We start from the raw sequence: 72089 nt of genomic DNA, 5'->3' as shown, positions 1-72089 counted from the left end.
AATTTCAAGAGCGACCTTTTCCTTGTGCAGTATTAGTGCTGCACAAGGTGGCTCTTTCAGTAACAAACGCCTGGGGGGGACAGGTCCCCTTACATTTTAGTTGTGCCAGCGTGGCGGTCGCATGACACGTTGCCGGATACACAGCTGGGGATCAGCTGATGTTACTGAACCCCAATAACAGAGGAGCGACGGTTGACTGTGCACACAGCACTTCCAGGCACCAACTGGCGGTGTTAGAGCCCAGGGACAGCAGGAGGAGCAGATTGGAGGTATTGCCGCACACACAGCTGGGGATCAGCTGACGTTACTGAACCCCAATAACAGAGGAGCGACTGTTGACTGTGCACACAGCACTTCCAGGCACCAACTGGCGGTGTTAGAGCCCAAGAACAGCAGGAGGAGCAGATTGGAGGTATTGCCGCACACACAGCTGGGGATCAGCTGATGTTACTGAACCCCAATAACAGAGGAGCGACGGTTGACTGTGCACACAGCACTTCCAGGCACCAACTGGCGGTGTTAGAGCCCAGGGACAGCAGGAGGAGCAAAGGAACAGAGTGTAGGACGAAGCCTGATTGGAGCAAGTTGAAAGGGAACATTTAACCCCCCCCAAGACGTTTGTAGCTGAAAGAGCCATCTTGTGCAGCACTAAGGATGCAAAAGGAAAATGTTGCTCTTTTAATTATGCTCCTTGCAAACACAGAAGTAAACACTAAAAATGTGTCCCCTTATACCGTAAAACCGTCCCGGAGGTGGGAATTTCCTTCGTAATGGGATGCAGCACAGCTGTCATTCCTATCCCCTTGGTGCCGTGCGCTGCCTCCTCAACGTTGTTTTAAGCTGTCACGGAGCCTGCGCTGGTCTGTTATCCCTTGGCCATGCCCAATTTGCGCTGCCTGTCTTCTGACATAATTTGGTGTCATGCTGTCAGTGCCTGTGCCGCTGCTCCAGATCTCACCTCGCAGTGTCGTCTAATGTAATCCCACTGCAGGCCTTGGATACATGGGCATGCACAGTGCATATCCTCGCCTCTCACTCCCCTCCTTCCCTCTTCTTCAGACTGTGCGGCGTCACGGCCGTGGCATGCTATTAGGGATCAGCTGACGGCGCACAGTCTAAAGAAGGCGGAGGGAGATGGGCGAGAGCCCGAGGTGAAGAAATGCACTGCGCATGCCCATGCATCCCAGGCTTGCAGTGTGATTCAATCAGAAGACACTGCGAAGCGGGTTTTAGGGCAGCGCGGGCGCACAGGCGCAGCCATTCTGACACCAAATTATGTCAGAAGACAGGCAGCGCAAACTGGCCATGGCCAAGGGATAACAGAACAGCGCAGGCTCCGTGACAGCTTAAAACAACGCTGAGGAGGCAGCACATGGCACCAAGGGGGTAGGAATGACGGCTGTGCTGCGTCACATTATGAAGGAAAGTCCCAGCTCCGGGACGGTATAACGGTATCAGTGAACACATTTTATAAGTGTTAAGTTCTGCGTGTGCAAGGAGCTAAACTAAAAGAGCTACCTTTTCCTTGTGCAACATTACTGCTGCACAAGATGGCTCTTTCAGTAACAAACGCCGAGGGGAAGGGGGACAGGTTCCCTTAAATTTAGGTTGTTGTGCCAGCGTGGCGGTCGCAGGACACATTGCCGGCTACACAGCTGGGGATCAGCTGACGTTACTGAAACCCAATAACACTGGGTCGTATGTTTTGACTGTGCAGCCTGCACTTCTGAGCCGCAACTGGCGGTGTTGGAGCCCAGGAATAGCAGTTCAGGTGGTAGAAAGATGAACACATCAGGAGACCTGGATGACACCCAATTACTTAATCAGGCAGAGGAGTGGCAAATTCCTGCGAGATCCAGGCCTGGTTCATTTTCAGGAAAGTAAGCCGGTCAACGTTATTGGAGGATAGTCGCATGCGACGGTCTGTTAGTACACCACCTGCGGCACTAAAGACACGTTCCGATAAGACACTAGCCGCAGGGCAAGCCAGCACCTCCAATGCATACTGGCTTAGCTCTGGCCATGTATCCAGCTTAGAGACCCAAAACTTGAACGGGGAAGAGCCGTCTGGGAGTACAGTAAGAGGGCAAGCCATGTAGTCTGTCACCATCTGACGGAACCGTTGCCTCCTGCTGACTGGAGCCGCCGGTGATGGTGTAGACATTTGGGGCGGGCACACAAAAGTTTGCCACAGTTGTGCCATACTGGGCTTGCCTTGGGCAGAGGCACTGCTTCTGCTCCCTCTTTGTGCAGAGCCTCCTCCACTGCCTCGACGCACTGAGCTGCTTTGTAAAGCACTAGCAGCACTCCTCTCAGTTGGACTGGAGAAGATGATGGAATTCACCAGTGTGTCGTGGTACTCCCGCATTTTACGCTCCCGTGTCAACGCCGGGATGAGGTTTTGGACGTTGTCCCGGTAGCGAGGATCGAGGAGGGCGTACACCCAATAATCAGGCACGTTGAGAATGTGGTCGATGCGGCGGTCGTCTCTCAGGCACTGCAACATGAAATCAACCATGTGCTGCAGACTGCCAACTGGCCCAGAAACGCTGTCCCCTGCTTGAGACATGATCTCTGCCCGCTCTTCATCACCCCACCCTCGCTGTACACACTGACCACTGGACAATGGTGTAACTCCCTCCTCTGGACGTAGCTCTTCCTCGTCCATTGACTCCTCCTCATTCTCCTCACAAAGGGTCCCCTGCCGACCCCTTTGTGAGGAACCACGTGGCGCTGACTGTCCAGAAGCTGATGGAAAAGGTGACTCCTCATCCTCCACCTCTTCCACATCATCCCTTATCCCTTGCAGGGTTTCTTGAAGCAGGCAGAAAAGGGGGACAGTCATGCTGACTAGTGCATCATCTGCACTTGCCATCCGCATGGAATAATCAAAAGGACGCAAAACCTGGCAGACGGCCTTCATAGTGGCCCACTCTGTGGTTGTGAAGTCTGATCGGTGCTGACTGCGACTTTTTTGCGCCTGATGCAGCTGGTACTCCATTACTGCTTGCTGCTGCTCACACAACTGCTCCAACATATGTAACGTGGAATTCAACCTGGTAGGTAGGTCACATATGATGTGATGTTCAGGAAGGCGAAACCGACGCTGCAGAGCAGCAATGCGGGATCTTGCCAAGCTGGAACGCCGCAAGTGAGCACACTCTAGGCGGGCCTTGTGCAGAAGTGCATCAAGATCCGGATAGTCCCTCAGATAACTCTGCACAACCAAATTGAGCACATGTGCCAGACATGGGATGTGAGTGAGGTTGCCAAGGGCTAAAGCTGCCACCATATTTCGGCCATTGTCACACACTACCATGCCTGGCTGGAGATTCGCTGGCACAAACCACACATCGCTCTCCTGCTTTAGGGCATTCCAGAGCTCCTGCGCTGTGTGGCTTCGATTCCCCAAAGAAACTAATTTCAAGACGGCCTGCTGACGTTTGGCCACGGCTGTGCTCATGTCAGTCGTAACAGGTAAACGTTCACGGGTCCATGTGGAGGTGGACTGTGACGGATCCTGCAGCGATGAATCTGAGGAACTTGTGTAAGAGGAGGAGTCAATGCGTACAGACTGGATTCCTGCAATCCTTGGAGTGGGCAGGACACGTCCTGCGCCACTCGCGCAGTCTGTACCCGGCTCAACAACATTAACCCAATGGGCAGTGACAGAAAGGTATCACCCCTGTCCATGTTGACTGGTCCACGCATCGGTGGTGAGGCGGACCTTGCTACTGACGGCGTTCAGTAGCGCGTGTTTTATTTGTCCCTCCACATGCTTGTGCAGGGCAGGGACGCCTTGCCTGCTGAAGTAAAAGCGGCTGGGCACCTTGTACTGTGGGACTGCCAATGCCATCAAATCACGGAAGCTGTCAGTCTCCACCAGCCTGAATGAGAGCATTTCCAGTGACAGAAGTTTGGCAATGCCTGCATTCAGAGCCTGTGCTCGGGGGTGGTTTGCCGAGAATGCCCGCCTTTTCTCCCATGCCTGTACTACCGATGGCTGTAGACTATGCTGGGAGTGTGAGGATGACTGGGAATGTGGTGCTGTGGGTGGAATTACACTAGGTCTCTGGCCAACAGTGCCAGAGGTTCTTCCATGGCGATCCAAGGAGGAAGCCGAACCAGCTGTGCGTGAGCTGGAGGAAGAGGCAACACGAGCTGAAGAGGTGGTAGCTGCCGCTGTTGGTTGGCCGAGGTCTTCAGTGTGTTTTTGTAACTCCACCGCGTACCTAGTCCGCACATGTTTCCACATATTTGTGGTATTGAGGTTGCTCACACTTTTCCCTCTTTTGACTTTCTGATGACACAGCTTGCATTTGACAAAACAAATGTCATCTGCAACTGTGTCAAAAAAGGACCAGGCACTGCAAGTCTTGGGAGCGCCCTTTTTGGCTTGTGGAAGAGACAGCCTCCTAACGGGTGCCAAAGTGGAGGCTACAGGCTCCGCAGTCTTCCCCCTCCCTCTCCCTCTTTGGCCCGTTTGGGGAATCTCTTCCTCAGAGCTGCTCCCACCACCTTCCTGTTCCTCACGCCACGATGGGTCAAGGACCTCATCATCTCCACTACCCTCTGCCACCAACTGCTCCTCCTGGGTAGTCTCGGCAGCACAGTATGCAGCAGAAAGCGGCACCTGAGTTTCATCATCAGATGCGTACTGTCCTGTGGTCACCGGAGGCACTGGCCCACCCGCCTCTTCAGAGTCAGAGAGACAAAGGTGTTGCGCATCACTGCACACTGCCTCTTCTTCCATTTCTTCAATGCTGCTTGGCTGGCCCCCTGTTTCCAAGCCAAGAGATTCAGAGAACAGAAGTAGAGACGGCTCCTGTCCTGGGCTCTCTGACTGCCTGGCCAATTTGGCAGGTGGTGAAGAGACAGATGGCTGCTCTCCAGTGGTCTGTGCCTGAGAGGATGTGGCACTAATTGAAGTCGATGCGTTAGCTGCCATCCATCCGACAACGGCTTCAATTTGATCTTCACGCAGCAGCGGTGCACGGCGCTCTCTGACAAAGCTGCGCAAGAAGGACTGTTCCCTGCTGAAACTGAGTGATGATGAGTCACCGGTGCCCGCAGCAGGCACAGAATCACCACGTCCTCTCCCTGCTCCTCTCCCTGCTGCGCGCCCACGCCCACGTGCCTTACTCCCTGCCCTCTTCATCTTTGTTGACAGATAAAGATAAGCAGAAAAGTACTAAGGCCTTAGAGTGCTTATTCCTGAAATGCTCCTCCTAACATGTGTAAGAAACACTAATGTTGTAAAGTGTGGACTAGACTTTATTATTGATAAAATGTGGGCTACACAAGTGTTAAGTGGTGTTTGGTGAACTTTACTTTTTTTTTTGTGCAGATCAGGCTACAGAGCGAGTTTAACGCACACGGGGACCGTGCAGACAGCCGTAAACGGCGTTGCAAGGCCCAAAAACCCTCCTCTAGGTTATCCTATGTAGTGTTTTTCCACTATTTAGCTGGAGACGGGTGGAAAGACACTAATAGGAATTTTTTTTTACATTTTTTAAACAGGCTGCACTAGTTGAAAAAAAGGACAAGTTATTTAACGGTATGAGGCAGTGACAAACCCTGAGCTGAATACAACCGGCTGTGGCTGCACACAGACTACAGGGCGAGCTGCGCTCACACGGAGACCGTGCAGACAGCCGTAAATGGCGCTGCAAGGCCCCAAAACCCTCCTCTAGTTATCCTATCTTGTGTTTTTCCACTATTTTGCTGGAGACGGGTGGAAAGACACTAATAGTAATTTTTTAAAATTTTTTTAAACAGGCTGCACTAGTTGAAAAAAAGGACAAGTTATTTAACGGTATGAGGCAGTGACAAACCCTGAGCTGAATACAACCGGCTGTGGCTGCACACAGACTACAGGGCGAGCTGCGCTCACACGGAGACCGTGCAGACAGCCGTAAACGGCGCTGCAAGGCCCAAAAACCCTCCTCTAGGTTATCCTATCTAGTGTTTTTCCACTATTTTGCTGGAGACGGGTGGAAAGACACTAATAGGAAATTTTTAAAAAATTTTTCAACAGGCTGCACTATTTGAAAAATGGACAAGTTATTTTACAGTATGAGGCAGTGACAAACCCTGAGCTGAATACAACCGGCTGTGGCTGCACACAGACTATCCTATCTAGTGTTTTTCCACTATTTGGCTGGAGACGGGTGGAAAGACACTAATAGGAAATTTTTGAAAAAATGTGCAGCAGGCTGCACTATGAGCAAAAAAGGACAATGGATAGAACTGTGTGAGGCAGTGTGAACCCCCCTGAGCTGAATACAACCTGGTATATGGCTGCACACAGACTACAGAGTGAGCTGCACACACACACACACAGAGACCTTGCAGAACGCTGTTAAAACAGCGCTGCAAGGCAAGAGCAAGGTGAACTGAACAGTGAACCCAGCGTTTGCTAAATTAGCCTTGGAAAAGCAAAATAAAGCAATTAGCTATCTCAACTGGCCCTCAGTTAGAACACAGCATCCTGTCCCTAACTGAAATCACAGCAGAGTGAGCGCAAAATGGCGGCAGCGTTTTTTATAGTGCAGAGTGAAATCATTTCAGCCGCCAATCACATCCTTGCCAATACTTACATGCCCACCATGCTAAACAGGATGTGCCCACACTTCCATTCATTCCTCATTGGCTGCTGCGTGCAGTTTGAATTCTAGGAACTTCCGATTCCGGTATCCGATACGCGTGAAGTATCGGAATTCGGTATCGGAATTCCGATACCGCAAGTATCGGCCGATACCCGATACTTGCTGTATCGGAATGCTCAACACTACTGGTGACAGTAAGCTATATCGGGGATTCGTGAGTCAGTGCTCCATACATCTAGAGCTTCTGGCTGCACGTTTTCCTACGGAATAGGCGGAAGTGGGATTTATTTTATCCCTTTTGTCGGGCAGGGTGCTGGAGTGGGCAACGCCGCTGTGGGAGCGTGATGATCGTGTGATGCAGAGTGCTCCTCTCTTCCTGGACGCTCTGAAACAGGTCTTTCTAGGACCTCGTGTCACCTACGATACCGTGCTCCAATTGTTGGCAATTACACAGGGTTCGTCCATGGTCAGCCAGTTTGCCGTCCAATTCCAGAATCTGGTCTCTGAGCTGGAGTGGCCGGATAAAGTTCTTATTCCTTTATTCTGGAAAGGACAGGCAGACCATGTGAAGGACGCCTTGGCCACCAGGGAGATTCCCGCCACAATGGAGGAGCTCATTTCTATATCTTCCTGCATCAACCTCCATTTTAACGAGTGGAGGTTAGAGTGGACCCAGTGTAGGCAGAGGTTTTGGCTGGCTCCCACCTTCGCCAGACCTCTAGAATCTTCCGTTCAGTTGTCCGACTCCTATGAGGCCATGGAGGTTTCTCGAGCGGTACCAAAGTCTTGGACCGCTCGAATACCCGTGGTTTGTAAAAATTGCCAACAGCTAGGACATTATGCCAATAAATGTCCACGGTGGTCGGGAGAACGATCGCGTCTAGTAACCATTGGAGGAGGTTCACTAGACACAGCAGCATTTTCCTCCAAGTTGTCCTTTAAAGGGACAATCACGTTAGGCTCATCCACTCTGACAGTTGAGCTTTGTGTGGACTCTGGAGCAGAGGGCAATTTCATGTCCTCTGCTTTTGCTCTGCACCATGCGATACCTCTGGTGATGCTCGCCAAACCAGTGACTGTGAGAGTAGTGAATGGGTCCCCTTCCCACCAGGAGATTATTTCCCTTCTGGTCCTTCCCGAGGGAATGGACGAGATTCTGCTGGGAATACCCTGGCTCTGTTTCTACTCCCCACATATTGAGTGGACCTCTGGGAGGATATTGGGTTGGAGTGAATCATGTAAGCGCAGATGTGTGAGGGAGTGCATTCAGGTTTCCACTACCGAGATACCCACATATATTTCTTCCATTCCCAAGTGCTATTGGTCCTATGCAGACATGTTCTCCAAAAAGGCTGCGGAGACCCTTCTGCCTCATTGCCCCTAGGACTGTCCTATTGATCTCATGCCTGGAGCAGAACTTCCTCGGGGACGGGTCTATCCCCTCTCTCCCTGAAAAGGAGGCTATGTCCCAATACATCCAGGAGAATTTGGCAAGAGGGTTCATTAGGAAGTCAGTGTCACCTGCAGGGGCGGGGTTTTTCTTCGTGCAGAAGAAGAACGGAGAATTATGTCCATGTATAGATTAAAGGGGTCTTAACGCCTTCACCGTTAAGAATAAGTACCCATTGCCCCTGATTTCTGAGCTCTTTAAGAGGGGAGCAAGGGTATTTACCAAATTAGATCTGCAGAGCACTTATAACCTGATTCGCATCCGTGAGGGGGACTAATGGAAGACGGCTTTTAATACCAGGGATGGGCACTATGAGTATCTGGTGATGCCCTTCGGGCTCTGTAATACCCCAGCCACTTTCCAAGACTTTGTTAATGACATCTTCCGGGATATGCTCTCCACCACGGTCGTAGTCTATCTGGATGATATTCTCATTTTCTCTCCAGATATTGACTCCCACCGGAGAGATGTTGGCAGAGTCTTCGACCTCTTACGGGCAAATTCCCTCTATGCAAAGTTGGAGAAGTGTATGTTTGAGCAGGAGTCTTTACCTTTCCTTGGCTATATAATCTCCACCCAGGGATTGACTATGGATCCTGCCAAACTACAGGCTGTGATGGACTGGCCAGAACCTCATTCTCTTAAAGCGGTGCAGCGCTTTATGGGGTTCATCAATTACTACCGCCGGTTCATTCCCCACTTCTCAACTTTGGTAGCTCCCTTGGTAGCCCTCACCAAGAAGGGAGCAAATCCCAAATTGTGGTCTGAGGAGGTCTCCTAGGCTTTCTCTTCTATTAAGTCTCATTTTGCTAGCGCTCCCATCCTACATCGTCCCGATGTTGATAAGCCGTTTATAATGGAGGTGGATGCCTCATCCGCTGGTGCTGGAGCAGTCCTCTTCCAAAAGGATGCTCAAGGTCAGAAGCATCCTTGCTTCTTCTTCTCCAAGACCTTCACACCAGCGGAGATTAATTATTTCATCGGGGACAGGGAGTTGCTAGCAATGAAATTGGCCTTCTCTGAGTGGAAAAATCTTTTGGAGGGGGCTCGCTTTCCCTTCCAAGTCTTCACAAACCACAAAAATTTGGTATATTTACAAACAGCCCAGCGGCTAAATTCTCGTCAGGCCAGATGGTCCTTGTTCTTCTCCCGGTTCCACTTCACCCTCCATTATCTTGCTCGGGAGAAGAACATTCATGCTGACGCCCTCTCTCGCTCCATTGTGTCTTCTGAGGAGGAGGAGGAAGGGGAGCCTTGGCTTATTGTCCCTTCTGAGAGCCTGAGAACCGTAGCTCCGGTTTTGCTAGAGTCTGTGCCTCCGGGCAAGACCTTTGTACCTATTAACTTGCGACCGGAGGTTTTCTCTTGGGCTCATTCTTCCAGGGTGGGTGGACATTTTGGGACAAAGAGGACATCTGAGCTGCTGGCGAGGACGTACTGGTGGCCACATATGGTCCGTGACGTCGGAGATTATATTAGGGGGTGTGTCTAATGCACCAAAAATAAGTCTCCTCGACAACAGCCAGCTTAGTTACTCTATCCCTTGCCGGTGGCAGACAGGCCCTGGGAGATGGTTGGGATGGACTTTGTGGTGGGCTTGCCCAAGTCTCGTGGCTGTACCATCATTTGGGTTATCACCGCTCATTTTTCTAAAATGGTGCACTTGTTGCCGCTTCCACGGCTACCTTCTGCATGGGCCTTGGCGGTGTTGTTTATAAAGCACATCTTCCGCCTACACAGTATGCCGGACAAAATTGGCAGTGACCGAGGTCCCCAGTTTGCATCTCGGTTCTGGAGAGAGCTTTGTCGTCTTCTCAGCATTGCATTGAATCTCTCTTCTGCATATCATCCCGAGACGAATGGGTTGGTAGAGAGGGCCAACCAGACCTTGGTCACATATCTGCGACATTTTGTCTCAGCCATGCAGGAGGACTGGGCATCCTTACTATCATGGGCGGAGTTTGCGCTGAACAACACCGTAGCAGACTCCACTGGACAAACCACATTCCTCCCTAACTATTGTCAGCATCTGCGGGTACCTGTGCCTATGCCCATATCTTCCGCCTACTCCAGGGTGGCAGACTGAGCTGTGAAGGCACAGGACATTTGGCACTGCACTCAGGATGCCATTCGGGCCTCCAAGGAAAGAATGAGGTCCTCCACCGATGCACATCGGCGCCCCGCTCCGACCTTTGCTCCTGTTGACTTAGTGTGGCTCTCCGCCCGTAACACCAGGCTGCGAGTTGAGTCCACTAATTTTGTACCTCGCTACTTGGGCCCTTTCAAGTTCCTCAAACAGGTTAACCCTGTGGTCTACCTTTTGGCCCTTCCGCCATGCCTGGGTATCACCGACACCTTTCATGTGTCTCTCTTGAAGCCTGTATACATGTCCCGGTTTTCCGAGTCATCTGCCGGGACATTGGGTTTGTCTACGGATGATTACGAGGTGAACACTATTTTGGGGTGCAAGGTGGTGCGTGGCAAAAAATTTTATTTGGTGGACTGGAAGGGTTATGGTCCTGTGGACAGGTCCTGGGAGCCTGCTGAGCACATTCAGGCTCCACAGCTCATTGCTGCCTTCGAGTGTAGCGAGGTCCAGGGTGGCGGGCCCTAGGAGGGAGGGTAATGTTAGTTCCCACCTCTGCACAGGGGGAATCTCGAGCCATCTCCGCTGCGATCTCCCATTCTTCTCCTGCCGCAGTGGAGTCTGCTCAGTGGAGACTTTGGTCCCAGCGTCTCGCTCAGTCTGACTCTGTGCAAAGGGTTACCGCTGCCTTTCCAGCTTCTGCCCTTGTATCCAGTACTGGGCAGCGGTGAGCAGGTGTTTTTGGGACTAAGTCTTGCTTTTCCCCTTCTGAGCATGTCCAGGGTATGATATCTTGTTGGAGATCAAGGGTCACATGCTTAGATACTGCAGCTAATCCCATTGGTCCTCTAGGAAGGTCCTGAAGGTGCTCAACTTCTGTGGCAGCCTCCCATTGGTCCTTCTGGGAAGGTCCTGTATTTGCTGCAGCTATAAAAGGTTTGCATGACCGCACGGCAAATAAAATAAGCCCCTAGAATACCGGCACCTCTGGTGAGGAGATTGCGTGTTTGCATGACCACTGACTGCTATCAGTTTGGCAGTTAGCTTGTGCTCCTGTGAGGCTAACAGGGCACAGTGCTTTCCTTTCACAGCTATTCTGTGAAGTAATAGAGCTAGTCTATACCGCCAAATAGTTCCACCATTCACTAGCAGCAGGTTCCACCTGCACGGTGGACCCCGGGCTGGGAACGCACCAATTATAATAAACATCCATATTTACTCGGTGCGTTCCGCTAGCCCTAACATTTTATTACTTTCGTGGTTGTTTGATTTTTTTTCACAGTTTCTCTAGATGAGTTTGCCTTGTAATGCCAGGGACAATTTATATTCTGCTAGAACAAGTTGAGACATTAAATGGCCATTCAACTTCCATTATCTAAATTTGGCAAATATGCAACTATTTAAAGGCATTGTCAATAACTATTGTGCAATTAAGTATGTGTACTAAAACCTTATTAAACTGCCCTTTTCAAGACAGCATAATAAACTGGAAGTTCTCTTGCAGATTTCGTGTCAAAAAAATTAAATGATGAAGACATTTGTTTGTAATAAAACTAATTTGCAGAAATTTAGAAAGAGCTTTCCTGCCAAAAAATGAGGCATTTTATAAAATATCTCTCTAAGCTTAACAACTATAATTACTCTGAACAGTCACATTCCTACTGAAATGTTAAAGATGAGAGTAATGTTCTTTTACATTTATCTCTATAGAACCATGTTTCGAGAATACTTCTATTTAAAAAGAGGCCAACTGGTGGTCAGCTGATCGATGTATATGCAGCTTCTCTAATCCCCAGTGATCAGCTGTTATCTCTGAGGTCTGTGTTCAAAGACCCATAACATTTCTATTTTTTATTGATCAAACTGTGTGAGGACTTGGTTTTCATAGGACAACTTGTACTATTCTCCATGGCATCATTTTGGGGTACCTATAACTATTTCCTTACTTTTCATTGTGTTTTATTTTTATTATTTTTAGGAGAAATAAACGAAAAAAAGCAATTTTGGCATTCATTTTTTTTTTACATACAAAAAGTGTTGTGGCAGATTTGGCAACATCATTTATGTTTTTTTTTTATTTATTTTTATTTTTACTGCAAATATTTTTCTAAAACTTTCTTCTTTATTTTTTTTGTCCCATTAGGTGACATGATCTTGTTCTTATATTACACTGAAATACTTCTACACTGTAACATATTATGTCTGCCTTTGAGAGGACCTGATGAGCATCCATACATAGCAGGCCTGTCAGCACGACTGCAATCTTTTGGCAACCTGCGATCACATCACGTAGCGATTTTGCCCCAGTTAAACATCTGGAATCAAAGTTATCTTACATTTGGTACATTAAGTGATTAAGTGAGCAACCTTTAATGCATGGAATATTACCATTGTGCTTTTAGTATAATAATTCTCTAAAGAAGGATATGTTAGCGCATTCATTGACAAATATACAAAAGACTGATTTAAGTTTGATTTCCTTCTTTTTCAATGTGAGTTAGACATCAGTGTTACAGTTTCACCTAAAAGCTTTAAATGTAGTTCATGAACACGGTATTCATGGTGTAATTTTGGTCACCCAATACTGTAAAAATCATGACAAGCCATTTCGCCACTAAAAACGCAACATTTGCGATAAAACAAAGACACAAAAAAAGTGCACATAATTGGTATTGTCACGTCCGGAACGACCTGATCCATAAAACTAGCATTTTATTTATTCTATATGTTAAATATCATCAAAAAATAAAAAACACACCAAAATGTTCCTTTTTCATCATACTGACACACAAAAAATAAATTAAAAGCAGTCAAAAAGTTATGCATAAAAAAGGTATAAATAAAAATCATCCCGCAAACAACAAGCCCTAATATGGCTCATTCGGGAAATATGTAAAAAGTTATAGCTCTCCAAATTTAGTGATGCAAAAAAAAATTCAGTTTTGTAAAATATTGTTTTCACTCTGTTAAAGAAGCAAAGCATAAAAACTATGGTATATACAGTACAGACCAAAGGTTTGGACACACCTTCTTATTTAACCCCTTAATCCCATATGACGTACTATCCCGTTCAGGTGACCTGGGACTTAATTCCCATGGACGGGATAGTACGTCATATGCGATCGGCCGCGCTCACGGGGGGAGCGCGGCCGATCGCGGCCGGGTGTCAGCTGCCTATCGCAGCTGACATCCGGCACTATGTGCCAGGAGCGGTCACGGACCGCTCCCGGCACATTAACCCCCGGCACACCGCGATCAAAGATGATCGCGGTGTGCCGGCGGTGCAGGGAAGCATCGCGCAGGGAAGGGGCTCCCTGCGGGCTTCCCTGAGACGATCGGTACACGGTGATGTGCTCACCGTGTACCGAGCGTCTTCTCCCTGCAGTCCCCGGATCCAAAATGGCCGCCGGGCTGCATCCGGGTCCTGCAGGGAGCACTTCCGGGTCAGGATCAGGCTGCAGCTGCAGCTCTAATCCTGCCCGGCTGTATGTCAGATCACCGATCTGATAGAGTGCTGTGCACACTGTCAGATCGGTGATCTGTGATGTCCCCCCCTGGGACAAAGTGAAAAAGTAAAAAAAAAAATTTCCACACTTGTAAAAAAAAAAATAAAAAAAAAATTCCTAAATAAAGCAGAAAAAAAAAAATATTATTCCCATAAATACATTTCTTTACATAAAAAAAAAAACAAAAAAACAATAAAAGTACACATATTTAGTATCGCCGCGTCCGTAACGACCCGACCTATAAAACTGGCCCACTAGTTAACCCCTTCAGTGAACACCGTAAGAAAAAAAAAAAAAAAACGAGCCAAAAAACAACGCTTTATTATCATAACGCTGAACAAAGAGTGGAATAACACGCGATCAAAAAGACGGATATAAATAACCATGTTACCTCTGAAAACGTCATCTTGTCCCGCAAAAAACGAGCCGCCATATAGCATCATAACCAAAAAAATAAAAAAGTTATAGTCCTCTGAATAAAGCAATGCCAAAATAATTATTTTTTCTATAAAATAGCTTTTATCGTATAAAAGCGCCAAAACATAAAAAAAATGATATAAATGAGGTGTCGCTGTAATCGTACTGACCCGAAGAATAAAACTGCTTCATCAATTTTACCAAACGCGGAACGGTATAAACGCCTCCCCCAAAAGAAATTCATGAATAGCTGGTTTTTGGTTATTCTGCCTCACAAAAAAATCGGAATAAAAAGCGATCAAAAACTGTCACGTGTCCGAAAATGTAACCGATAAAAACGTCAACTCGTCCCGCAAAAAACAAGACCTCACATGACTCTGTGGACCAAAATATGGAAAAATTATAGGTCTCAAAATGTGGAGACGCAAAAACTTTTTTGCTATAAAAAGCGTCTTTTAGTGTGTGACGGCTGCCAATCATAAAAATCCGCTAAAAAACTCGCTATAAAAGTAAATCAAACCCCCCTTCATCACCCCCTTAGTTAGGCTAGGTTCACATTGCGTTAATGGGTTAACGCTAACGGACAGCGTTGCACGGCGAAAATGTCACAATTAACGCCGTGCAACGGGTCCGTTAGCACAACCATTGACAGCAATGTGATTTTCGGGTGTAGCGCATCGCTAGAGCGTGCCATTTTCGGCTCGCGCTAGCAAGGTGCCATTCTTTTGTGGCGCGCCTCAGACGCTGCTTGCAGCGTCCGCGGCGCGCCCGAGGTCCGATCCCCGATCTTCCAGAGCGGGGACGTTAACGCGACCACTAAACACGACACCTAAAAAGACATTGTGTTAGCGCAATCCGCTAGTGCTAAACGGATTTCCCTAACGCAATGTGAACCTAGCCTTAGGGAAAAATAATAAAATTAAAAAAAATGTATTTATTTCCATTTTCCGGTTAGGGTTAGGGTTAGGGCTAGGGTTGGGGCTAGGGTTAGGGTTTGGATTACATTTACGGTTGGGATTAGGGTTGGGATTAGAATTAGGGGTGTGTCTGGGTTAGGTGTGTGGTTAGGGTTACAGTTGGGATTAGGGTTAGTGGTGCGTTTGGATTAGGGTTTCATTTATAATTGGGGGGTTTCCACTGTTTAGACACATCAGGGGCTCTCCAAACGCGACATGGCGTCCGATCTCAATTCCAGCCAATTCTGCATTGAAAAAGTAAAACAGTGCTCCTTCACTTCCGAGCTCTCCCGTGCGCCCAAACAGGGGTTTACCCCAACATATGGGGTATCAGCGTACTCGAGACAAATTGGACAACAACTTTTTGGGTCCAAGTTCTCTTGTTATCCTTGGGAAAATAAAAATTTGGGGGGCTAAAAATCATTTTTGTGGGAAAAAAAAGGATTTTTATTTTCACGGCTCTGCGTTGTAAACTGTAGTGAAACACTTGGGGGTTCAAAGTTTTCACAACACATCTAGATAAGTTCCATGGGAGGTCTAGTTTCCAATATGGGGTCACTTGTGGGTGGTTTCTACTGTTTGGGTACATCAGGGGCTCTGCAAATGCAACGTGACGCCTGCAGACCAATCCATCTAAGTCTGCATTCCAAATGGCGCTCCTTCCCTTCCGAGCTCTGCCATGAGCCCAAACAGTGGTTCCCCCCCACATATGGGGTATCAGCGTACTCAGGACAAATTGAACAACAACTTTTGGGGTCCAATTTATTCTGTTACCCTTGTAAAAATACAAAGCTGGGGGCTAAAAAATCATTTTTGTGAAAAAAAAAAGAATTTTTATTTTCACGGGTCTGCGTTATAAACTGTAGTGAAACACTTAGGGGTTCAAAGTTCTCACAACACATCTAGATAAGTTCCATGGGAGGTCTAGTTTCTAATATGGGGTCACTTGTGGGGGGTTTGTACTGTTTGGGTACATCAGGGGCTCTGCAAATGCAACGTGACTCCTGCAGACCAATCCATCTAAGTCTGCATTCCAAATGGCGCTCCTTCCCTTCCGAGCTCTGCCATGCGCCCAAACAGTGGTTCCCCCCCACATATGGGGTATCAGCGTACTCAGGACAAATTGGACAACAACTTTTGGGGTCCAATTTATTATGTTACCCTTGTGAAAATACAAAACTGGGGGCTAAAAAATTTTTGCGAAAAAAAAATAAATTTATTTTAACGGCTCTGCGTTATAAACTGTAGTGAAACACTTGGGGGTTCAAAGCTCTCAAAACACATCTAGATAAGTTCCTTAGAGGGTCTAGTTTCCAAAATGGTGTCACTTGTGGGGGTTTTTAATGTTTAGGCACATCAGGGGCTCTCCAAACCAACATGGCGTCCCATCTTAATTCCAGTCAATTTTGCATTGAAAAGTCAAATGGCGCTCCTTCCCTTCCGAGCTCTGCTATGCACCCAAAAAGTGGTTTACCCCCACATATGGGGTATCGTCGCACTCAGGACAAATTGCACAACAACTTTTGTGGTCTAATTTCTTCTCTTACCCTTGGGAAAATAAAAAATTGGGGGCGAAAAGATCATTTTTGTGAAAAAATAAGATTTTTTATTTTTACGGCTCTGCATTATAAACTTCTGTGAAGCACTTGTTGGGTCAAAGTGCTCACCACACATCTAGATAAGTTCCTTAAGGGGTCTACTTTTCAAAATGGTGTCACTTGTGAGGGGTTCCAATGTTTAGGCACATCAGGGGCTCTCCAAACGCAACATGGCGTCCCATCTCAATTCCAGTCAATTTTGCATTGAAAAGTCAAATGGCGCTCCTTTCCTTCCGAGCTCTGCCATGCGCCCAAACAGTGGTTTACCCCCACATATGGGGTATCGTCGCACTCAGGACAAATTGCACAACAACTTTTGTGGTCTAATTTCTTCTCTTACCCTTGGGAAAATAAAAAATTGGTGGCGAAAAGATTATTTTTGTGAAAAAATATGATTTTTTATTTTTACGGCTCTGCATTATAAACTTCTGTGAAGCACTTGTTGGGTCAAAGTGCTCACCACACCTCTAGATAAGTTCCTTAAGGGGTCTACTTTCCAAAATGGTGTCACTTGTGGGGATTTCAATGTTTAGGCACATCAGGGGCTCTCCAAACGCAACATGGCATCCCATCTCAATTCCAGTCAATTTTGCATTGAAAAGTAAAATGGCGCTCCTTCCCTTCCGAGCTCTGCCATACGCCCAAACAATGGTTTACACCCATATACGGGGTATCAGCGTACTCAGGACAAATTGGCCAACAATTTTTGAGGTTCAATTTCTTCTCTTACTCTTGGGAAAATAAAAAATTGGGGGCGAAAAGATCATTTTTGTGAAAAAATATGATTTTTTATTTTTACGGCTCTGCATTATAAACTTCTGTGAAGCAATTGGTGGGTCAAAGTGGTCACCACACATCTAGATAAGTTCCTTAGGGTGTCTACTTTCCAAAATGGTGTCACTTGTGGGGGGTTTCAATGTTTAGGCACATCAGTGGCTCTCCAAACGCAACATGGTGTCCCATCTCAATTCCTGTCAATTTTGCATTTAAAAGTCAAATGGCTCTCCTTCCCTTCCGAGCTCTGCCATGCGCCCAAACAGTGGTTTACCCCCACATATGGGGTATCAGCGTACTCAGTACAGATTGTACAACAATGTTTGGCATCCATTTTATCCTGTTACCCTTGGTAAAATAAAACAAATTGGAGCTGAAATAAATTTTGTGTGAAAAAAAGTTAAATATTCATTTTTATTTAAACATTCCAAAAATTCCTGTGAAACCCCTGAAGGGTTAATAAACTTCTTGAATGTGGTTTTGAGCACCTTGAGGGGTGCAGTTTTTAGAATGGTGTCACACTTGGGTATTTTCTATCATATAGACCCCTCAAAATGACTTCAAATGAGATGTGGTCCCTAAAAAAAAATGGTGTTGTAAAAATGAGAAATTGCTGGTCAACTTTGAACCCTTATAACTCCCTAACAAAAAAAAATTTTGGTTCCAAAATTGTGCTGATGTAAAGGAGACATGTGGCAAATGTTACTTATTAAGTATTTTGCGTGACATATCTCTGTGATTTAAGGGCATAAAAATTTAAAGTTGGAAAATTGCGAAATTTTCAAAATTTTCGCCAAATTTCCGTTTTTTTCACAAATAAACGCAAGTTATATCGAATAAATGTTACTACTAAAATGAAGTACAATATGTCACGAGAAAACAATGTCAGAATCGCCAAGATCCGTTGAAGCGTTCCAGAGTTATAACCTCATAAAGGGACAGTGGTCAGAATTGTAAAAATTGGCCCGGTCATTAACGTGCAAACCACCCTCGGGGCTTAAGGGGTTAAAGATTTTTCTGTATTTTCATGACTATGAAAATTGTACATTCACACTGAAGGCATCAAAACTATGAATTAACTCATGTGGAATTATATACTTAATAAAAAAAGTGTGAAACAACTGAAATTATGCCTTATATTCTAGGTTCTTCAAAGTAGAAACCTTTTGCTTTGATGACTGCTTTGCACACTCTTGGCATTCTCTTGATGAGCTTCAAGAGGTAGTAACCGGACATGGTTTTCACCTCACAGGTGTGCCCTGTCAGGTTTAATAAGTGGGATTTCTTGCCTTCTAAATGAGGTTGGGACCATCATTTGTGTTGTGCAGAAGTCTGGTGGATACAGAGCTGATAGTCCTACTGAATAGACTGTTAGAATTTGTATTATGGCAAGAAAAAAGCAGCTAAGTAAAGAAAAATGAGTGGCCATCATTACTTTAAGAAATGAAGGTCAGTCAGTCTGAAAAATTGGGAAAACTTTGAAAGTGTCCCCAAGTGCAGTGGCAAAAACTATCAAGCGCTACAAAGGAACTGGCTCACTTGAGAACCGACCCAGGAAAGGAAGACCAAGAGTCACCTCTGCTTCTGAGGATAAGTTTATCCAGGTCATCAGCCTCAGAAATCGCAGGTTAACAGCAGCTCAGATTAGAGACCAGTTCAATGCCACACAGAGTTCTAGCAGAAGACACATCTCTACAACAACTGTTAAGAGAAGACTTTGTGCAGCAGGCCTTCATGGTAAAATTGCTGCTAGGAAACCCCTGCTAAAGACTAGCAACAAGCAGAAGAGACTTGTTTGGGCTAAAGGACACAAGGAATAGTCAATAGACCAGTGGAAATCCGTGCTTTGGCCTGATGAGTCCAAATTTGAGATCTTTGGTTCCAACCACCGTGTCTTCTTTGTGCGGAGCAGAAAAGGTGAACGGATGGACTCTACATGCCTGGTTCCCACCGTGAAGCTTGGAAGAGGAGGTGTGATGCTCCTGAATGGTCAGAGCTGTAGTAATTTGGCCATGTGGGCCATGAAGAAGAGTGTGGACATTCAAGTCAGTTTAGGACTGGTCAGTGGACCTGGAGAGTCCTATGGAGAACTGTCTGTCTGTCCAGGTCTCAGGAAGGAATTGACTGGGGTCAAATGGATCTATATTGGTGTCTGGACAACCCAAGGATCGAGCCGGGTTACACCAGGATTGTTCTCACGTGAAGGTGAGCTGGTGAGAAAAGAACTGAACTGTTTGTTCCAGGGTCCCAACCAAGTGGGACCGGTACCAGTGCTCACCAGAAACGGGTCAAACGTGGTAGACTGGAGCAAAGTTCTTTTGTTGTAATGTATAATAATTGTTGACGTTATTAATGCTTTAATAAGATGCCATTACATTACATTGTACTTATTGTGATGTGTATATTCTACCAGTACCCTATGGTCGGGGACGACCATGGTTTAAGGAGGGAGGTATGCAAGGGGGTGTGAAGGTGGCTGGTTTGAACCCTGCATTCCTGTGCATGCTTACCTAATGAAACTGGGTATGTTTTGTGTTTGCTGTGTGCCCTTTGTAGTTTATGATAGTTGACACTGTTTAATATGCTAAAGGCCGACACTGTTCTGATATCTGTGTTTTAGGGACAGGAATAAGGACAGTAAGTGGCAGTGGTAGGTCTGCATTGGTAAGGGTTATGGCAGTGTAATTTTGGGTTAGTGTTAAGGGGGGCATTGTAGAGTGGAGACTAGATTGTGTTGAGAACTGGTCTCAGTCAGAGTAGTGACAGTTGAAAAAGGGGGCGAAGCCAGTGTAGTCACAGGGAGAGTTCCTTTCTGAGGTAATTTTCAGGTAGTGGGAGGAGCTAGAGCAGAGCGAGAGTAAATCTTCTAGAAGGAGTGGTAGTGGTTGTGCGGTGAGTTACACTTGAAAGAGACAAAAGATACACTGAGGGAAGCAGGTCTGGAGATGTTAGATCTTAAAGCACGTGAAAAGTGAGGCTGTCTGGAAGGGTTGGTGGCTTGTCTGTAGGTTACCTACCGTGACATCCGGGATGAATTGAGTAAAGTTTTATTGAAAATGAATTGGGACTTTGATAACATTTATGTGTGTCTGCGACGGATTAGAGCCCTGTATGCTGTGAAGGATTCTGACTCAAAGGTGGGTGAACTACTTGACACAAACAGCACACCACAAAATGGACATGATATTTCTGTAGCGGAGCGTCAGCAGGTGATGAGGAAGCAGCAATCCCTCTGTACGGCTACCACCCTCGCCCCTGTTACAGAGCAGTTAGACTATTGAACTCTCTGTCGTGTGATGTTGTAAAGAGTGATTCACTACTAAAATTTAAGAAGGGACTGGATGCCTTTCTTGAAAAATATTATGTTGAAGGTTATACATATTAGATGCCTTGATAGGGCATTGATCCAGGGAACTAGTCTGATTGCCATATGTGGAGTCCAGAAGGAATTTTTTTCCCCAATGTGGAGTTATTGTTTGCCGTATGTTTTTTTTTTTTGCCTTCCTCTGGATCAACATGTTAGGCTATGGGTTGAACTATATGGACTTAAAGTTTTCCTTCAATCATAAATACTATGTTACTATGTTACATGTTACTGTGAATCACCTGAAGGTTAGAAATGTGCCTCTAAATGAATTCCTTGATGGGTCTAGTTTCCAAAATCGGGTCACTTGTAGGGTTTTTTGCTGGTTTGGCATGTCTGGGGCTCTGCAAATGCGACATGGCATTTACAATCTATTCAAGGCAAATTTAAGCTTCAACTACCAAATGTCACTTCTTCCCTTCCATGCCCTGCTATGTGTCCAAACAGAATTTTTTTACTACATGTGAGGTATCGCCACACTCAGAAGAAAGTGGGTAACACATTTTTTTGTCCACATTTCATGTTACCTCTTGAAAAACTAAAAGTTTGGGACTTAAGCAAAAGTTATATGAAAAAAAAATGAAAATTTTCAATATGACCACCTAATGTTATCAAATTCTGTGTAGTACCTGTGAATTTAAAATGCCACTTATACACCTGGATAAAATTCTTGATGGGGATAGTCTTCAAAATGGGATGACTTGTGGGAGTTTTCTGCTCTTTGGATGCCTTAGAGGCGTGCAAGTGTGACATGCTGCCTGCAATCTATTTAATCCAAATTCCAGATTTGTGTTCCAAAATTCAAATGGTGCTCCTTCTCTTCAAGCTATGCTGTGTGTTCCAACATAACTTTTTGATTACATGTGGGGTACCGTCACTCTCATAAGTAAATGGGTAACAAACTTTGTGGTCCACTTTTTCATGTTACCTCTTGCAAAAGTGAAAAATGTAGGGCTAAAGCAAGATTTTTATGAAAAATAATGACACCCTAATATCAAAATCTGTATACTACTTGTAAGTAGGGTTGAGCGAAACGGGTCGAACATTTTCAAAAGTCGCCGACTTTTGGCTAAGTCGGGGTTTCATGAAACCCGATCCGACCCCTATGCGGGGTCGGCCATGCGGTACGCGACTTTCGCGCCAAAGTCGCGTTTCAATGACGCGAAAAGCGCCATTTCTCAGCCAATGAAGGTAAACGCAGAGTGTGGGCAGCGTGATGACATAGGTCCTGGTCCCCACCATCTTTGAGAAGGGCATTGCAGTGATTGGCTTGCTGTCTGCGACGTCACAGGGGCTATAAAGAGGCGTTCCCGCCGACCGCCATCTTACTGCTGCTGATCTGAGCTTAGGGAGAGGTTGCTGCCGCTTTGTCAGAAGCAGGGATAGCGTTAGGCAGGGTCCATTAACCACAAAACCGCTTGTGCTGCAGCGATTTGCACTGTCCAACACCACCCTCGGTGTGCAGGGACAGTGGAAGTTTTTTTTTTTTTCCCCCTCAGCGCTGTAGCTCATTGGGCTGCCCTAGAAGGCTCCCTGATAGCTGCATTGCTGTGTGTACGCCGCTGTGCAAACCAACTGCTTTTTTCAAAGCACAAATCCTCTTGTTCCTTCCTTTCTGCACAGCTATCTTTTTTGTTTGTCCACACTTTTTATTTGATTTGTGCATCAGTCCACTCCTTATTGCTGCCTGCCATACCTGGCTGAGATTACTGCAGGCAGGGAGATAGTAATTGTAGGACATTCCCTGTTTTTTTTTTTTTTTGGTGGGAGATTAAGATTGGCAATTTGGCATTTCTGCTAGAGTGCCATCCCTGTGTGTGCCATCTCTCTCACATAGTGGGCCATAGAAAGCCTTTTCATTTTTCTGTATTTTTTTTTGTGGGGTGTATAAATTCTCCCTGATAAAAATACAGTGGGAGATTAATATTAGCCTTTGGGCTTGTGTGCCAGTCCTGAGTGTGCCATCTCTCTCACAAATAGTGGGCCATAGAAAGCCTATTTTATTTTTTTTTGGGTTTTATAAATTCTCCCTGAAAAAAAGGGAGATTAATATTGGCCTCTGGGCTTGTGTGCCAGTCCTGAGCGTGCCATCTGTGCCAGCCCTGAGCGTGCCATCTCTCTCACAAATAGTGGGCCATAGAAAGCCTATTTAATTTTTTTTTTGGTTTTATAAATTCTCCCTGAAAAAAAGGGAGATTAATATTGGCCTCTGGGCTTGTGTGCCAGTTGTGAGCGTGCCATCTGTGCCAGTCCTGAGCGTGCCATCTCTCTCACAAATAGTGGGCCATAGAAAGCCTATTTAATTTTTTTTTTGGTTTTATAAATTTTCCCTGAAAAAAGGGAGATTAATATTGGCCTCTGGGCTTGTGTGCCAGTTGTGAGCGTGCCATCTGTGCCAGCCCTGAGCGTGCCATCTCTCTCACAAATAGTGGGCCATAGAAAGCCTATTTAATTTTTTTTTTTGGTTTTATAAATTCTCCCTGAAAAAAAGGGAGATTAATATTGGCCTCTGGGGTTGTGTGCCAGTTGTGAGCGTGCCATCTGTGCCAGTCCTGAGCGTGCCATCTCTCTCACAAATAGTGGGCCATAGAAAGCCTATTTAATTTTTTTTTTGGTTTTATAAATTTTCCCTGAAAAAAGGGAGATTAATATTGGCCTCTGGGCTTGTGTGCCAGTTGTGAGCGTGCCATCTGTGCCAGTTGTGAGCGTGCCATCTCTCTCACAAATAGTGGGCCATAGAAAGCCTATTTAATTTTTTTTTTGGTTTTATAAATTTTCCCTGAAAAAAGGGAGATTAATATTGGCCTCTGGGCTTGTGTGCCAGTTGTGAGCGTGCCATCTGTGCCAGTCCTGAGCGTGCCATCTCTCTCACAAATAGTGGGCCATAGAAAGCCTATTTAAATATTTTTTTGGTTTTATAAATTCTCCCAGAAAAAAAGGGAGATTAATATTGGCCTCTGGGCTTCTGTGCCAGTCCTGAGCGTGCCATCTGTGCCAGTCCTGAGCGTCCCATCTCTCTCACAAATAGTGGGCCATAGAAAGCCTATTTTTTTTTTTTTTGGGGTTTTAGAAATTCTCCCTGAAAAAAAAGGGAGATTAATATTGCCCTTTGGGCTTGTGTGCCAGTACTAAGCGTGCCATCTCTCTCTCTCTCTCTCTCAGTCAGTGGGCCATAGAACGCCTATTTTTGGTTTTATTTGTTTTCTAAATTCTCCCTGAAAAAATCATTTTATTTTATTTGGTTTCTAAATTCTTCCTGATAAAATCATATTTTTTTTATTATTTTTTTTTCTAAAGTCTCCCTGAAAAAAACAAAACAAAAAAACAAACAAACAAAAAAAACAGTGGGGGATTAATATTGGCCTTTCTGCTTGTGTGCCAGTCTTGACTCCTGTGTGCGTCATCTCTCACTCAGTGGGCCATAGAACGCCTATTTTTTGTTTTATTAGTTTTATAAATTCTCCCTGAAAAAATCATTTTATTTTATTTGGTTTCTAAATTCTTCCTGATAAAATCATATTTTTTTTATTATTTTTTTTTCTAAAGTCTCCCTGAAAAAAAAAAAAAAAAAACAGTGGGAGATTAATATTGGCCTTTCTGCTTGTGTGCCAGTCTTAACTCCTGTGTGCGTCATCTCTCAGTCAGTGGGCCATAGAACGCCTATTTTTGGTTTTATTTGTTTTATAAATTCTTCCTGAAAAAATCATTTTATTTTATTTGGTTTCTAAATTCTTCCTGATAAAATCATATTTTTTTTATTATTTTTTTTTCTAAAGTCTCTCTGAAAAAAAAAAAAAAAAAACAACCAAAAAAAACAGTGGGAGATTAATATTGGCCTTTCTGCTTGTGTGCCAGTCTTGACTCCTGGGTGTGCCATCTCTCTCTCTCTCTCTCTCTCTCTCTCTCCAATTGTGGTCCATAGAAAGCCTATATTTTTTTTCCTTGATTTGGGTTCCAAAATCTACCAGAGAAAATAACTACATCAATCATTGGTAGAAAAATATTGGCCTCTGGGCTTGTGTGCCACTCCTGACTCCTGTGTGCGTCATCTCTCAGTCAGTGGGCCATAGAACGCCTATTTTTGTTTTCATTTGTTTTATAAATTCTCCCTGAAAAAATCATTTTATTTTATTTGGTTTCTAAATTCTTCCTGATAAAATCATATTTTTTTTATTATTTTTTTTTCTAAAGTCTCCCTGAAAAAAAAAAAAAAAAAAAAAAAAAAAAAACCCCAAAAAATGGGAGATTAATATTGGCCTTTCTGCTTGTGTGCCAGTCTTGACTCCTGGGTGTGCCATCTCTCTCTCTCTCTCTCTCTCTCTCTCTCTCTCTCTCCAATTGTGGTCCATAGAAAGCCTATATTTTTTTTTCCTTGATTTGGGTTCCAAAATCTACCAGAGAAAATAACTCCATCAATCATTGGTAGAAAAATATTGGCCTCTGGGCTTGTGTGCCACTCCTGATTCCTGTGTGCGTCATCTCTCACTCAGTGGCCCATAGAAAGCATATAGTTTGTTACATTTGTTTTCTAAATTCTCCCTGCAAAAATCTATTTTTTTTTTTTTTTGGGGGTTTCTAAAGTGTTCCTGAAAAAAATAAAAATAAAAAAAAAATAATAGTGTGACATTAATATTAACATTTGTGCTTCAGTGACAGTCCTGCGTGTGGGGCATCTCTCTAATTTGCAGCCACCAAAAACAGAGTGTGTAACATTGGGCCTGATTTTCGCTGTGGTCTCACCAACCTGTAAAGGGGTAGCTAAATCATACTGAAGTTATAGCTCACCGTGTAAGTTGTGTGACTGCAACAAATAACGTTAGTTTGGTTACGTTTTTAAAACAATGAGGAAGTCTAGTGGAAGAGGTCGTGGCCGGGGGCGTTCATTGTCAGCTGGTAATGAGGGTAGTGGTAGTGGTGGAGCATCAGGTGGTCGTGGGGAAAAAAATATTGCACCTAAGTCTGGAGCTGTGGAGCCAGGTTCGTCGTCCGGCTACACAAGGCCTCGAACGCTCCCTTTTCTGGGATTAGGAAAACCGCTTTTAAAGCGGGAGCAGCAAGAGCAAGTTTTGGCTTATCTTGCTGACTCAGCCTCTAGCTCTTTTGCCTCCTCTCGTGAAACTGGTAAAAGTTAAAGCAGCGCGTCGTTAGTGGATGTTCACGGTCAGGGACAAGTCACTTCCTTGTCCTCTTCAGCAAAAACAACAACAGAGAAGAATGCAGCAGGCGACACAACGGGTTACTCCATGGAGCTCTTTACACATACCGTCCCTGGCTTAGAAAGTGAAGCAGTTAACAGTCCATGCCCATTACAAGTTGAATCTGACATGGAGTGCACTGACGCACAGCCACAGCCAGACTACTATGCTGGTCCTTTGACTCAGACCACAACATTGCCCTCGCAGGGTGCTGATCAAGAATCAGACCCTGATGAGACTATGTTGCCCCATCACGAACGCTATACCACCAAACGACACGGTGACACAGACGAAGTTGCGCAGGAGGTACAAGAAGAGTTATTAGATGACCCAGTTCTTGACCCCGATTGGCAGCCATTGGGGGAACAGGGTGCAGGCGGCAGCAGTTCTGAAGCAGAGGAGGAGGAGGGGCCGCAGCAGGCATCAACATCGCCACAGGTTCCATCTGCCGGGCCCGTATCTTGCCCAAAACGCGTGGCAAAGCCAAAACCTGGTGGAGGACAGCGTGGCCATCCGGTTAAAGCTCAGTCTGCAATGCCTGAAAAGGTATCCGATGCTAGAAAGAGTGCAGTCTGGCATTTTTTTAAACAACATCCAATTGATCAGCGCAAAGTCATCTGTCAAAAATGTTCTACTTCCTTAAGCAGAGGTCAGAATCTGAAAAGTCTCAATACTAGTTGCATGCATAGACATTTAACCACCATGCATTTGAAAGCTTGGACTAACTACCAAACGTCCCTTAAGGTTGTTGCACCCTCGGCCAATGAAGCTAGTCATCAACGCAACATCCCTTCCGGCAGTGTAGGACCACCATTTAGCGCACCACCTGCTGTATCTGTGCAGGTATCTTTGCCAGGCCAAAGCAGTCAGGGTCAGGGAATCACCAGTTTCGTAGTAGGAAACACTGCATCTAGGGCACCGGCGGCAACAATACCATCTCCCACCGTCTCTCAGTCTGCCATGTCCACCGGCACCCCCGCTAGTTCCACGATCTCCAGCTCTCCAGTCCAGCTCACCCTACATGAGACTATGGTTAGAAAAAGGAAATACTTAGCCTCGCATCCGCGTACACAGGGTTTGAACGCCCACATAGCTAGACTAATCTCGTTAGAGATGATGCCCTACCGGTTAGTTGAAAGCGAAGCTTTCAAAGACCTGATGGACTACGCTGTACCACGCTACGAGCTACCCAGTCGACACTTTTTTTCCAGAAAAGCCATCCCAGCCCTCCACCAGCATGTTAAAGAGCGCATCGTCCATGCACTCAGGCAATCTGTGAGCACAAAGGTGCACCTGACAACAGATGCATGGACCAGTAGGCATGGCCAGGGACGTTACGTGTCCATCACGGCACACTGGGTAAATGTGGTGGATTCAGGGTCCACAGGGGACAGCAAGTTTGGGACAGTTCTGCCTAGCCCACGGTCTAGTAAACAGTTGTCTGTAGCCGTTCGCACCCCCTCCTCCTCCTCCTCCTCCTCGTCCTCCTGCAGAAGCAAGAGCTCGTCCACAGACCGCAGTCGCACAAACACTCCATCCGCACCTGCCACTGTTGCACACCAGGTCTCCCATTATGGGGCAGCTACTGGCAAACGTCAGCAGGCTGTATTGGCTATGAAGTGTTTGGGCGACAATAGACACACCGCGGAAGTTCTGTCCGAGTTCTTGCAGCAAGAAACGCAGTCGTGGCTGGGCACTGTAGATCTTGAGGCAGGCAAGGTAGTGAGTGATAACGGAAGGAATTTCATGGCTGCCATCTCCTTTTCCCAACTGAAACACATTCCTTGCCTGGCTCACACCTTAAACCTGGTGGTGCAGTGCTTCCTGAAAAGTTATCCGGGGTTATCCGACCTGCTCCTCAAAGTGCGTGGACTTTGCGCACATATCCGCCGTTCGCCTGTACACTCCAGCCGTATGCAGACCTATCAGCGTTCTTTGAACCTTCCCCAGCATCGCCTAATCATAGACGTTGCAACAAGGTGGAACTCAACACTGCACATGCTTCAGAGACTGTGCGAACAGAGGCGGGCTGTTATGTTTTTGTGGGAGGATACACATACACGGGCAGGCAGTAGGATGGCAGACATGGAGTTGTCAGGTGTGCAGTGGTCGAAGATTCAAGACATGTGTCAAGTCCTTCAGTGTTTTGAGGAATGCACACGGCTGGTTAGTGCAGACAACGCCATAATAAGCATGAGCATCCCCCTAATGCGTCTTCTGATGCAAAGTTTGACGCACATAAAGGATCAGGCGTCTGCACCAGAGGAAGAGGAAAGCCTTGATGACAGTCAGCGATTGTCTGGTCAGGGCAGTGTACATGACGAGGTACCGGGCGAAGAGGAGGTGGAGGATGAGGAGGATGATGGGGATGAGTATATTTTTAATGAGGAAGATTTCCCGGGGGCACGGGAAATTGGTGGCGTGGCAAGGCCGGGTTCTGGTTTTTTGAGGGACACAAGTGACGTAGATTTGCCTGCAACTGCCCCTCAACCAAGCACAACCGCAGATTTGACAACGGGAACTTTGGCCCACATGGCGGATTATGCCTTGCGTATCCTCAAAAGGGACACACGCATTACAAAAATGATGAACGATGACGATTACTGGTTGGCCTGCCTCCTTGATCCTCGCTATAAAGGCAAATTGCAAAATATTATGCCACATGAGAACTTGGAACTAATATTAGCAACAAAACAATCAACTCTTGTTGACCGTTTGCTTCTGGCATTCCCTGCACACAGCGCCCGTGATCGTTCTCACACGAGCTCCAGGGGCCAGCAGACCAGAGGTGTTAGAGGGGCAGAAATCAGAAGTGGCGTTGGCCAGAGGGGTTTTCTGACCAGGTTGTGGAGTGATTTTTCTATGACCGCAGACAGGACAGGTACTGCAGCATCAATTCAAAGTGACAGGAGACAACATTTGTCCAGTATGGTTACAAACTATTTTTCATCCCTTATCGACGTTCTCCCTCAACCGTCATTCCCATTTGATTACTGGGCATCCAAATTAGACACCTGGCCAGAATTGGCAGAATATGCATTGCAGGAGCTTGCTTGCCCGGCAGCTAGTGTCCTATCAGAAAGAGTATTCAGTGCTGCAGGTTCAATACTAACAGAAAAAAGGACTCGTCTGGCTACCCAAAATGTAGATGATCTAACCTTCATTAAAATGAACCACAACTGGATTTCAAAATCTTTTGCCCCACCCTGCCCGGCTGACACCTAGCTTTCCTATGAAAAGGTCTTGCCTGTGGACTATTCTGAATGACTTTTCCAATCTCGTAATTTTCTTCACCTGATTGTCCAGCATACGACATGTTTCCACCTCACGAAATGGCCAAACTCCCCACACGGGGCCGTGCTATCGCCACTTTGCGCTTGGACCCTTGAGAGTGCTGTTTGTCTGAAGAGGTGGGTGTGGCCGCTTTTGGTCGACGGCACTGCCACTGGGTCCCTCATAGTACAATAAAGTGTCTCTGGCGGTGGTGGTGCGCACCCAACGTCAGACACACCGTTGTAATATGAGGGGCCCTGTGCCTGTACCGCCGGCCACAAGACAGTTCCCCCCCCCAGCTCAAACAGTGCTCTACCACTAGCAAAATTATCTCTCACAGCTTCACCAATGTGTAGTCTAGGCGCTGACATCCTTCAATGCCTGGCACTGACAATACCATTGTTTTGACATTTTTGTTATGTTAGGCCTTCGAAGCCTGTCTGCGGTCCCTTCTTTCTACAACTACTACACTGACCAGGCCACTGCTGGCCGTGTTACCCTGGAACCAATTTAAAAGTGCCTACAGTCAGCCCAATTTTGTTATGTTAGGCCTTCGAAGACTGTCTGCCGTCACTCCTTCCACTAGACTTCCACTGACCATACACTGCTGCCCATGTACCCCTGGAACCAATTTAAAAGTGCCTACAGCCAGCCCAATTTTGTTATGTTAGGCCTTCGAAGCCTGTCTGCGGTCACTCCTTCCACTAGACTTCCACTGACCAGACCACTGCTGCCCGTGTACCCCTGCAACCAATTTAAAAGTGCCTACAGCCAGCCCAAGTTTGTTATGTTAGGCCTTCGAAACCTGTCTGCGGTCACTCCTTCCACTAGACTTCCACTGACCAGACCACTGCTGCCCGTGTACCCCTGGAACCAATTTAAAAGTGCCTACAGCCAGCCCAAGTTTGTTATGTTAGGCCTTCGAAGCCTGTCTGCGGTCACTCCTTCCACTAGACTTCCACAGACCAGACCACTGCTGCCCGTGTACCCCTGGAACCAATTTAAAAGTGCCTACAGCCAGCCCAAGTTTGTTATGTTAGGCCTTGGAAGCCTGTCTGCAGTCACTCCTTCCACTAAACTTCCACTGACCAGACCACTGCTGCCCGTGTACCCCTGGAACCAATTTAAAAGTGCCTACAGCCAGCCCAAGTTTGTTATGTTAGGCCTTCGAAGCCTGTCTGCGGTCACTCCTTCCACTAGACTTCCACAGACCAGACCACTGCTGCCCGTGTACCCCTGGAACCAATTTAAAAGTGCCTACAGCCAGCCCAAGTTTGTTATGTTAGGCCTTGGAAGCCTGTCTGCGGTCACTCCTTCCACTAGACTTCCACTGACCAGACCACTGCTGCCCGTGTACCCCTGGAACCAATTTAAAAGTGCCTACAGCCAGCCCAAGTTTGTTATGTTAGGCCTTGGAAGCCTGTCTGCGGTCACTCCTTCCACTAGACTTCCACTGACCATACACTGCTGCCCATGTACCCCTGGAACAAATTTAAAAGTGCCTACAGCCAGCCCAAGTTTGTTATGTTAGGCCTTCGAAGCCTGTCTGCGTCCCGTTCTTTCAACTACAACTACACTGACCAGGCCACTGATGGCCGTGTTCCCCTGGAACCAATTTTAACTTGCCTACAGCCAGCCCTATGTTATTATGTTAGGCCTTCGAAGCCTGTCTGCGTCCCGTTCTTTCAACTACAACTACACTGACCAGGCCACTGATGGCCGTGTTCCCCTGGAACCAATTTTAACTTGCCTACAGCCAGCCCAATGTTAGGCCTTTGATGCCTGTCTGCCGTCACTCCTTCCACTAGGCCTCCACTGACCTGTCTATTGCTGCCCGTGTACCCCTTGAACCAACATCATTAAATATAAAAAAAATTAATTTGATTATAAAAAATAAGATCGTGTTGAGATCTCAAATGCAGACATTTTAACAATCAAAACAAACACACAACAAATATCTGGAACTGTACTACAAAGGTCCAACAGCTACAATTTCTTTCTCCTGCAAGAAGTTAACTGAAAGTTTTTTGGAGTTGTTAACACAGATATGGCATCCACCGAGTGTTGTCCTGTCGCGTCTCCTTTAAATTATTTCCAATAAGATGTTAAACTATTAATTTAATAAAATCAATAATTAAAAAAATAATTGAGTAAGTCAAAAGCACATTGCAAATAAACATTAATTACAAATCAAGAAGCATGGCGCGTCCGAGGGTGAGTAGATACCGAATAAGAATATAATCACCCTCGGACGCGCAATGCTTATTTACAACAGCCTTCCTTCCTAAGAATCAGCCCTTTCGTGGTGTAGAGAGAGGTTGTGTTACACTCCAAGGTGTTCCCCGGGTTGCCTTTCATGAGCTTCGATCTTCCGGCTCTCGTTTAGTAGTTGGTGGAAACTACGCTGCATTAGGCCTACAAATTTGGTATGGGGTGTAGAGACAGGTTGTGTTACACTCCAAGGTTTTCACCAGGTTGCCTTTCCTGAGCTTCGATCTTCATGCTCTCGTTTAGTAGTTGTAGAAAAGTACGCTGAATTAGGCCTACAAAATGGGTATGGGGTGGAGAGAGATGGTGTGTTACACTCCAAGGTGTTCCCCAGGTTGCCTTTCCTGAGCTTCGATCTTCCGGCTCTCGTTTAGTAGCTGTTGGAAACTACGCTGCATTAGGCCTACTAATTGTGTATGGGTGAAACAGTGGCGCATCTGCGGTCCCTCCTTCCACTAGGCCTCCACTGACCTGTCTACTGCGGCCCGTGTACCCCTTGAACCAACCTAATAAAATATTTAAAAAATTAATTTGATTATAAAAAATAAGATCGTGTTGAGATCTCAAATGCAGACATTTTAACAATCCAAACAAACACACAACAAATATCTGGAACTGTACTACAAAGGTCCAACAGCTACAATTTCTTTCTCCTGCAAGAAGTTAACTGAAAGTTTTTTGGAGTTGTTAACACAGATATGGCATCCACCGAGTGTTGTCCTGTCGCGTCTCCTTTAAATTATTTCCAATAAGATGTTAAACTATTAATTTAATAAAATCAATAATTAAAAAAATAATTGAGTAAGTCAAAAGCACATTGCAAATAAACATTAATTACAAATCAAGAAGCATGGCGCGTCCGAGGGTGAGTAGATATCGAATAAGAATATAATCACCCTCGGACGCGCAATGCTTATTTACAACAGCCTTCCTTCCTAAGAATCAGCCCTTTCGTGGTGTAGAGAGAGGTTGTGTTACACTCCAAGGTGTTCCCCGGGTTGCCTTTCATGAGCTTCGATCTTCCGGCTCTCGTTTAGTAGTTGGTGGAAACTACGCTGCATTAGGCCTACAAATTTGGTATGGGGTGTAGAGACAGGTTGTGTTACACTCCAAGGTTTTCACCAGGTTGCCTTTCCTGAGCTTCGATCTTCATGCTCTCGTTTAGTAGTTGTAGAAAAGTACGCTGAATTAGGCCTACAAAATGGGTATGGGGTGGAGAGAGATGGTGTGTTACACTCCAAGGTGTTCCCCAGGTTGCCTTTCCTGAGCTTCGATCTTCCGGCTCTCGTTTAGTAGCTGTTGGAAACTACGCTGCATTAGGCCTACTAATTGTGTATGGGTGAAACAGTGGCGCATCTGCGGTCCCTCCTTCCACTAGGCCTCCACTGACCTGTCTACTGCGGCCCGTGTACCCCTTGAACCAACCTAATAAAATATTTAAAAAATTAATTTGATTATAAAAAATAAGATCGTGTTGAGATCTCAAATGCAGACATTTTAACAATCCAAACAAACACACAACAAATATCTGGAACTGTACTACAAAGGTCCAACAGCTACAATTTCTTTCTCCTGCAAGAAGTTAACTGAAAGTTTTTTGGAGTTGTTAACACAGATATGGCATCCACCGAGTGTTGTCCTGTCGCGTCTCCTTTAAATTATTTCCAATAAGATGTTAAACTATTAATTTAATAAAATCAATAATTAAAAAAATAATTGAGTAAGTCAAAAGCACATTGCAAATAAACATTAATTACAAATCAAGAAGCATGGCGCGTCCGAGGGTGAGTAGATACCGAATAAGAATATAATCACCCTCGGACGCGCAATGCTTATTTACAACAGCCTTCCTTCCTAAGAATCAGCCCTTTCGTGGTGTAGAGAGAGGTTGTGTTACACTCCAAGGTGTTCCCCGGGTTGCCTTTCATGAGCTTCGATCTTCCGGCTCTCGTTTAGTAGTTGGTGGAAACTACGCTGCATTAGGCCTACAAATTTGGTATGGGGTGTAGAGACAGGTTGTGTTACACTCCAAGGTTTTCACCAGGTTGCCTTTCCTGAGCTTCTATCTTCAGGCTCTCATTAAATTGTGGTTAAATGGAACAACTGCATTTGGCGTACTAGTTGGTTTGGGGCCTACTATCGGTGTCTGCCGCTCCTTGCTGTTCTCCTGGTTTCCTGTCCTGAAATTCCATTTTCAGCCTCTCGTTAAGTAGTTGTTAATGTTAAACTGCATTTGGCCTACTAGTTGGGTTGGGGCCTACTATCGGTGTCTGCCACTCCTTGCTGTTCTCCTCCACTGAACAAAGCTGTGCCGCCTGTTTACTACGGTTGCCAATTTTGAACTGCATTTCGACTACTTACTGATTTGGCCCTACTCTCTGTGTCAGCCTCTCATTCCAGTTGTCCTCCACTGCAATGCCCCCTGGTTATTCCTGTGTTACCAATTTTGAACTGCATTTAGCCCACTTTCTTCTTTGGGCCTATATCTGTGTTTCCACTTCATCGTGCCCATTGCCCAGCCAGTGATAGATGAGTCTGCTGGTACATTGACCCATAACGCAACATTCCCCGTGCACGCTACACAACAACATTGTGACCCTGCTGAAAGTCAGGTTGCTCTTCCCGCATACCATACCACCTTACACGGGGACAAAGAGGAAGGTGCAGATGAAAGTGCAGGTTCCTTCATCAGGTGGGGGGAGGAATACTAGTTGGCGACGTCACTGGCACAGGGCCTCTCATAGTACGCAAAAGTGTTGCTGCCGGTGGGAGGCGCCCCCGCCGTGCAAACACACCGCTGTACTTTGAGGGGCCCTGTGCCAGTGCCAATGCCAACGAGTGGGCCCCCCCTGCTTGCTCAGGTTCACAGCACTTGCAAAGTTGAAATACTTACCTCTCCCTGCTCCACTGCCGTGACGTGGTCCAGATTTCCTGGGCCCACTAATTACTTGAACCAGCCCTACCCCCCACAACTTTAGCCAAATGACCCCCAATTTCAAATGCCTTCCAATTATTATAAGGTAAATTACGCTTGACAAGCTTCATTAAGAAGAATGGATGGTTTTGACATTAAAATGGGCACTCTAGGTGTTTTCCTGGCCCCCACTCACTGCCGACTATGCTGCCCCATTGACTTGCATTGGGTTTCGTGTTTCGGTCGATCCCGACTTTACGTCATAATCGGCCGATTTCACTCGACCCGACTTTGGACATAGTCGGGTTTCGCAAAACCCGGCTCGACTCTAAAAAGGTCAAGGTCGCTCAACTCTACTTGTAAGTTCAAAATGCTCTTTATACCCCTGGATAAAACCTTTTAGGGGTGTAGTTTCTAAAATGTGGTCACTTGTGAGAGTTTTCTGCTGTTAGGGCGGCTTAGGGGCCTTGTAAATGTGATATGACGTCACAATCTATTTCAGCCAAATTTGTGTTTCAAAATTCAAATGGTGCTCCTTTCTTTCCGAGCCCTACAACTTGTCCAAACAGAGGTTTCTGCCAACCATGTGAAGTATCAGAGTGCTCATCAAAAACTAGGTAACAAATTGTGGGGTCCATTTTGCTTGTTCTATTCTTTATAAAGTGAAAAAATTGGGGCTAAAGCAACATTTTAGAGTAAAAATTATCATTTTTTTTACTGTACTTCACATTAATTTCTGTGTAGCACCTGAAGGGTTAAAAAAATTCCCGACCACAGTTTTGAAGTATCTGAGAGGTGCATTTTTTAAAATGGTATCACTTTGGGAGAGTTTCCCAGGTATAGGCCCCACAAAGTCCATTTAATTCTGTCCTAAAGAACAGGTGTTGCAAATTTATTGAAAAAATTTGACATTGCAACTAAACTTTTCACCCTTCTAACACCATAACAAAATAAAATTACTTTTGAAAAATGATGCAGATATAAAGTATTATTTTACAATTATTTTGTACAGCTTGACTAACTGGTTTAAAGCTATAAAAATTGAAAGTTTGAAAATTGCTAATTTTAAAAAAATTTCACCAAAATTCCAATATGTTCTCAAATAAATGCAAAACAAATCTATCTAACTTTACCACTAGCATAAAGTATAATGCTTCATGAAAAAAAACAGTCCAGGAATCACTATGATATGTTGAAGCCTTACAGAGTTATTACCATATGAATTGACACTGGTAAGATTTCAATAATTTGGCATAGTCATTAAGGTTAACATTGGCTCTGTCAAACCCCAAATCCCACATCTTGAATTTTTAACCCCTTTTTGACATATGGCGTAATAGTATGCCCATGTCGGACCCTCTGCTAAGCACACGAGCCCCCACCTTTCCGGGTACATGACAGCTGATCTATACAGATGATCATCGCCTGTGTATAGCAGAGGCGATCAAAGCACTGCAGTCTCTAGTCTCCCATGAAAGTCACAGAAAAAAGCCGAGATGTTTTACCTGCTGAAGCCTCCAACTGAATGCACCAGCAGGGCGCAGCAGACCTGATAAATGATGACAAACACACAGGTGCAAAAAATACCAATGAAACAACCACTTTCAATCCAGTGTTGGCTGTTTGGCATTAGTGCACAAAAAGATAACAGATACTAGTCTGTATATGGCATAATTCACACACGCAATGCAAGGCATCTGGTTTACAGCCTATTAGTAACGCACATACAGGCGGGCTGCCCAGTGCTACAAAATGCATGCTGTGTAAACAGAGGCCAATAGTATACAGAGCCATCATGGTCCGACTGCGCCCTGCAAGATAAAGTGCAAAAAGAAAACCACATATCAATGTATGTAAGGTATTAGTTTATATTGGGGCCTCAATACGTAAGCTGGCAACCCACGTCAAGGGTCCTTACAATTTGCCAGTCCTAACGATAAACATTGAATAAAAGCTCACCGACACAAAAAGAGGACTTACAAATCCTCCAAAAAATTCAAAAAAGTCACAGAAAAAAGCAGAGATGTTTTACCTGCTGAAGCCTCCAACTGAATGCACCAGCAGGGCGCAGCAGACCCGATAAATGATGGCAAACACACAGGTGCAAAAAATACCGATGAAACAACCACTTTCAATCCAGTGTTGGCTGTTTGGCATTAGTGCACAAAAAGATAAGAGATACTAGTCTGTATATGGCATAATTCACACACGCAATGCAAGGCATCTGGTTTACCTAATAGGAATATACTCACCCTCGGACGTGCCCTGCTTCTTTCCAGCAGCCTTCCTTCCTAAGAATCAGCGCTTGCAGGACCTTGCGTGACGTCGCGGTGATGGCGCGGTTTGTGATTGGTCGCGCGAGCGGTCACATGGGCGGTCGCGCGACCAATCACAAGCCGCGACGTCACCACGACGTCACCGCAAGGTCCTGCAAGCGCTGATTCGAAGGAAGGAAGGTTCCCGGTTAGTACCAGGGCGCGTCCGAGGGTGAGTATAGCGATATTTTTTATTTTAATTCTTTATTTTACACCTAAATATGGATCGCAGGGACTGAAGGAGAGTTTCCTCTCCTTCAGACCCTGGGAACCATTGGAAACCCAATGCACTGCATTGGGTTTCGAGTTTCGGCCGACCCCGACTTTTTTATAGGATCGGCCGATTTCACTCGACCCGACTTTTGAAAAAGTCGGGTTTCGTGAAACCCGACCCGATCCTATAAAAGTAAAAGTCGCTCAACCCTAGTGGTGACAGTTTCCCTTTCAAAGTAGCTATTTTCTCTTCTAGTAAATTACTATAACCTAAAGGAGCACCCTTTTCCTTCTTTTGCAGGTTAATTTTTTTGGAAGAAACTGTCTTTTACGCCTTTACCTGTGCTGTATAATAAAAAGGCATATTTTATAACATGGCTGATTTACAGAATAACTACACTGCTCAAAAAAAATAAAGGGAACACTTAAACAACAGACTATAACGCCAAGTAAATCAAACTTCCGTGAAATCAAACTGTCCACTTAGGAAGCAACACTGTTTGACAATCAATTTCACATGCTGTTGTGCAAATGGAACAGGCAGCAGATATACATTATTGGCAATAATCAAGACACACTCAATAAAGGAGTGGTTCTGCAGGTGGGGCCCCCAGCGACATCTCAGTACCAATGCTTTCTGGCTGATGCTTTGGTCACTTTTGAATGTTGGTTACGCTTTCACACTTGTGGTAGCATGCGATGGACTCTACAACCCACACAAGTGGCTCAGGTAGTGCAGCTCATCCAGGATGGCACATCAATGCGAGCTGTGGCAAGAAGATTTGCTGTGTCTGTCAGTGTAGTGTCAAGAGACTGGAGGTGCTACCGGAAAACAGGCCAGTGCACCAGGAGACGTGGAGGGGGCCATAGTAGGGCAACAACCCTGCAGCAGGACCGCTACCTCAGCCTTTGTGCAAGGAGGGACAGGAGGAGCACTGCCAGAGCCTTGCAAAATGACCTCCTGCAGGCCACAAATGTGCATGTGTCGGTGTCATGTCAGAAGCTATTCACACTAGGGCGTCCAACAGACAGCGGTAATTCTGCATTCGTCCACTATGCGCTCAGTGGCGCCGGCTAGATTTTATCTAGGTTGTCCGGCGTTAATCTAGCTGGTACTCGGATTGGAGGCTGGGTCACGCCCTCTGCCTTTAAATAGTTCTGCTGAACTTTGGGCGTCACCGATTATAGCTTGTGTCTTGTGCCTGGTGATTTCGGTCTGGAGTGGTGGTCTAGGAGAAGGAATATTGTATCTGGTGGTGTATTATCCTTTGTTATGTTTCTCCTTCCTATATTTGTATTTGTTTTGCCCTGTGCACATTTTCGTGTTTTCCTGTGTAACTGCGGCGTGGTGCGTTTTTCAGTTTTCCCTGTCTGTGCTTTCTGTGGGGATTGGTGTGTGGTCTCTGCACTGGGTGGTGGGAGGTGGTTTCAGCTTAGGGCTGAAACAGGAGACAGGGTCAGGCCTGATGGCCCAGACATGCACACCTTTAGTGTAACTTCTGGGAGAGGGTCAGACAGCGTTTTCCTAGCCTGAGGGATATCACAGGGGCCCGGGTAACCAGCCTTAGCCTACCCTGTACTTCCGTGACATTATAATCGGCCCAAAAAGAAAAAAAAAAGTATTTTTTTATGTCATGGATCCCATGACTTCCATAACCCACCAGTTGAAGGCGCTGTTCTTACAGGTCTCTGAATTGAAGGGGGCAGTTCAGCAACAGGGTCTTGTGGTATCAAATGTGCAAGTGGAAAATGCAGGGAGAGTTGCAGAGCCAAAAATCCCTTTCCCTGAGAGGTTTGCTGGAGAATGCAGTAAATTTGTTGTTTTCCGTGAAGGTTGCAAATTGTATTTTCGTATGCGCCCGCTTTCCTCAGGTAATGAGGCTCAGCGTGTGGGCTTGGTTTTGTCATTACGGAACGGAGACTACCAAGCATGGGCGTTTTCATTACCTTCTGATTCAGCTGCATTTAACTCAGTAGAAAGTTTTTTTTCTGCTCTTGGACTCATTTATGATGATCCTGACAGACTGGCTCTAGCAGAATCCAAGATACGCACTCTCCACCAGGGGGAGCGAATGGCGGAGGATTACTGTTCTGAATTTCATCGCTGGGCAGTGAACACACAATGGAATGACCCGGCGCTGCGGAGTCAGTTTGTATGTGGGGTTTCGAGATGGGTTAAACAAGCCCTTCTGATGTATGAGACTCCTGCTTCTCTAGAGTCTGCCATGAGTCTTGTTGTTCGCATTGATTGCCTTTTGCGTCAGGGGACGCTAGAGACTCCTCCCTTGGGGGAGGTCGTAGGTGCACGTGAGGTTGCTGCAGGTGAGCCCATGGAGCCTATGCAAATTGCAGGGGTGTCGCATCATCAAGCCCCCTCGCTCAGGAAGCAGAGACTCTGTTTTTGCTGTGGTAAAAAGGGGCATTATGTAAATGCTTGTCATCTTTTTTCAAAGAAAAAGCACAACGGTGGAAAACTACTAAGCTCAGAGGGTGTAGAGGAGGCCAATCTGAGCTTATGCATATCCTCCATGGTGGTCTCTCAACGTATGATTCCTGCCAGAGTTATTGTCACTTGCAGAGAGCTGCCAATCACTGTTTTGTGGATAGTGGTTCAGCCACTAATCTCATTGATGAGGAGTTTGCGTGCACGGCCGGGTTCACGGTCGAAAAATTGCCTCATCCTATCCGGGTGGTCACCATCAATGCCACCCCTCTCCCACAGGGGGAGATTACTGAGTTTGTGGCTGAGGTTAAACTCCACATTGGGGTCCTACATTCTGAGCAGGTTACATGTAGGGTGCTCAGTAATCATCCTGCACAAATGGTTCTGGGTTTTCCATGGTTATCTGTGCACAACCCGGTGATTGACTGGAAAACTCAGGACATAATCCAGTGGAGCGAATTCTGCCAGGAGAATTGCCTGGCCACATGTGTGTCCACTGTGACTCCTAGCATTCCTGAGTCACTGCTGGATTTCGCGGATGTGTTTTCTGAGAAGGGTTGCTCAGAATTGCCACCACATCGCCCCTATGACTGTACTATCAGGTTTAAACCAGGGGCCAAATTGCCGAAAGCTAGGATGTTTAACATCTCTGGTCCTGAGAGGCATGCGTTAAAGGACTACATTGCTGAAAGTTTGAGCAAAGGGCACATCAGGCCTTTGTCCTCACCGGTGGTAGCGGGGTTCTTCTTCGTTAAGAAGAAAGATGGCGGTCTACGCGCGTGTCTGGACTTCAGGGAGTTAAACCAGATTACGGTTCGTGATCCATACCCTGTGTCATTGATACCTGATTTATTCAACCAGGTGGCAGGTGCTAAGTGGTTTTCCAAGCTTGACCTCAGGGGGGCGAACAACCTCATAAGAGTCCGTCAAGGTGATGAGTGGAAGACTGCTTTTAATACGGGTCATTTTGAAAATTTGGTGATGCCATTTGGGTTGACAAACGCACCTGGAGTATTTCAACATTTCATTAATGATGTGTTTCCCGCATGTTTTGGGGAAGTTCGTTATTGTGTACCTAGATGACATTCTCATTTATTAATGCGACTGTGATACTCATTTAGAGCATGTCAGGCAGGTGTTACAGCTTCTCAGAGAGAATAAGCTCTATGCGAAACTTGAGAAATGTGTATTTTCGGTTCAGGAGTTGCCTTTCTTGGGTTATACTGTGTACGCTTCAGGGTTTAAAATGGATGCCACTAAGGTGCAAGCAGTGCTGCATTGGGAACGGCCTGATAACCTAAAAGCGCTTCAGCGGTTCCTTGGGTTTTCTAACTAATGTAGGAAGTTTATGAAAGACTTTTCTACCATTGCTAGACCGCTTACTGACATGACGAAAAAGGGTACAAATTTCTCCGGCTGGCATGAGGCTGCTGTGCGCGCATTCGAATTTCTGAAGAACAGTTTTGCTTCGGCCCCCATTCTGGTGCAGCCAGACGTATCGAAACCATTTGCCATGGAAGTCGATGCGTCTGAGGTTGGAGTGGGGGCGGTGTTGTCACAAGGTTTGTGCTCACAGCCCAACACTGTGCAGGACGCTTGGCATTTGCCACAGAACACCAGGATTGGCAAATTCGCCACTGGCGCCCTGTGTTCTTCACAGATGAAAGCAGGTTCACACTGAGCATATGTGACAGATGTGACAGAGTCTGGAGACACCATGGAGAGCAATCTGCTGTCTGCAACATCCTTCAGCATGACCAGTTTGGCAGTGGGTGAGTAATGGTGTAGAGTGGCATTTCTTTGGAGGGCTGCACAGCCCTCCATGTGCTCACCAGAGGTAGCCTGACTGCCATTAGGTACCAAGATGAGATCCTCAGACCCTTTGTGAGACCATATGCTGGTGCGGTTGGCCTTGGGTTCCTCATAATGCAGAACAATGTCAGACTTCATGTGGCTGGAGTGTGTCAGCAGTTCTTGCAAGATGAAGGTACTGAAGCTATGGACTGGCCCACCCGTTCCCCAGACCTGAATCTGATGGAAAACATCTGGTATATCATGTCTCGCACCATGCACCTATGTCACGTTGCACCATAAACTATCCAGGAGTTGGCAGATGCTTTAGTCCAGGTCTGGGAGGAGATCCCTCAGGAGACCATCTGCCGCCTCATCAGGAGCATGCCCAGGTATTGTAGGGAGGTCGTACAGGCACATGGAGGCCATGCACACTACTGAGCATCATTTCCTTGTCTTGAGGCATTTCCACTGAAGTTGGATCAGACCGTAACTTCATTTTCCACTTTGATTTTGAGCATCATTCCAACTCCAGTCCTCTGTGGGATATTAGTTGTGATTTACGTTGACAAATTTTTTGGCTTTATTGTTCTCAACACATTCCACTATGTAATGAATAATGATTTACAATTGGAATATTTCATTCAGTGATATCTAGGATGTGGGATTTTAGTGTTACCTTTATTTTTTTGAGCAGTGTATATTATCTAAGAAACAACTTCAGGCTCCTAGCAGTGGAACATTTTTCTTAAATTTGCATTTTGCTGAATCGTAATGCCATGAATGCATATTTGAATTAATTTACTACATTTGTACTTTGCTTTTGGCACAACGTATGAGAAAAACAGATGATTCCATTTTCCCATTATAATCCATGGACTAGTGATTCATCAAAACAGCAAATCAGGCTAATTGATTTATTCATCCTAAATCCTTCCCAGATTTGAGCACGGAGCACCATTTACCATCCAGATGCTGAATTGGCTTTTTTCCTTTGCAGATGGCACAGAGAATCGGATCTCACCAGATTTTATGCTCATTCTAGTAAAATGAAAGTACAAACTGCACCAGTGTAGTACTGGTGGAAATCTTCTTATTTATTAATGACTTGACTTTGAAAAAATCGCTCTTCTTTCACCTGCTGTCACATTTTGTGTTTTTCCCATGCTACAAAAGATCATTACTATTTTAAAAGAAAAATCAAATGACTTTAAAGAACATACTTGGACAATCAAGTACAATCTCAAACTGTGCTGCAATTTTACAATTGCATGCGTATGATACATTGCTACTTAGGCAGTTAACACTTTTATACTTATTATTAAGCTTTTCATTTTCAAATTTTGTGCCTCTTAAGGGGATATTCAACACAGACCCAATAATATCATCAGTACATGGAAATCTGTATTGAGACAGTCCAAACTAAAAGCATATGAACCCATAAAACTGTCTATATGCAGCTTGTTGCATGGCAACAAGAATTGATCTAGCAGAAAAAAATGTGTGATGATTTAGTGATCGCTGGTGGCAGTTTACAAACCTCATTCATTTTCTTTTCTTTGCAGTGTAGCCACAGAAATTAGGTAGGCAGCAGCTAATTGTTGTTTCATCAGAAGAACATAGTTTTAATAAATCATTTATTTCACTTTAAAATAATAATTTACAAATGTTGTTCCTTTACTCTTTGAAAAGCACATTAAAGCCACATTCACAATAACAGTTACCTTATGTTTGTGTTGTTAAAAAGGTTTTATTAAAGGATCTTAATATCATGCTGCCCAAACTTTTTGCATCATAAATCAGAGACCAGTTTGGTAATTTTTGACATATGTTTCACAGCTACAGTCTTCAGAAAGACATATTTTTAAACATTGTCTGGAGGTATGAGGTAGTTCCCCAAGGACTCTTCCCCTTCCCACTACCCTATAATCTATAATGACAAATCTCTCCGTATGTGTACTTAGGGATGGAACTGTCAGTTAAGAGGAGTAAAGCATGGACGACTAGTTGCACTACATACATGTCTGCAATAGCAGAGCCAGTGTTTGTTTTATTGTGCTAATGGTTAAGGCAGCGTGAAATGTTGTGAATTCTGTTGTCGAACTCCCTCCTGTGGTCGTGAATGGTACTTCGGCGAGTTCTGTCTATGGGCTCCCTCTGGTGGCTATGAGTGAAGCTGCTGCTTCTGAGGTTCCTTACACAGGTGACGTGGTTTATCCTTTGGTTGGCTTCTCTATTTAACTCCACTCAGATCGTTACTCCATGCCAGCTGTCAATGTTTTAGCATTGGTTCAGTTCGCTCCTGGATCTGCCTGGTGACCTGTCTTCTCCTGCAGAAGCTAAGTTCCTTACTGTTATTTTTGCTCATTGTTTCTTTCTCCAGCTGGTTATCCTGATTTTGTCATGCTAGCTGGAAGCTCTGGGATGCAGAGTGACCCCCCCCCCCCGCACCGTGAGTTGGTGCGGAGGTCTTTTTTGCACACTCTGCATGGTCTTTTGTAGGTTTTTGTGCTGACCGCAAAGATTCCTTTCCTATCCTCTGTCTATTTAGTAAGTCTGGCCTCTCTTTGCTGAAACCTATTTCATTTCTGCGTTTGTGACTTTCATCTTTTCTCACAGTCATTATATGTGGGGGGCTGCCTATTCCTTTGGGGAATTTCTCTGAGGCAAGGTAGGCTTTATTTTCTATCTCTAGGGCTAGCTAGCTCTGAGGCTGTGACGAGGCGCCTAGGGAGCGTCAGGAGCGCTCCACGGCTATTTTTAGTGTGTGTGATAGGATTAGGGCTTGCGGTCAGCAGAGCTCCCACATCCCAGAGCTCGTCCTGTATGAGTTTAACTATCAGGTCGGGTGCTCCTAACCACCAGGTCATAATAGTACAGCTGGCCCAAAGTATTAATGCATCTCAATAGAGGGATAAGAGGACTTCTGAGACCATTTTTTTTTCTTTGCACTGTGTTTTGTCTTTCTTTTCCCCTAGACCTTTGGGTGGTTCAGGACACAGGTGTAGAGATGGACATTCAGGGTCTATCCTCTTGTGTGGATCATCTCACTGCAAGGGTACAAAACATTCAAGATTTTGTGGTTCAGAATCCTATGTTAGAGCCTAGAATTCCTATTCCTGATTAATTTTCTGGGGATAGATCTAGATTCTTGAATTTCAAAAATAATTGTAAACTGTTTCTAGCTTTGAAACCCCGCTCCTCTGGTGATCCCGTTCAACAAGTAAAAATCATAATTTCTTTGTTGCGTGGTGACCCTCAAGACTGGGCATTTTCCCTTGCGCCAGGAGATCCTGCATTGCGAGATGTAGATGCGTTTTTTCTGGCGCTTGGATTGCTTTATGATGGACCAAATTCAGTGGATCAGGCAGAGAAAATCTTGCTGGCTTTGTGTCAGGGTCAAGATGAAGCGGAGGTGTACTGTCAGAAGTTTAGAAAGTGGTCTGTGCTTACTCAGTGGAATGAATGTGCCCTGGCGGCAATTTTCAGAAAGGGTCTTTCTGAAGCCCTTAAGGATGTCATGGTGGGATTTCCCACGCCTGCTGGTCTGAATGAGTCTATGTCCTTGGCCATTCAGATCGATCGGCGCATGCGTGAGCGCAAAGCTGTGCACCATCTGGCGGTATTCTCTGAGCATAGGCCTGAGCCTATGCAATGTGATAGGACTTTGACTAGAGCTGAACGGCAAGAACACAGACGTCGGAATGGGCTGTGATTTTACTGTGGTGAATCCACTCATGCTATCTCCGATTGTCCTAAGCGCACTAAGCGGTTCGCTAGGTCTGCCACCATTGGTACGGTACAGTCTAAATTTCTTTTGTCCGTTACTCTGATTTGCTCTCTGTCGTCCTATTCTGTATTGGCATTTGTGGATTCAGGCGCTACCCTGAATTTGATGGACTTGGAGTTTGCCAGGCGCTGTGGTTTTTTCTTGGAGCCCTTGCAGTATCCTATTCCATTGAGAGGAATTGATGCTACGCCTTTGGCCAAGAATAAGCCTTAGTACTGGACTCAATTGACCATGTGCATGGCTCCTGCACATCAGGAGGATATTCGCTTTTTGGTGTTGCATAATCTGCATGATGTGGTCGTTTTGGGGTTGCCATGGCTACAGGTCCATAATCCAGTATTGGATTGGAAATCTATGTCTGTGTCCAGCTGGGGTTGTCAGGGGGTACATGGTGATGTTCCATTGCTGTCAATTTCACCTTCCACTCCTTCTGAAGTCCCTGAGTATTTATCAGATTACCGGGATGTATTTGAAGAGCCCAAATCTGGTGCCCTACCTCCTCATAGGGATTGCGACTGTGCTATTAATTTGATTCCTGGTAGTAAGTTTCCTAATGGCCGTCTGTTTAATTTATCTGTGCCAGAGCACGCCGCTATGCGGAGTTATATAAAGGAATCCTTGGAGAAGGGTCATATTCATCCGTCGTCGTCACCATTGGGAGCAGGGTTCTTTTTTGTGGCCAAGAAGCATGGTTCTTTGAGACCTTGTATTGATTACCGCCTTCTTAATAAGATCACAGTCAAATTTCAGTATCCTTTGCCGCTGCTGTCTGATTTATTTGCTCGGATTAAGGGGGCTAGTTGGTTCACCAAGATAGATCTTCGAGGGGCGTATAATCTTGTGCGAATTAAACAGGGTGATGAATGGAAAACAGCATTTAATACGCCCGAGGGCCATTTTGAGTACCTGGTTATGCCATTCGGGCTTTCTAATGCTCCATCTGTGTTTCAGTCCTTTATGCATGACATCTTCCGAGAGTACCTGGATAGATTTATGATTGTATATTTGGATGACATTTTGGTCTTTTCGGATGATTGGGAGTCTCATGTGAAGCAGGTCAGAATGGTGTTCCAGGTCCTTCGTGCGAATTCCTTGTTTGTGAAGGGGTCAAAGTGTCTCTTTGGAGTTCAGAAGGTTTCATTTTTGGGTTTCATTTTTTCCCCTTCTACTATCGAGATGGACCCTGTTAAAGTTCAGGCCATTTACGATTGGACTCAGCCGACATCTGTGAAGAGCTTGCAGAAGTTCCTGGGTTTTGCTAATTTTTATCGTCGCTTCATCGCTAACTTTTCCAGTATTGCTAAACCGTTGACTGATTTGACCAAGAAAGGTGCTGATGTGGTCAATTGGTCCTCTGCAGCTGTAGAGGCGTTTCAGGAGTTGAAGCGTCGTTTTGCTTCTGCCCCTGTGTTGTGCCAGCCAGATGTTTCGCTCCCTTTTCAGGTGGAGGTTGATGCTTCTGAAATTGGAGCAGGGGCTGTTTTGTCGCAAAGAAGTTCTGATGGCTCGGTGATGAAACCCTGTGCCTTCTTTTCTAGAAAATTCTTGCCTGCTGAGCGCAATTATGATGTGGGCAATCGGGAGTTGTTGGCTATGAAGTGGGCATTCGAGGAGTGGCGACATTGGCTTGAAGGAGCTAAACATCGCGTGGTGGTCTTGACGGATCACAAGAATTTGACTTATCTCGAGTCTGCCAAACGGTTGAATCCTATACAGGCTCGATGGTCGCTCTTTTTCTCCCGTTTTGATTTTGTGGTTTCATACCTTCCGGGATCTAAGAATGTGAAGGCTGATGCCCTGTCAAGGAGTTTTGTGCCTGACTCTCCGGGTGTTCCGGAGCCGGCAGTTATTCTTAAAGAAGGGGTAATTTTGTCTGCCATTTCCCCTGATTTGCGGCGTGTGCTGCAAGTTTCAGGCTGATAGACCTGACTGTTGTCCTACGGAGAAACTGTTTGTCCCTGATAGATGGACTGGTAGGGTTATCTCGGAGATTCATTGTTCAGTATTGGCTGGTCATCCTGGAATCTTTGGTACCAGAGATTTGGTGGCTAGATCTTTTTGGTGGCCTTCTTTGTCACGGGATGTGCGTTCTTTTGTGCAGTCCTGTGGGATTTGTGCTCGGGCTAAGCCCTGCTGTTCTCGTGCCAGTGGGTTGCTTTTGCCCTTGCCGATTCCGAAGAGGCCCTGGACGCATATTTCCATGGATTTTATTTCTGATCTCCCTGTTTCTCAAAAGATTTCGGTCATTTGGGTGGTTTGTGATCACTTCTCTAAGATGGTCCATTTGGTACCCTTATGTAAACTGCCTTCCTCCTCTGATTTGGTGCCATTGTTTTTCCAGCATGTGGTTCGTTTGCATGGCATTCCGGAGAACATCGTCTCGGACAGAGGTTCCCAGTTTGTTTCGAGGTTTTGGCGGTCCTTTTGCGCTAAGATGGGCATTGATTTGTCTTTTTCTTCGGCTTTCCATCCTCAGACTAATGGCCAAACCGAACGAATTAATAGACTTTGGAGACATATCTGAGATGCTTTGTTTCTGCTGATCAGGATGATTGGGTGTCCTTCTTGCCTTTGGCTGAGCTCGCCCTTAATAATCGGGCCAGCTCGGCTACGTTAGTTTCTCCTTTTTTCTGCAATTCTGGTTTCCATCCTCGTTTCTCTTCAGGGCAGGTTGAGCCTTCGGACTGTCCTGGTGTGGATGCGGTGGTGGACAGGTTGCAGCAGATTTGGACTCATGTGGTGGACAATTTGACATTGTTCCAGGAGAAGGCTCAACGTTTCGCTAACCGCCGGCGTTGTGTTGGTCCCCGACTTCGTGTTGGGGATTTGGTTTGGTTGTCATCTCGTCACGTTCCTATGAAGGTTTCCTCTCCTAAGTTTAAGCCTCATTTCATTGGACCATATAAGATTTCTGAGTTTCTTAATCCTGTGCCATTTCGTTTGGACCTTCCAGCTTCTTTTGCCATCCATAATGTGTTGCATAGGTCGTTGTTGCGGAGATACGTGGCGCCTATGGTTCCCTCCGTTGATCCTCCTGCCCCGGTGTTGGTCGAGGGGGAGTTGGAGTATGTGGTGGAGAAGATTTTGGATTCTCGTGTTTCGAGACGGAAACTCCAGTACCTGGTCAAGTGGAAGGGTTATGGTCAAGAAGATAATTCCTGGGTTTTTGCCTCTGATGTTCATGCTGCCGATCTTGTTCGTGCCTTTCATTTGGCTCATCCTGATCGGCCTGGGGGCTCTGGTGAGGGTTCGGTGACCCCTCCTCAAGGGGGGGTACTGTTGTGAATTCTGTTGTCGAACTCCCTCCTGTGGTCGTGAATGGTACTTCGGCGAGTTCTGTCTATGGGCTCCCTCTGGTGGCTATGAGTGAAGCTGCTGCTTCTGAGGTTCCTTACACAGGTGACGTGGTTTATCCTTTGGTTGGCTTCTCTATTTAACTCCACTCAGATCGTTACTCCATGCCAGCTGTCAATGTTTTAGCATTGGTTCAGTTCGCTCCTGGATCTGCCTGGTGACCTGTCTTCTCCTGCAGAAGCTTAGTTCCTTATTGTTATTTTTGCTCATTGTTTCTTTGTCCAGCTGGTTATCCTGATTTTGCCTTGCTAGCTGGAAGCTCTGGGATGCAGAGTGGCCCCCCCCCCCCCGCACCGTGAGTCGGTGCGGAGGTCTTTTTTGCACACTCTGCGTGGTCTTTTGTAGGTTTTTGTGCTGACCGCAAAGATTCCTTTCCTATCCTCTGTCTATTTAGTAAGTCTGGACTCTCTTTGCTGAAACCTATTTCATTTCTGCGTTTGTGACTTTCATCTTTTCTCACAGTCATTATATGTGGGGGGCTGCCTATTCCTTTGGGGAATTTCTCTGAGGCAAGGTAGGCTTTATTTTCTATCTCTAGGGCTAGCTAGCTCTGAGGCTGTGACGAGGCGCCTAGGGAGCGTCAGGAGCGCTCCATGGCTATTTTTAGTGTGTGTGATAGGATTAGGGCTTGCGGTCAGCAGAGCTCCCACATCCCAGAGCTCGTCCTGTATGAGTTTAACTATCAGGTCGAGTGCTCCTAACCACCAGGTCATAACAGTGAAATAGCTGCAGGGTCCCATTATGTAAAAGGTTGTTTAGATACCTTTAATTTATAATATATGCAAGGATGGATGTCATGTTTGCACTGTTCATGGAAGCCTGGCAGCTGTGAATATAGCTTACATGGACAGGCTTAGCGCAAGTCATTCCATTTACGAGATCCCAGGGGTGTCCCTGGAATTCACCCTTTAACCCCTGTGCAGGAATCTGAACTTACTCAGGGACATCTTGGCTGGAGCCACAGAGTAGCTGCTGACCGGTGGAACAAGCAAAGTGCATAAAGGGTCCCATGCGGGTTCAATGCCAAAGGGTTACATGAGGGAAAAAAAAGTGGAAAGTAAGCAGTTAGTCAATTAAAGCCAAGGTTAGAAAACAAAAAAAAGCAAGAAGACAACCCAAGAGGAAGGACTAAGGCTGCAAGCCAGGAAGGCACAAGTCATTGAAGTAAGAGACCCATGGTTTTAAATAGTAGACAGCCCCATAGGAGTAATCAAAATCAAACAATTAACCCGATAACTCCCTGATCTAGCGGCACAAAAATTCCATGAATAAAGCAAGACTAATGTTGTCATACATCTGCAATAAAGGTTCAGGGCTGCCTATAGAGGCTAAAGCAGTAAAAGAGGGGACAGGAATAAGGATAAATTTTACAATGGACTATTCAGACATTATACACATTATAACTACCAACATTTGAGAGCATAGCATCTCCACTAAAGAACACCACCAAAAAACAAAAAAGGGGCATATAATCTCTTAAAATACAAATTTTATTACTTTTAAAAATTATAGACAAGTATATTCTAAATAGAGTAACCCAATGGGCGACCACATAAAATATATTTTCCTGAATACATTTAGTGTAAATATTAACATACCATGTCTAGATTATATCCTTATTTATATAAATTGATATGTAGGACTTTGAAGTCCATATTAGTCAGTCAAAGCATTAGTAGCAAAATAAACGATCAAAGGATAAGGGAACACTTAGGGTACCGTCACACAGTGGCATTTTGATCGCTACGACGGCACGATTCGTGACGCTCCAGCATCGTAACAATATCGCTCCAGCGTCGTAGACTGCTGTCACACTTTGCAATGTACGACGCTGGAGCGATAATTTCATGACGTATGTGCGATGTAGAAGCCGTTCATTACTATGCGCACATCGTATCGTGAACACCTTTGTTACACCATGCGATCATGCCGCCACAGCGGGACACTAGACGACGAAAGAAAGTTTCAAACGATCTGCTACGACGTACGATTCTCAGCGGGGTCCCTGATCGCAGGAGCGTGTCAGACACAGCGAGATCGCTGGAACATCACGGATATATCGCTGGAACGTCACAAATCGTGCCGTCGTAGTGATCAAAATGCCACTGTGTGACGGTACCCTTACATGTCTGTTTATCTAATGTAGCCTGTGATCCTGGCAGATACATTGTATACACAATGATATTAAATAATTGAATGCTTAATTTAAGGCCAGGGTCACACTTGTGAGTTCAATGCGAGAAACTTGCATCAAGTCCCGGCACTGCTGCCGGCACTCGGGATCAGAGCGTGTGGCTGCATGCATTTCTATGTAGCTGCACACTCTGGTCCCGAGTGCTGGCGGCAGTGCCAGGTATTGATGCAAGAGACTTCTTGCATTACACACGCAAGTGTGACCCTGGCCTAACAGGAGAAAATGGATCATGCAAATTGTTGCGCTATCTCTTGTGAGTGCACCAACACCCCATATGAGGTAGAAAACTACTGTTTGAGTGCATAGCAAAGATCGGAAGGGAAGAAGCACATTTTGACTTTTCGAACTCAAAATCCACTGGAATCAATAGCAGACGCCATGTCGCGTTCACAGAACCTCAGATGTGCCTAAACAGTGGAAACCCCCCCAAGTGACCCCATTTTGGAAACTACACCTCTCAATGAACATGTCTAGGGATGTGGTGAGCACTTTAAACCAATAGGTGCTTCACAGAATTTGAGAATGTGGAGTCGTTAAAATGATAAAATACGTTTTTCGCGCAAAAATGTTGTTTAGCCAAAAACATGGCAGGACTCAGAAGAGAAGTAGCGCCAATTGAATGTTAGAGCACAATTTTAACTGGAATAGATTGCCAAGCCAAAACAGCAGAAACCCCACAAGTGACTCCATTTTGGAAACTACACCTCTTGAGAAATTCAAGTAGGGGTGTAGTGAGCAATTTTAACCTTCAACCGATTCACAGAATTGTAGAACTTTGGGCTTAGTAAAAGAAAATTACCATTTTTATCCATTAAAATGTTGCTTTGGCCTCAAGTTTCTAATTTTCAGAAAGGATGATGAGTAGTATTGAGCATTCCGATACCGCAAGTATCGGGTATCGGCCGATATTTGCGGTATCGGAATTTCGATACCGAGTTCCGATATTTTTGTGATATCGGGAATCGGTATCGGGATTTAAATTAATGTGTAAAATAAAGAATAAAAATAAAAAATATTGATATACTTACCCTCGGACGGGCCCTGGTTGTCACCGCTGCAATCGCCATGTTTTCCTTCCTATGAATGAGCTTGTTAAGTACCTTCGATGACGTCGCGACTTGTGATTGGTCGCTGAGCGGTCATGTGACCGCTCACGCGACCAATCACAAGCTGCGACGTCATCGAAGGTTATTAACGCGCTCATTCCTAGGAATGAGCGCGTTAAGGACCTTCGATGACGTCGCGGCTTGTGATTGGTCGCTGAGCGGTCACGTGACCGCTCAGCGACCAATCACAAGCCGCGACGTCATCGAAGGTCATTAACGCGCTCATTCTTAGGAAGAAAAGCATGGCGATTGCAGCGGTGACAACCAGGGCCCGTCCGAGGGTAAGTATATCAATATTTTTTTTTTTTATTCTTTATTTTACACATTAATATGGATCCCAGTGCCTGAAGGAGAGTTTCCTCTCCTTCAGACCCTGGGAACCATTACGGATACCTTCCGATATTTGTGTCCCATTGACTTGTATTGGTATCGGATATCGGTATCGACGATATCCGATATTTTTCGGATATCGGCCGATACCATCCGATACCGATACTTTCAAATATCGGACGGTATCGCTCAACACTAATGATGAGAGAAAATGAAAGGTACAATTTTGTTACGCAATTTCTCCTGAGTATGTCAGAAAAGTTCCAACTCATTGCTTGCACTGCAAAGAATAGCTGCTTGTCATGATAATTTTTGCTAAATGTAGAGGTTACCCTCTTATCAGGCTTAGGTATAAAAATATAGTTAGAAAGATGTCAGTATTGTCCATTCATATAGTATATTTGCACATTGTAATTAGATTCCTCCTAAGCATTTGTTTTTCCAAACTGAAAATAACCCAAGTTTGATAGCCTGTTTTGGTACTGCAGTGCAATCATTCTCTTCAAGAGGATTTGTCTCAAAGCCAATAGTGGCCAGTTTTTGCATTTATTTTATTCATACTGCACTCATTAGCGATTTGATGATATTCTTTTAAAAAAAAACACCATACTGTTCTAGAAATATGAATCTGTATATCTAGTATGCTCAATATGCAACTTTTATATGATCTTTCCAAGTTGGCATTCCTGACAAGGTAATTATACAGAGTAGCTAACAGACACTTCCCCAAAGAATCCTTTGAGCCACACCCCTAGTAAATAACAATAACAAGATCATAACAATGAGCACTAAATAAAATGCCCCAAACCTCAGGAACCACATGGCAGATTTAAAATAGAAAACAATGGAATAATAAGGGAAGCAGGCCAAAGGAAAGGCACAAGTGCAAGGCGGACGCATGCATTTTGTCTAAGTGCCAGATTGTCAAAGTGCTCTTGCTGTTAAACATGGCAGTTAGAGTTGTACACTGGTACGCTATGCAAGATGCTCAAACATGCTTGTGCTCCAGGAGAAAAGATTTATTTCTCCTTTACATTTCTAGAAACAGTGAGGGTCCATTGGGTGTAGCAGTAACCCCTTTGACTTATATGCAACCTACAGGGTTGTGCCTGGCTGCCCAACAAAGATGAGCTCCTGTCTTATCATCTCATCATTGGTTGTCTTGGTTGATATGAACATGGTACGCTTTCTCTTTTTTCTCTTATATATTTGTACTCCATTTATTCAGCACAGGAGACACTCTCACAAACCTCAAAACTGTCTGTTCACTTTATTCTCAGTGGCCAAGATGGACATGCTACTCCAGTCTAATGGGGATAAAAGTTCCACATTCTGCCGATTGTGTTCAAGTAGTCAGACCCCATCCAGTCAGTCCGTCATCACTTATACTGTGGAGAGGTGATTACTTTTTCACAGGAGAACTCCTGTAAGTGCATCTCTGCCGCTCTGTTTCAAGTATTTAATCTCTAATGGAAATAAACAATCTTCTCCTAAATAATATCAGAGAGAACAAGTGACCGCCATGCACAACACAATCCACTATACCAAGACCAATAATACCACATACAGGAGAGAATTACCACCCCACCATGACCAGACCACATAGTGACCGAATAATACCACATATTATCAGCATATAGGGACAAAATAATACCACATATAAGGAGAAATAACACTATACCATAGCTAGACTCTATATTCCACCACATGGTGACCATATAAAACCACATACATAAAGGAAATACCACCACACGTGACCAGACCAAATAGTGACCAAATAATACCACATACAAAGAATAAATACGCCACACCATGACCAGACCATATAATCATTAAATAATACGGACACAGGGGATAAATACCACGACACTGTGACTATACCACAAATTACCACCACATAGTGACAGAATACTACAATACTGATCATGAATACAAACAACAATACTAACAACACTGTTATTACCACCAGTGATATTATACACCCGAGCACTGGGTACAGGGAATACAGGGATCACCAGTGATATTATACGCAGGATCTCAGTATATATTGTTAGTGTACAGGTAATACAGGGATCACCAATGATATTATACACAACATCAGTGTATATAGTGTCAGTGTACAGGTAATACTGTGATCACCAGTGACACAATACACAGGGGATCTGTATATAGTGTACAAGTAATAAAATGGTATATAGTGTACAGGTAATACAGTGATCACCAGTGACATTATATACAGGAGCTATGTATATATCACTTCCAGAGACGTAGTGCCGCCCTGCACAGTAACAGGACCCCTCTTTTGTTCCCTCTATGGAAAACAGTTTCCTAAAAAGTAAAGTATATTACAGTAGTAATAATGTCCCTAATTGGACCCTAAAGAAATTATGTTCCCCACTTGTCATCGTAAACTAATAGACACAAAAGTGCACGGTGAAACCAAAAACACTCCGTTACAAAAAAATCACAGTAATCGGCAAGTGCTAGTAAAAAGATGAAAAACAGGGTATTTGGTTGATATGTTTTTTGCAAAAAACGTATACTAAGCTGCTCCACCAAACGTCACGGTATACCCATATACTGTAAAGCAGTCCTAACTAATGTATGCAATCCCTATCTGATGTATTTAAAAACCTGATCACCTGTATATTACCTGTATGAGCAGGGTTCAGAGAAGAAATGTCCATGTGGACACGCTAAATGGAACAGCTTTTGTGCAGATAGCCCATAAGGAGTGGTGGATAACTCCCTAGTCTTGTAGACACAAGAGAACAATTATGGAAACAGAAACACATGGGCTACTTGCACAGTGAACAAGACTGTAGGAATATGTTCACACACGACCAAGAATCTTGAAGACACAAAAGAGCACGGAAAAACCAAAAACAATCCGTTACAAAAAAATCACAGTAATCAGCAAGTGCTAGTAAAGGATGAAAAAAACAGGGTATTTGGTTGATACGTTTTTTGCAAAAAATGTATACTAAGCTGCTCCACCAAACATCAAGGTATACCCATATAGAGCAGTCCTAACTGATGTATGCAATCCCTATCTGATGTATTTAAAAACCTGATCATCTGTATATTACCTGTATGAGCAGGGTTTAGAGAGGAAATGTCCTCATCCTGGCCCACTTTATTTAATAATCTCGCCCAGCCTGGCCCCCTTTATTTTATAATATGCCCCATCCTGCACCCCTATGTTCCTTGCCCGGTCAGGCCCCCAGATATCCATCTTGCTCCCCCAGCTATGCATATTGGCTTCCATATGTCTTGTCCTGCCTCCCATACATCTCTCCTGGACCCCCATATATCTATTCTAGTCCCTTGTCCTGGCCTCCCACCCTCCGCTAAAAATTTATCCTGGCTCCCCCATATATGCATCCTGGACCCACATACATATGTCCTGCCCCCTGATAGATCCATCTTGGCCCCCCATATATACAGTGGGGAAAAAAAGTATTTAGTCAGTCAGCAATGGCGCAAGTTCCACCACTTAAAAAGATGAGAGGCGTCTGTAATTTACATCATAGGTAGACCTCAACTATGGGAGACAAACTGAGAAAAAAAAATCCAGAAAATCACATTGTCTGTTTTTTTAACATTTTATTTGCATATTATGGTGGAAAATAAGTATTTGGTCAGAAACAAAATATCATCTCAATACTTTGTAATATATCCTTTGTTGGCAATGACAGAGGTCAAACGTTTTCTGTAAGTCTTCACAAGGTTGCCACACACTGTTGTTGGTATGTTGGCCCATTCCTCCATGCAGATCTCCTCTAGAGCAGTGATGTTTTTAGCTTTTCACTTGGCAACACGGACTTTCAACTCCCTCCAAAGGTTTTCTATAGGGTTGAGATCTGGAGACTGGCTAGGCCACTCCAGGACCTTGAAATGCTTCTTATGAAGCCACTCCTTCGTTGCCCTGGTGGTGTGCTTTGGATCATTGTCATGTTGAAAGACCCAGCCACGTTTCATCTTCAATGCCCTTGCTGATGGAAGGAGGTTTGCACTCAAAATCTCACGATACATGGCCCCATTCATTCTTTCATGTACCCGGATCAGTCATCCTGGCCCCTTTGCAGAGAAACAGCCCCAAAGCATGATGTTTCCACCACCATGCTTTACAGTAGGTATGGTGTTTGATGGATGCAACTCAGTATTCTTTTTCCTCCAAACACGACAAGTTGTGTTTCTACCAAACAGTTCCAGTTTGGTTTCATCAGACCATAGGACATTCTCCCAAAACTCCTCTGGATCATCCAAATGCTCTCTAGCAAACTTCAGATGGGCCCGGACATGTACTGGCTTAAGCAGTGGGACACGTCTGACACTGCAGGATCTGAGTCCATGGTGGCGTAGTGTGTTACTTATGGTAGGCCTTGTTACATTGGTCCCAGCTCTCTGCAGTTCATTCACTAGGTCCCCCCGCGTGGTTCTGGGATTTTTGCTCACTGTTCTTGTGAACATTCTGACCCCACGGGGTGGGATTTTGCATGGAGCCCCAGATCGAGGGAGATTATCAGTGGTCTTGTATGTCTTCCATTTTCTAATTATTGCTCCCACTGTTGATTTCTTCACTCCAAGCTGGTTGGCTATTGCAGATTCAGTCTTCCCAGCCTGGTGCAGGGCTACAATTTTGTTTCTGGTGTCCTTTGACAGCTCTTTGGTCTTCACCATAGTGGAGTTTGGAGTCAGACTGTTTGAGGGTGTGCACAGGTGTCTTTTTATATTGATAACAAGTTTAAACAGGTGCCATTACTACAGGTAATGAGTGGAGGAAAGAGGAGACTCTTAAAGAAGAAGTTACAGGTCTGTGAGAGCCAGAAATCTTGATTGTTTGTTTCTGACCAAATACTTATTTTCCACCATAATATGCAAATAAAATGTTAAAAAAACAGACAATGTGATTTTCTGGATTTTTTTTTCTCAGTTTGTCTCCCATAGTTGAGGTCTACCTATGATGTAAATTACAGACGCCTCTCATCTTTTTAAGTGGTGGAACTTGCACTATTGCTGACTGACTAAATACTTTTTTGCCCCACTGTATATATGCATCCTGGCTCCCCCATATATATTCTTCCTGGGTCCCCATATATATCCATCCTGGCTCCCTCATATATATCCATCCTGGCTTCCCCATATATATGCATGCTGGCTCCCCCATATATATGCATCCTGGTTCCCCCATATATACAGTATGTGTGATGCCCCAGGGTCCTGGTCGTCACAGTAGCATTGCTTTCCTCACGGGGAGAGTGATGTTATGCTTGGAAGCAATGAAGGATAACTCTCATCAGGTAATCACCATGCACACAACATGTTCACACTCCAGGCCACAAGGGGGAGCTTTGATTCTATTCCTAGGTCACTCCCCTATAGATATTGTGGTTTGGAGGGAAAGTTAGTTAGAGTTTCAGTCAGATAGTGGCAGGAAGCAGACTGGAGCAGTCTGAGGCAGGAAGAACGTATTAGGGGCCGTGCAGCCACGAGAAAGTGCTGCAGCTATTGGATAAAGATACAGAAGGAAAGGACATCATTCAGTGAGAGTGAAGGAGAGTGAGGCACAGGTGAGGACACCAGGGGGAGGACAGCAGCAAGCAGACTGTCCCCCTGGCAAAGCGCAGACAACCGGTAGCCAGCACACCAAGGTTGTAAGGGACTCTAAGACTTACATCAGAGACCGGCAGGACAGCTGAACTGCAAGTTACCTGTCCACCTTTAAAAAGGCCCGAGTTACCTGTCATATGGGTAATGTCCTATCCTATATTCGGGACAGAGAGAACAACTGTGAGGACCTTATCAGAAGCCATAGGCAGTAAGGAACTACAACATCACCACACTAGAGGAAGGCTTTCATCTCCACCTGGTAAAGGGGAACTCTGGAATAGCTACCAAGCTGGCCAGACTCTGCCTGCCCTGTGATCTGGTGCCCTGGACTGTGGCTGCCTGAAGTCTTCAGTAAACCAGGAAAAGAGACTGCAAACCTGTGGTGTCCTCGTTCTATATTGAACCATTCACCATCTTCCATCTACACACTGGGAGCCCTGGGGATATACTTCACCTGTGGGAAGTTATACCATCTAGCTGCCATAACGTCACCCCAGAGGACCCCTTAAAGAAGCGTCGGTCCCCACTGACCAAATACCACAGGTGGCGTCACGATCATAAACTTTATTCAATACCCCTTTTACATGGGCACCTAGGGCCACGGACCGGGTCTCCATCGTGACATCCCCCTGTGAACACCGGACCCGGAACCGGGTACCCAACGACCCTTGCTGGTGACTCCCCTGTTGTGAATTCTGCTCTTGGGCTCCCTCCGGTGGTTGTTGATGGTAATGCAGTTATTCCTGAGCAGCAGTCTTGGACAGGTGTTTCTGCTAATTGCAATTCGGACTGGGGTATTTAGCTGTGCAGGACTCATTAGCCCTTGCCAGTAGTCAATGTTCCTTTGGAAGTGTTGGTCCTCTGCCTGGCCCCTCCTGCTTGCTGCCAATTCTGCAAAGATAAGTGTTTTCTTCATTTTTTTAGTTGTTTCTATTTTGTTCCTGCTAGACAGTGCCTGATGTTTTTCTCAGTCTAGTTGGTCTCGCTGGAGTCGCAGATATACTCTCCACATCTTTAGTTAGGTGGTGGAGTTTTTGTATTTTTCTGCTGTGGATATTTTGTAGTGTTTTATGCTGACCGCATAGTATCCTGTACTATCCTTTCCTATCTAGGTAGAAGTGGCCTCCTTTGCTTATCCCTGTTTTCTGTCTGCGTGTGTCTTTTCCTCTCCTACTCACAGTCATTATTTGTGGGGGGCTACCTATCCTTTGGGGGTCTACTCTGAGGCAAGAGAGTTTTCCTATTTCCATCTTTAGGGATATTTAGTCCTTAGGCTGTGTCGAGGTGTCTAGGTCTGGTTAGGCACACCCCACGGCTACTTCTAGTTGCGTTGATAGGATCAGGGGTTGCGGTCAGTAAAGTTACCACTGCTCCAGCGAAGGTCATTTCATGTTGCTCCAAGGCCACCTGATCATAACACTCCCCCATATATATATGCATCCTGGACCCTAGTATATATCCATCCTGACTCCCCCATATATATCCATCCTGGCTCCCCCATATATATCCATCCTGGTCTCTTGTCCTGCCCCCCCATGTATCCATCCCGGATCCCCATATATTTGCATCCTGGCCCCCATATGCATGCATCCTGGTCTCTTGTCCTGCCCCATATATAGATCCTGCCCCCATGTATATGCATCCTGGCTGTACCATGTATCCATCCTGGTCCCCCATATATCTGCATCTTGACCTCCAATATATCCATCTTGGCCCCCCGATATATATGTATCCTGGATACCCCACATATATACTGTACATCCTGGGCCCCCATATATATGCATCCCGATTCCCCCATATACAGTGCCTTGCGGAAGTATTCGGCTCCCTGGAACCTTCAACCTTTTCCCACATATCATGCTTCAAATATAAAGATACCAAATGTAAATTTTTGGTGAAGAATCAACAAGTGGAACCCAATTCTGAAGTTGAAAGATATTTATTGGTTATTTTTCATTTCTGTGGAAAATGAAACACTGAAAAGTGGGGCATACAATATTATTCGACCCCTTTACTTTCAGTGCAGCAAACTCACTCCAGAAGTTGATTGTGGATCTCTGAATGATCCAAAGTTGTCCTAAATGCCTAATGATGATAAATATAATCCACCTATGTGTAATCAAGTCTCCATATAAATGCGCCTGCTCTGTGATAGTCTCAGGGTTCTGTTTGAAGCACAGAGAGCATCATGAAGACGAAGGAACACAACAGGCAGGTCTCTGATACTGTTGTGGAGAAGTTTAAAGCTGGATTAGGATACTGTCGTAGCTGTTTTCATTCTGACCCAATGTCAGATGACAGATCACCAGTGAGGCCAAATCAGGAGGTTACGCCCATCATTTTACAAGCGCGCTTGGAGACAAAAAGACACCTCACACATTCTGTGAGCAAGTCACTTTTATCTGCTGTAATGCTGCAAGAGGCAATATTTTATACCATTTACAACAAATGTAACTCTCAATGCAATTCATGTAGCCCCCACCATCACCCAGGGTCATACTGACCTTTATTCTCTCATGTACCAAATAACATGTTATGACTGACTATTGAGAACATACATGATAAGAAGTGTAGTCCCCTTGAAGCGGAGACCATGAAACTACTGCATCAACAGATTCCAGTAATTCTAGCAATTAAAGGCAAAAGGCACTTAAAGGCAAACTATTAACCCTTCTATATCAATTTCCCCCTTTTGTAAATGGCATAACCTTTGCTATGGGGTCAGCTGATGTCCACAAAGGAGCTACTGTCTCATGGATCTAGTACCCACAAGGGGGCTTTCTACCTGCTTTGCACAACTTCCTAAGTCAGCAGTGGTTATCCGGGGTCTATGATACGCTATGGATGGCACAGCCTCAGATTTCTTCCTTAAACATACACTCTGCAATAGCTTAGGTAATACATATATTAGCGCTTTTATGGCTACATAAAACAAAAAGCAAAGCAACAAAATTTACATACAAGTCTGTAAAATACCAAAAATAATCCATCCCGCTAGGCCGCTAAGCCAATTGGCTGGATTAAAAAGGAGTCTCTATATTGTATTAGTCTCATTAAGAGCCTTAAGGAACCAAGAAAATCTGAGTCCAAGTCTCACTGTGCATGCAGTGTGGTGTTAATACCTTCCTTGGCTCCAGGGGTAAGTCTAAGTACAGCATAGTCCTTGCAGATACTGGGCTGTGTATGCAGATCCAACAGTCCAGCAGTTTTTGTCCTTCCACGTCTTTAATACGTAAAGCAAGATGTTGAATAAGTTGTTGTCCTTGTCAATATTTAAAAGTGTATCCAGTGTCTCTGTAAGGTGCAAACATCCTACCACTGCCAGCAAGGTGATTAGGACAACAGTCATTCTGCTGGTGAAAAGATCTTTTTGCAGTGACTGGCATGGATCCAGGTGGGCTTTCCCTCAAGTTTCCCTGAGGTGAATGTGGTCAGCTGGACTTTAAAACGGGCCGTCAAACCGTGGATCTAGGCTCCCTCTCACGTGTCTGGGTATGACTACCCAATCACCTGGATTCAGCGGATGTACGTCTGTACTGGCATTAGTATCTGGAATGGATGAAAACACATGTTTATGCACCACATTAAGTCTTTTCTGCAAGGCCTGGACATGGGCTGTCATAGCACCGTGTTGCATTTGTAGCACCTGTGGGAAGTACAGACCAGCCTTTGGCAAACTACCAAACAGGACTTCAAAAGGACACAAGCCTGTCTTTCTATTTGGAGTGTGTCTGACTGAAAAGAGTGCAAGAGACAAGCACTCTACCCCTCTCTTTCCTGTGTCTGCTGTGGCCTTTGATTTTTCAGTTTAAGTGTCCCATTTAGTCTCTCCACTTTCCCACTACTTTGTGGTCTATATGGTGCATGATATGCTTGCTGTACTCCCAGGACCTGCATGACTTCCCTCATTTTTTCTCCCGTGAAGTGTGTGTCCCTATCGCTCTCTATGGTTTCTGGGACACCATACCTGCACATCAGTTCTTTCATCAGTTTGTCTGCAGTCACTTTAGCATTTGCACATTTTACCAGATAGGCTTCCAGCCAACCAGAGAAGAGATCTACACATACTAGGACAATTTTTTTCACTCCTACCTTGGGTAGCTGTATGTAGCCAGTCTGCAGTCTCTGAAACGGGTAGAGAGGCCTGGGTGTCGCTTTCTTAGGGATTTTACAGTTTTACCTGGGTTGTGCTGTGCACAGATGAGGCATGACTGTACGAGCTTTGCGGCTTCGTAACTGAAACCAGGAGCGATCCAGAAGGTATCTACCATGGACACATGTGACATTTTAAGGTGTGAGTGGGGCCATGTTTTGCTTGCGCCATAATTAGGAACAGGGACCTTGGTATATACAATTTATCCTTATTCTCCCATACTCCTTCTGAGTTCAGCTCAGCTCCCATTCTCCCACAGTGTTCCTTCTCTGTTTGGGCAGCTGGAGGGATTTCAGGACATCTAGGCTCAGTGTGGCTGGAATACGGTGACTCCCCGCCACCGTCCACTGCTCCCTAGGCTGCCTTGCTGCTACTTTAGCAGCCTCGTCCGCCCTTCTGTTGCCCTCTACCTCCACAGAGTCACCGTTTGTGTGTGCTTTTACCTTGACGATGTCAACCTGGACTGGTAACATCAATGCCTCCACTAATTGTTTCACCAGCTCTGCATTTTTAATGGCCTTACCGGCTGATGTAAGAAACGTTCTGCTTATCCAGATAGGCAATAATCATGGGATATTCCCCATGCACAATTTGAATCTGTGTAAATATTAGCGACTTTACCTGCAGCAGCTCTACATGCCTCAGTGAGTGCCTTCAACTCTGCCTTCTGCACCGACATGTGAGGAGGGAGTCGTTCAGCTCGGATTACCTCATGTGAGGATACTACTGCATGTCCAGTGTAGAACCGCCCATCCTGGTGGTATCTGGAGCCATCAACAAAAATAAAAACCTCAAAATATGCATTAGGAACAGGTTTTGTTTTACCACGAACATATGTAAAACCCACTGTCTCCTGACTCATCAGTTCCGATGCAGTCATGTTCGTGCGTCATGTCAACGTACCAGAGTATTCTTTTTTTTTCTTTCCTCTTTCCCACCTGCCAACGCTGTCACCAATTCCCCCTTTTCTGAATCCACAGGCAGATGAGTGGCTGGATTTAGAACATTATGTCTTTTGAGGGTGACATATTCAGGAATTAGTATTAGAGCACATTCAAGTCTGATCTGTCTTTCCATAGACAGGTGTTTTGGTTGAATTTGTACGAGTATGGCATTAATGTCATGTGGGGAACAAAATGTCAAAGGAAAAAGTCAGTGTGATCTCATGCCTTTCAGTAATATAGCAGCTCTTACAGCACGGACACACGTAGGAGACCCTCTAGTCACGGGGTCTAATTATGCTGAGTAGTAAGCTATCGGTCTCTGTTTCCCTCTATGCTGCTGTGTCAGCACTGCCTGTTTTTTTTCCTTTTAATCAGGAGTCTTAGGGTATGTTTCCATGTGCAGTAAACGCTGCATGTTTGATGCTGCATAGAGACGCAGCATCAAACACGCAGCGTCCAGATGTTACAGCATAGTGGAGGGGATTTAATGAAATCCCATCTCCACTATGCGTGGTAACACGCACGTGGCGGCCCTGCGACTCCGGACATGCGGCGCGTCTTTTAAGATCGCAGCATGTCCGTATACCTTCCGGCGCCGCTGCGGCGCCGCAAGGTATAACACAGGGCCCTATGGTGGGGTGCGATGATCCCAGATGTGTGCTATGAACACATCCGGCATCATCGCGTCCCAGAAAGGGGGCGGAGCTTATCGCAGAGCGGGTTTGCTGCTCCGACGAAACCGCCGGCCATCCTGAAGGTGGACACATACCCTTATACCTTTAGAAATATCGTGGCCTAAAAATTTCACCTTTTGTTTGTAATACTGTAGTTTGTCACGTGAGACTTTGCAACCCTTTTCTGCTAAAAAGCCACAGCAAAGACATCTGGTCCGCGCAGCAGAGCAGGAGGTCATCCACGTACAATCTGTGGATGAGGTGAAGAGGTGAAACATTTTGATGTAGTCAGGATCAGTGACCGTAAGGTGAGTGTATTGGGGAACTATTCTGTAAGTGTCAGGGGAACCCTTGGGTCCTTTTCCTTCTTAATGGGATACAAAAGGGTGTTGCAGGGGGAAGATCTCTGCAATAGAACCCCTGCCTTAACATACGCTTTAATATCCCTGCTCAGGGCCATTGATTTGACTAGGCTCAAAGGGGTATTGCTTTAACCAAAGAGGAGTGGTTCCTTCTTTTAATTTAATCATGACAGGGGGAATGGGCAGCCGACCCACATCAGATTTTCCCCTTGCCCAAACGGTGTCTGGTACCTGACTCTTTTCCCTGTCCTCAGACATTCTGGTGTCAGGTGTTACTTTCACTACTCTTGCCATATACACCCTTTCTGCAATATTACTCAAGTGTTTATCTAAATCACACATTAATGTCCAAATATTTATACCTGTATTTGATTGGGTAGAGTACCCCTTAAAAAAACTAAATTTGATTCACAAAATATGTTACCAAAAGAAAATTATATATATTAAAAATATATATAATTACGAAAGATGCTGAGTCATAAAATGGGGGAGCACAATGCCATAGGCCACAGCAAAGCACAATTCTAAGGAAATAGCAGCCCTATATAAATCCATAACTAACAGTTCCAAATACAAAAAGAAGGGATTTGAAAAATACCAAATATCAATACCAGTTGCTTGCGATAAGGTATAAGAAGTGGAAAAGACAAATAAATAGTGACTACGGTTTGAGCCAATATAATGAATGGCTAAAAAAAACCTTTATATCATATGAAGACAACCTAGAAATACACGGTAACTATACCATCTTGTGTAAGGAAACTACTAAACTGGTAAATGAATGGAATTAAGTGTAACTATGATAGGGCATGATTTACCTGTGGTATAATGTGCACATGAAAGATCCTGGTGTCCCTCTGCCCCAAGTGTTTAAATGAAAAGGGGACTTGTGACTGTTATACCCTCAGGAGAGTACTGTATAGTGGTCTAGACAGCACTCAACTCTGCTCCCAGCAAATTCATAGGGGTATTGTCACTAACAATAAGTTTGTAAGCACCTCTTGGCTGTCTCGTGATTCTAGTCTTATTTGTTTAGTCATAGGGGCTTCAGTCGCTTGTCCCTCTACCCTCACGCATTCCGCAGTGTCATCAGTAATCATGTCTGGCATTATCAAGTCTTTGTGTACTAGTCCCAGCTGCCCCAGTGTCAGTCAAGAATTCTATTTCCCTCCCGGCATTGTTATGGTGGTCATCTAGGCAGGACCAGGTCTGGAGGGGACAAGAACAGGGCACACATTTGTCACTGGGTTGTCAGTTTCCTAGTCTAAAGGTGAAGGAGGTGGAAGATTGGTCTGAGTGTCCATTTTCTCCACAATTCCAGCACTTCACTGTTTCTAAGTCCTTAGGTCCCTTACTACGTCTCTACTGTTTTCCTTGTACTCCAGCATACATGACACGTCGTCTTATTGTCCTAGTTTGTTCAACTCCTTTAGCAAACTTCAGGAGGTCTTTGCATCTACATTTCTCCCATTCAGGTCTGGCTGTCTGTACTGCGTCTCGTAAGCCTTTTGTCATACCGTCAATGAATGTATTTACCAATATTTTAACATCAAGTGGGTTTACTGGACTGTACCCCATGTCTGCCCACTTCAGTTGTAACCGTCCAAAGTACATCTCTACACTCTCTCCTTTTGTCACATCTGTAAAAGTCTTAATTTGCGTCCTAGTATGTCACCTGCTTTTGTGTTCACCAACTCTCTAGGTCTGCTCAGGTGCACTTATACGTCCATCATATTGTCTTTCTTTGTCTGTAAAATGGGAAAGGTTGGTTCTCAGGGTCAGCCAATTGTTTTAGCATAGCAAGCTAGTCAGAGGGCTTCCAGGGATAATACTCCTGTATCTGTCTTACCCTACCTGATGTGGTTGGTTCTCTGGTGGTGAGGGTGACTAGATGACCAGTTGGGGGTGACATGACATGCTGGTCTACAGCTCCTTCCCAAAAGGATTACTGTCAGCTTACTCCCAAAAGTTAATGTCCCCACTACCCACTATCCTGTGTCAGCTTCTTATGTCACTACATGTGATCTTGTCTGGATCATGTCTGGACAGGATTCAGTGCAATTCACTTAGGTCAAGTTGCAGAACAGATCATAAAAGTATTTCTCCAGTCTGGGTTTGTCTGACCACAATGTTTTCAAGTCTATCTGTCTTGTCTGGGTCTCTGGTTATACAAAGGTATGTCCGTAGCAGTAATGTGTCTGTCATAGTCGGACTTTTGAGCATCAAAACATTCATAATACACCTTACTTCCATCCTGCTGCACTCTCTCAGACACCATTTATTCACTTGCTATTTTCTTCCCTTGTCTGTGCCTTTTTGTACATCCAAACAGCCACACACTGGCATTTTTGCCTTTTTCAATATTGGTCTCACATCTTTCACTGCTTCCTTTTACAATCTGTATAGCGGTTCTGGATCCCATTGGGGGCCCTTACTGCACACAGAACAAGTTGCCTATGGCTTCAACTTATTCGCTCAAACAACTCACCTTTATTCTGCAAATGCCCTTTTTAGTGTGCCTTACCATCTACAGGCGGCCACACGTGACAAGTCAGAGCGAGTGTCAAGATTTAGCGGGAAAGGTTACACCACCTATTACCCGGTAGACCTAAAGGATTTAGCGGGCAGGTTAAACCCCCTGTCACCTGGTAGATCAGCTGGCTAGCTCAGCTCCATGGAACGGCAAGGTTACACCACCTATGTGCCGTAGGCTGACTGTAGCAGGAAGACTTTCACCTACTACATCAGCCATGCAGTTGGCTACCTCCTCTGTTGATCCTCAATTTGCTATATCAATCACTCAACTTGAAGCAGGTGAATCTTTTTACCAATCTTTCAATCACTTACAAGTTTCCTCTAAAATAGGCACAGTTCTTTTACTTTCAACGTCCAACTTCAACTTACAATATTCCTTTCTACTTCAATACATACAGTACTATTGCTTTAAACTCAAATCTCACAGCGCGTAGTAAACCAAGGACAGAATATAGAGAGCACAGCTCCATGCCCCCCTTCCTATGGCACACAGCATAGAGAAGAGAAATCACAAGCAATTCGCGCAGGGGTGCGGCTCACCCCTCCCATCAGGTGTTCCGTAGAGATAAGAGCTTAACGTCTTCCACACAGAAACAGAAAAACAGAATGCAGCAGTTTTCAGACTTAATCTCTACAAAACATTCATCCTCTCGGAATTAAAAACAGTTTCTCTATACAGGCAGATCAATGCACAACTTGAATAAGCTGATTCTGACTGCGTCCGGCCAAAACACATATAGAAACCTATCCAATATCTAACCATATATAACACGGGTTTCACTGAATCTCAGATGTAAATTAAATGTACATTAAAAATATCCACAACTCATTCATCCTGGACCCTCAACAACAGTTAGATAAGTAATGATACTTATGTGATCATTCACACATACGTGCTCATTCAGGGATTGTTTTTTTTTCCTTTCAGTTGATTTTTGCAAGAAGAAAATCCCTTATCTCAATCACTCCACCTAATTCAGCTCAAATTGAGTTGAATAATGTCTTCTGTCACATACAGAGGACCACACCTAAAGGAACCCCTAATCAATCAGGGATTTACTTATTTATCCCTTATACTCATTTACTCAACTCTCTTTTCATTCAGAGGTTCTCATAGACATACATACATACAAGGTTCACACAGCCTGCCTATTTTGCACAACTCTATAAAAAAACTGCAGCAGTGTCTACTGACTAGTGTTGAGCATTCCGATACCGCAAGTATCGGGTATCGGCCGATACTTGCGGTATCGGAATTCCGATACCGAGATCCGATACTTTTGTGGTATCGGGTATCGGTATCGGATCAATAGGGATGTGTAAAATAAAGAATTAAAATAAAAAATATTGATATGCTCACCTCTCCGGCGGCCCCTGGACATCACGCTGGTAACCGGCCGGCTTCTTTGTTTAAAATGAGCGCCTTTAGGACCTGCGAATGACGTCGCGGCTTCTGATTGGTCGCGTGCCGCCCATGTGACCGGCACGCGACCAATCAGAAGCCGCGACGTCATTCTCATTCACAAAACTCCTAATTCTAGGAATTAAGGACCTGCGAATGAAGTCGCGGCTTCTGATTGGTCGCGTGCCGGTCACATGGGCGGCACGCGACCAATCAGAAGCCGCGACTTCATTCGCAGGTCCTTAATTCCTAGAATTAGGAGTTTTGTGAATGAGAATGACGTCACGGCTTCTGATTGGTCGCGTGCCGCCCATGTGACCGGCACGCGACCAATCAGAAGCTGCGACGTCATTCGCAGGTCCTAAAGGCGCTCATTTTAAACAAAGAAGCCGGCCGGTTACCAGTGTGATGTCCAGGGGCCGCCGGAGAGGTGAGCATATCAATATTTTTTATTTTAATTCTTTATTTTACACATCCCTATGGATCCCAGGGCCTGAAGGAGAGTTTCCTCTCCTTCAGACCCTGGGAACCATGAGAATACCTTCCGATACTTGATGTCCCATTGACTAATATTGGTATCGGATATCGGTATCGGCGATATCCGATATTTTTCGGGTATCGGCCGATACTATCCGATACCGATACTTTCAAGTATCGGACGGTATCACTCAACACTACTACTGACACTCTGAAAGCACTTTAAGGCCAAACAACAAAAACCACGGCCTTATACAAAATACAGCTTCATATAATGCACTGCCAATCCAAAATGACCAAAATAACAACACTGCACAGTCTATCCCAGCTCTGTATTACACACACACTTAATCAAATACACATCCAATTAGGATATTGACAGAAACTACAGATAACAATTATCATCTTATAACTCTAATATTCAACTCTCATACGGACATAAACAGAAAACAAACGCAAAACTCACTGGTGATGTGAATTTGGATTCTTTGAACTGTGTTCGAAGCCTTTTACCCAGAGGTATGCAGAGATCCAGATGAGAGATTGCAAGTGCAAAACAGATTGTAAGAATAAAATTTATCACCTTACTGCAGCTGGTGTTTTGCATGTCCAATCTCCCAGGAAGCTCCCACATACGGATTCTGAATAGGCTGGTTACACGGCCCCACGTTGGGCGCCAAAACTATCGTAGCTGTTTTCGTTCTGACCCAATGTCAGATGACAGATCACCAGTGAGGCCAAATCAGGAGGTTACACCCGTCATTTTACAAGCGCACTTGGAGACAAAAAGACACCTCTCACATTCTGTGAGCAAGTAACTTTTATCTGCTGCAATGCAGCAAGAGGCAATATTTTATACCATTTACAACAAATGTAACTCTCAATGCAATTCATGTAGCCCCCACCATCACCCAGGGTCATACTGACCTTTATTCTCTCACGTACCAAATAACATGTTGTGACTGACTATTGAGAACATACATAAGAAGTGTAGTCTCCTTAAAGCGGAGACCATGAGACTACTGCATCAACAGATTCTAGTAATTCTAGCAATTAAAGGCAAAAGGCACTTAAAGGCAAACTATTAACCCTTCCATATCAATACAAAATGATTTCCGAAACTGTAAACATCCCAAGGAGCACTGTGCAAGTTATCATAATGAAATGTAAGGAGTATCATACCACTGCAAATCTACCAAGACCTGGCCGTCCCTCTAAACTTTCATCTCAAACAATGAGAAAACTGATCAAAGATGCAGCCAAGAGGCCCATGATCACTCTGGATGAACTGCAGAGATCTACAGCAGAGGAGACAGTCTGTCCATAGGACAACAATCAGTCGTACACTGCACAAATCTGGCCTTTATGGAAGAGTGGCAAGAAGAAAGCCATTTCTCAAAGATATCCATAAAACGTGTAATTTAACATTTGCAACTGTTAGGAGTTGAGTTCCCGCCGCTGCACAGGGGGAATCTCGAGCCGTCTGCTGCGGTCTCCCATTCTGCATTGGCTGCAGTGGAGCCTGCTCAATGGAGACGTCGGTCCCAGCATCCCATTGGATCTAATACTGTGCAAAGGGTTACTGCTGCCTCTCCAGGTTCTGCTATTGTACCCTTCACTGGTCTGCGGCGAGCAGGCTTTTCTGGGACTAAGTCCTGCTTTGCACACACTGAGCATGCCCAGGGTAAGATTTCTCAGTGGAGGTCTAGGGTCACATGCTCAGGTACTGCAGCAACTTCCATTGGTCCTCCAGGAAGGCCCTGTACCTGATCAAGTTCTGTGGCAGCCTTCCTTTGGTCCTTCTTGGAAGGTCCTGTACATGCTGCAGCTATAAAAGGTTTGTATGCCCGCACGGCCAAGCACTAGTGTCAATTTATGTATGAGCTCAGTGCCAGTGTGGTCATGCTTGTATGAAGTCAGGGACCCGGCTTAAATAAGCCCCTAGAATTCTGGCACCTCCGGCAAGGAGTTTCGTGTGTGTGTATTCAGGGACCCGGCTGAAATAAGCCCCTAGAATAATGACACCTCCGGCGAGGAGTTTCATGTGAGTGGATTCAGGGCTGGCGTATAGCCATTAGAATTCCGGCTCCACTGGAGAGGAGCTGCGTGTTTGCATTTGACTGCATGACCACTAACTGCTCTACTAAGTAGCTGTTCTCTTTGCTAACAGACTATGTGAAGTAACAGAGTTTGTTTATAGTACTATATTGCACCGCCATACTTAGGTTCTTTCCTGCACGGTGGATCCCGGGTTGCGAACGTACCTACTACTAAATATATTCGGTGCATTCCACCAACCCTAACAGCAACAAGCCATCTGGGAGACACACCAAACATGTGGAAAAAGGTGCTCTGGTCAGATGAAACCAAAATCGAACTTTTTGGCAACAATGCCAAACAATATGTTTGGCACAAAGGCAACACAGCTCATCACCCTGAACACGCCATCCCCACTGTCAAACATGGTGGTGGCAGCATCATGATTTGGGCCTGATTTTCTTCAGCAGGGACAGGGAAGATGGTTAAAATTGGTGGGAAGATGGATAGAGACAAATACAGGACCATTCTTGAAGAAAACCTGTTGGAGTCGGCAAAAGACCTGAGACTGGGACGGAGATTTGTCTGTCCAACAAGACAGTGATGCCAAACATAAAGCAAAATCTACAATGCAATGGTTCACAAATAAACACATCCAGGTGTTAGAATGGCCAAGTCAAAGACCAAACCTCAAACCAGTCAAAAATCTGTGGAAAGAGATGAAAACTGCTGTTCACAAACGATCTCCATCAAGCCTCCCTGAGCTTGAGCTGTTTGCCAAGGAAGAATGGGCAAGAATTTCAGTCTCTCGATGTCCAAAACTGATAGAGACATACCCCAAGCGACTTGCAGCTGTAATTACAGCAAAGAGTGGCGCAGCAAAGTATTAAGTTAAAGGGGCCAAATAATATTGCATGCCCCACTTTTCAGTTTTTTATTTTCCACAAAAATGTAAAATAACCAATAAATTTCGTTCAACTTCGCAATTGTGTTCCACTTGTTGTTGATTGTACACCAAAAATGTACATTTGTTATCTTTATGTTTGAAGCATGATATGTGGAAAAAGGTTGAAAAGTTCCAAGGAGCCGAGTACATTCGGAAGGCACTGTATATGCATCCTGGTCCCTGGTCTCTTGTCCTGCCCCCCCATTAATCCATAATGGCCCCCCATATATATGTATCCTGTCTCTACCATATATCCATCCTTGCCCCCCATATATATGCATCCTGGCTCCCCCAAATATCTGCATCCTTGCCCCCCATATATCTATCTTGGCCGCCATATAGAGATGCATCCTGTCTCCACCATATATCCATCCCACCATATGCATCCATCCTGGCCCTCCATTGTTATGGCTAGCGGAACGCACCAAATAATTAGAGAAAAGGAATAAGGTGTGTTCGCAGCCCGGGGTCCACCGTGCAGAGATGGAACCTGCTGCTAAGCAATGACGGACTATATGGCGGTACAATGAGGATACACATGGGTTAACTTCGCCCTGTGTGAAAGAAGCGAACCCTGTTGCGTCACAGGGCCGCAGTACCGCACGTAACAAAACTAATAATTAAATAGCATGAGAGTGCATGCGATGCCGCACTGGCAGACGCCACTAACCACCCACACTTGGGTTTGGAAAGTGCGGTGATAGCGCACGGCGCTGCACTGGCGGTCACAGCAATAGACGCTGTTTGTGTACCAGTGTTGGTTACAAGTCGGGCGCTAGATTACAATCATCCTCCTTACGCGAGAATTCAAACACAAGCGAGGGTATGTTTAAAGAGCGACTTTCACTCACAACACACACACATAAACAAGTGTACGAGGGGCGATCCAAAAGTAATGATAATCAATACTAAACAAAATGAATATAGTCAAAAAATAAATTTATTTTTCTACATAGTCTCCTAACAAGTCTATACATTTAGTCCATCTCTTTTCTAAACTT

Source organism: Ranitomeya imitator, chromosome 4, assembly GCF_032444005.1.
Source record: "Ranitomeya imitator isolate aRanImi1 chromosome 4, aRanImi1.pri, whole genome shotgun sequence".
In the NCBI taxonomy this organism is placed as follows: Eukaryota; Metazoa; Chordata; class Amphibia; order Anura; family Dendrobatidae; genus Ranitomeya; species Ranitomeya imitator.
Note: the sequence above shows the minus strand (reverse complement) of the source record.